The sequence below is a fragment of the Oreochromis aureus genome, linkage group 5 (genome assembly GCF_013358895.1).
Source record: "Oreochromis aureus strain Israel breed Guangdong linkage group 5, ZZ_aureus, whole genome shotgun sequence".
NCBI lineage: Eukaryota > Metazoa > Chordata > Actinopteri > Cichliformes > Cichlidae > Oreochromis > Oreochromis aureus.
Window position 1 is genome coordinate 27,855,861 of NC_052946.1, and position 60,948 is coordinate 27,916,808.

The window sequence follows — 60,948 nt, forward strand, 5'->3', positions numbered from 1 at the left end:
ACACATTTGCAGCTGTTAGTGGTTTTCACCATAAATGGTTTTAACCCTAACCATTCTAATAAAATAATGAATAGCAAATGTGTGTATAATTTTATAGTGATACACACACAGAGAGAAAAACACACGTTGAGCATTTTTTGTATGATCTGTCTATAGCTGAAGGCAATACCTTGGGGTATAATTCACATTCTATTTAAGGAACTGGGACTGAGAGTGAAGCGTAGATGACGGTTAGACATACTGGGTTTACTGCTAACTGACATCAACCTCAGCAGGGGAAGTTCTGTTCATTCAGGATGCCTTCTGCAAACTCAAACTAAAGAGATGCTTGCAAGCATGTTGATAGTCCATGTTGACACTCCAGGTTTCATTTTGATTTCATGTTAAACAAACACTGTGTTCAGTTCAACTGAATATATTCAGACTTTACTTTATAAATTTAATCGGCACTTTACCCTTACAAAACATACACTTTTTGCTTAATATTTCGTCATATACTGTATTACATGCACACTCCAAGCAAACTACATTTTGGCAAGTATTGTATTTTTGAGATACTCATTCACAGTGTGTTGCAGGATGCAGTATTTTTCTGGGACTTGAAATAAAAGGAAACGTTTTGTTGAGTTTGTTTTTAGCACACCAAAAATGTCTGCTGTTCTTCGGATATAAGAACAGTTTTAAATACTATACACAATGCTTTTCCTTTCTATTTCCATGTGCAATCAAGCTGTATTTTATCATGTTATTCGGATGGTTAAGACACTTTAAGTCAGAGATGTCAAACTAACTTTACATGGTGGGCTACATACAGTTCATTTTGATCTCAAGTGGATTGGACTAGTTAAACTCCTCATTAATCTCATAGTAAAAGTTGTAAAACTTGTAGTTAAACTCATAGTAAAATGTCTGTGAAGGTTCTCAGTCATCCAGGTCATCGTAGTCAAAGGAGTTTGCAAAGAAAAGCGTCTGGACTTCTTTGAGTTGCTTGAAGACGTTTCACCTCTCATCCGAGAAGCTTCTTCAGTCCTAAGGTCAAATGGCCGAGAGTCCCAGATTTAAACCCAGTGGGAGTATCCCCCCAAGGAGGGACAAAGGACCCCCTGGTGATCCTCTAATCACATGCGCCAAGGTGTGAAAGTGGGTGTGGGACCTAATCAGCCAGGGTTTCGGGTGAGCTCATTGTGAAACCTGGCCCCACCCTATCATGTGATTTCCTGAGGTCAGATGGCCCAGGATGTGAGTGGGCGTTAAGGCGTCTGGGGAGGGAACTCAAAACTGGATTATAGATGGCAGACAGTTGGTGTCGTAAACCACCGCCTCTGTTCAAAGATGGTCGCTCACAGTGGACATAGATGGCCTCTTTCACTCCTCTTTCAAACCATCTGTCCTCTCTGTCCAATATGTGAACATTGGCATCCTCGAAAGAGTGACCTTTATCCTTAAGATGCAGGTGGACTGCTGAGTCTTGTCCTGTGGAGGTGGCTCTTCTATGTTGTGCCATGCGCTTGTGAAGTGGCTGTTTGGTCTCTCCAATGTAGAGGTCCGGGCATTCCTCGCTGCACTGTACAGCATACACCACGTTGTTCAGTCTGTGTTTTGGAGTTTTGTCTTTCGGGTGAACCAGTTTGTGTCTGAGTGTGTTGCTGGGTCTGAAGTACACTGGGATGTCATGCTTGGAGAAAACTCTCCTGAGTTTCTCTGATACACCGCTACATAGGGGATGACAACGTTGTTGCGTCTGTCTTTCTTATCCTCCCTCGCTGGTGTCTGATCTTCTTTTCTGTGCCTTTTTGCTGACTTTATGAACGCCCAGTTAGGATAACCACATGTTTTCAGTGCTTCCTTTACATGTGTGTGTTCCTTCTTTTTCCCTTCAGGCTTAGAGGGAACAAGTTCTGCCCGGTGGTGTAGGGTCCTAATTACTCCAAGTTTGTGTTCCAGAGGGTGATGGGAGTCAAAGAGGAGATACTGGTCCGTGTGTGTGGGCTTCCGGTAAACTTCAATGTTGAGGTTGCCATTCTCTTCAATGTGCACAGCGCAGTCCAGGAAAGGCAAACAGTTGTCCTTAGTGTCTTCCCTGGTGAACTTGATGTTTTTATCCACGGCGTTAATGTGCGCAGTGAAGGATTCCACTTCTTGTGTCTTGATTTTGACCCAGGTGTCGTCCACATATCTGTACCAGTGGCTGGGTGCTCTTCCTTTGAACGAGCCAAGAGCCTTCCTTTCCACTTCCTCCATGTAAAGGTTGGCTACAATAGGTGACACAGGGGAGCCCATGGCACAGCCATGTTTTTGTCTGTAGAAGCCTTCGTTGTATTTGAAGTATGTTGTGGTGAGGCAGAGGTCTAACAGTGTGCAGATCTGATCGGGTGTGAAGTTGGTCCTGTCTTCCAAGGAGCTGTCTTCTTGTAGTCGTTTTCTGACAGTCTCCACTGCTTCCGTGGTGGGTATGCAAGTGAAGAGAGAGACTACATCAAAGGACACCATGGTTTCATCTGGATCCAGGGTAAGTTTCTGGACCTTGTCGGTGAAGTCGGTGGAGTTCTTGATGTGGTGTGGGGTGTTCCCCACCAGAGGTGCAAGGATGGTAGCAAGGTGTTTCGCAATGTTATAAGTGGCTGAGTTTATGCTACTGACTATGGGTCTGAGTGGGACCCCTTCCTTGTGGATCTTAGGAAGTCCATAAATGCAGGGTATGGCATCCCCTGGATAAAGGCGGTGATATTTGAGGCGGTCAATGATTTTGTCCTTTTCAAGGTCTTGAAGGCAAGCTATAACTTTCTTTTTGTAGCTGCTTGTGGGGTCTCGTTTTAAAGCTTCGTAGGTGTTGTTGTCACTGAGGAGAATAGTGATCTTTGTGTGGTAATCTGTTGTGTTTAGGACCACGGTGCACCTTCCCTTATCCGCTGGTAATATAGTGATGTTGTGGTCTTTGCTCAGGGAAGCGACGGCCTTCTTTTCTTGTAGTGTGAGGTTAGACGGAGGGACTTTGGCACTGGAGAGGGTGGCTGATAGAAGGGTTTCCAATTCCTGCAGAGTCTGGCTGATCTTGATCTGGAGCGCATCTATAGTGAAATGGACCTGTCTTATCCTTTCACTTAGAAGGTGATTCTGTGCTCTCTGTAGAATCAAGTCTGCTCTGTGTCCCCTGACAGTGGATCCAAGGCGCAAGCTCTTAGGAACAACTCTGCTTTGTCTGCATCTTAGGTTGAAACGAAGGTGGTTCCTATAATCCGCCAGTTTCCTTGATTCCCTTTCATACTCCCGTACCAGTTGAAGGGTGTTCCTCCCAAAATGTACGGCAATATGTCTGTGAAGGTTCTCAGTCATCCAGGTCATCGTAGTCAAAGGAGTTTGTAAAAGTTGTAAACTTATGAAAATACAGTGAAGGAGGACATAAAGGTAATGCTTTATGCCCACTTCACTTTTCCCAATTCCCAATTCTCCACATTCATTAAAGTGGACATGTTTCCTGGTGACTTTTTACCTAAACACTACAGTAGATACATAAAAAATGACATGCCCACCTTTATTGCTGGATTAATCTGTGTATGAAACCCTTGGGGCAAACAACACGTAGTTCAGGGTGGGTTTATCACAATCCTGAATACACAAAATTAAGAAATAAACTAAAAGTAAAGCTATTTAAAAAAAACCCAACTGCAATATAATGAACCTTGGGTCATTGGGGGTGATGTACCATGTTCAAGAATCAAAATATTACTGTTCAGATTACAAGCTTGTTTATCTAATAGGATACATTATCCCTAAAACATCAATTCTATTTCAATAACAGATATCCTTTCTTGTTTTCAAATGGTTGATTACACATTATGGGAGAATCACTTTTGCAACAATGGTTGCAGACAGAAAGCGAAGTGTTCTAATAACAGCAGGATAATCACCAAACATTATCATTGTACTTTGCATCTCCATCTGTGTGTCAGCATTCTCCAGGCTGTCAGCTGAGAAATCTTGTCTGCCAGGAGTAGGATGCAGAATCTCAGTGGGCTCTGAAGATACCTTGTTTCCATGCCAACCATCTGTTAACTCGTATCCTTCACCATGCCCACACACTTTGGAAAATCTCGTCTGATTTGAATGAGATGTCCCTCTTGAATGACTCCCAATGGGACTGCCATGACACATATGTGCAACATTGTCATAGTAATGCAGATCACAGTGCTTTTTGCGGTTAGTGAAAATAACACTTGACGTACTGAAGTAACACTGCAGGATAAATAAACATTACATGTTGTCTTATATTAAAAGGAAATAACTGTGTATGGTAACAGTAAGCATAGTCTTTGGCCAAAATATTCTTACAGTGGGATAAAAACTAGTATACATATATATATATCTATATATATATAGATATATATATAGATATATATATATATATAGATATATACAGGGGTGCACATAAGTGGTCCGCACGTGCGCATGCGCTGTCAAAATATAAGACGTGCACCAGATAAGAAGTTGCAAGGCGTGTTTGCGTACATAAGATTTTCTGGAGGAGGACAGACATTTGTTTAGAACTCTTAAAGATGTCGAAGAAGCAAGCTCCTTTAAGAAATTACTTTGGTGTTCCTCCACCTCCAAAGAAATGTCAGAAGGAGTCCAAACCGCAAAAGAAGCGCGTATTCTCGGAAAAGTGGTTGCAGGAGGTGAGCTGGCGTCAAACAAAAGATGAACGCACAGAGATGTGGTGCAGAATGTGCCGTGAAAATCCTACTCTAGTGGACAAAAACAGTGCCTTTTATATGTACACAAACGCGCGTTGCAACTTCTTATCTGGTGCGCGTTTTATTTTGACAGCGAATGTGCACCTGCGCACCACTTATGTGCACCCCTGTATATATATTATATTTATATTAGTGATGTAAAAATTTAGGCGTTAACACAAATTAATCCGCCATCACGGTCAAAGCGATTAAAATTTTTTACACAATTAATGCATCTGGAGTGCAGAATGACTCAAAATCCCTGAAATGTTGCTGTCAACGCATTTCGGGCAGTTTGTCCAAGTAGAGTTACCTTCACACATGTGCAAATGGGCAGTTGATCTGATAGTGACAGGCAGCTGAACCAATCAACTCAATAAGGAAGATGATAAACTCACATTGGCCCACTCATTTGGAAATTTGACCATTAAAAAAATAATAAGACGGAACAGTCAACCAACATAAAGAATTATGCACATTGTGCAAGAAGGAATTTTCTTTTCACCGAAGCACTTCCAGCTTCAAATATCACATTAATGCGAAGCATACATTAGCTGGGGATGCTGCTAGGAGTTTGGCTAGTGCGTCACCCAACTTGCAACAAACCACTGACGGAGCTTCAGGGACTCAGTAAGGCTACCCCGGAAATATTGACTGACACAATTGCCAAGTGGATTGAAACAAACTGCAGACCTATTAATATTGTTGAGAACACGCGCTTTCCATAGCTTTGGTTCCTCGTTTCAAGGACTTGTAGTGCCTCCCCAAGAGTGGCAGAGAGAGAGAGTGGATAAATGTTTACAGAGTTTTTTGTTAACTTGAATGCTCAAGATGTTCAATAAACATATACTGTATATATAAAGGGAAGGTGTTAAAGTGGGATTCAACAGGTGGAGGGTAATTGTGGGGAAAAGAATAATAACTGTCAATAATTTCTATTGAGAGCTCCAGTAGAAGTGTACAAGCTGTGATCAGTTGACCTGCTGCTCTTTGTGGATGTGCACAACTTAATTCATCCAGATGTAAGCAGATGTTTCATGAGTTGTCCTGACTGATTTCCATCCTCTACTTTGACAGTACACTGTTTATACCGTCTTTTTTCTGGATTGCATAAAGTCAGTGGATCTAAGCATCATCAACTAAAATTCATATGAATCTCTGCTACAGTTGATTAACCTAACTCTGACCCTTAAACCACACCCACTGTACACCAGTCCAACACACTGTTGTTTGCTTTAAATACATCACTGTACAGCAAACTAACCTGTTTATCCTGCACTTACCTGTAAATGTTTTTCACACGCTTAAATAAGACAGTTAATTCACTCTAGTTGTAGCATGTTTCACAACTAGAAAAACACAATGTCAAGTGTACAGACCCAATATCTGATTTAAAAACATGAGGACTTACATGAAAGTTTTAAATCGGCACTTTATCAAACACCACTGAGCAGTCTTTACCTTTAAATCTAACCTCTCATCGTCCTCTTCTGTCCTGTCTTTCGTATCTTTCTCGATCTCTGAGTGACCTTTAGCTAGCAGCACACTGTGTGACAAACTGCACGTAAACAGTTTGTATCTTTGCTGATTTTTGTTAAGCTCATCAAAATGTTGCATTTGAAATTACCTGCCACTTACTGCTACTAGCGCTAGCTAGATGCCGAAGTACCACAACCACAACTTACGGACACCTGCAGTCATCCCGGTGTTGTGGTACCCCCCCCCCACCACCACCACCGCCACCAACCCTGAAAAAAAACCTATCATCTCTATTATGCAACATCTAGTGATTAATACATCAATAGCATTGCCTTTCATGTGTTACTGTTTAGACTCAAATTGGTTTGATGTTTGGAGGCTGCAGTGACAAAATAATAACTTGACCCAAATGTGTTAAAGCAAAAGTAACAAGCCTGTTTTAAAAATGTAAGGAGTAGAAAGTATAGATACTTGTTTAAAAATGTAGGGAGTAAAATTAAAAAGCTGTCAGGAAAAACTACCCAAATGAAGTACAGATACCAGAATATTGTACTTAAGTACAGTAATGAAGTATTTGTACTTTGTTACTTCCCACCTCTGATTACAACTAAAGGCACCTATGCTTTCTGGATAGAGGTATCTGCTAAATAGCACTGAGAATGATATAAACTATCCGGTAAGACAGGGAGGACAACTTCCAGGAACACTGACAGGGAAAACATTAGACATTACCAGTTAACTGTACATCAATACCAGGTTGGATGTGAAGTCTCTCTCTGGTTCAATACTGCACAAACAGGATGATGCGTGCTGTGCTCTCAGTTTTATTCTGCCCATAAAGTGCTCAAGTGTGTATGTGTGTGCACCCTTCCTGTTCTCATGATGTTAATGCTGTTTACTTTGTGTCTGTACATTAATATCATCATATATTCTCACTCTCTTCTCAGATTTATCTCTACCTCTCTGCTCTGTCTTAGTTTGTTAAGTAAACAAACAAAATTATGTCACACAGTTTTTTTGTATTTGGCCTCTTTGGATGTGTATCATTCATTACCACTCAAGTGAGAAAGATAAGAAATTTTACAGGCATAACTTATATTAACAGTTGGTAATCGGAAGGCATCACATGTAGAAGCAAGTTTTATAAGCTGTCTGCTTTCCTTTTTTTTGTTGCACACATTTTATATCTTCATTAGTCCTCATCAATATTCATGAACCCTGTTTCTGATAGCAGCAGACACCTATCTTCAACTGATAAAAGCTCTGATAAACAAGACTATATATCAGCAGAAAAAATGTAACTAGATTGGTTGGTAAATGCTAAATGGACTTTATTTTTCTTCCCGAATTCTCTGTTATACTTGTCTTCTGGGCTATGTGAAGAAAACTAATTATCATTAGAGGCTCTGAAACTGAGCCTGATTTGGTCATGTATTTAGCACTTTGATTCTTTACTGTACTGCAAAGGTATACTGGGAATAAATGTCACGTTGTTTTACATCAGTTTAGTGAAATTAAAAAGATACTGTGAGCATCTGTGGAGTGTTTGACCAACTCACTCTGAAAGCAAAATTTTCTTTCGCAAGTATGCTTTTTTAATATTGTTATCAGATTTTAGGGAGGTTTTTTATTCATCTTCCACATCTGGGTCAGACATAATCACATTTAGAAAGTCAGCTTGATCCGCTCCTTCTTCCTGCAAACGCTCTCAGGATCCAATGCTCACACACTCAGTATTATTATCTGAAGTTTTTTCATCTGGTAAACTTTACCATGGAACAGGTTTTAAGATGCTGGTCCCGTGATCTCAAGTGGCCGCAAATGTGTTCATCTTTGTATTGTTATTGCCAAGAGGTTCTCCAGAAAATATGTTTTCAATAACATATAAAAGATCTAGATCTAAGATCTGGTTTAGGAGATAGAAAATCCAGAATCAGATAAGTTAATTACATTTGATAAGAATACAAAGAGGCAAAGGGGTATTAGCAATGAGACACTTTGAAGGATGTCAAGAAAGCATTCAGGGTAAATGAAAAAGAGAAGTAGACAAAGTTGGAAAAATAAGATTAGTAAGATGGTAAAAGGAACGATGGTAAATCGGTTAATATATGAGACTTAAACAGTAAACATGTTTTTTGGAAACTGTTTACGAAATCATGGAGTTGATATAAATGCAATTATTGTTATTATTCTGGCACATGTTAAGAAAGGCTGAACTTTTCTAACTGACAGGTGTTAGTGCAGTAGTCTAATCAAAGTCAAAAGGAGATTAACCTGGTCTGAACCTGGTCTTATTCTAGGTGAGAGGGGGCGAGCCTGAGCAGCAACAGAATGACAGCAGTTAAGCCAAAGTGACCCAAAACCAGCTGGAGCCAACATCAGAGATAAACACATTCCTAAGGGTATGCATCCCTGGTCCCTAAGAGAGAAAGAGAGGTAAAGAAGGAAGAGCAACTGAGAGTATGTTGAGGTAAAAGTAAACAATGTAGAAGATGTTTATATCCATAAAAACGGTTAAGTGTTGTGGAGAGGGGAGGAAAATTTAGAGGGGAAAAAAGGAGATTATGAACAAAGACAAAAACGTAAACATTAAATCCACAGGGAGACCAATTTCAAAGCTTGAGAGAGAGCTGAACTGAGAGAGGTAAAGGTTTGAATAAGAGGGAGTTTTTCAAGAGACTGCCCAGTGTAAACTGTTCTTGGATTAGAGAGAGAATGTGTTTATCCCTGAAATCAAGTGAAAAAGAGATTTGTCATTTATTTCAAAGGAGAAAAAAAATAAGTGACTTAGAACATTTAATGAGTGGAGCCCAGCCAGCTGGATAATGCTTCTTTAAGGAGATGCTGATTGGCCTGTTGGCTAAATCCGCTACCAACCAAACAACAATAATGAAGTTATTTGTTAAACTATAAGTAGAGAGCTGTAGAAACTTTTCTTTTAGTTGTGGATATGTTGCATAAAAATGCATATTATTGTGGAAAAACTCTTATTTTACAGTAATACAACCAATGCCACACTCAAGTCTGACTGCAATAAGTAGCCTATAAAGTTCATGTCAGAAGGAAATTTGCTTAGCATAGCAAGTACTGTTGGTCTTGAAAACAACAGTTACAAAACACAACTCCATAAAACTTCATAAAATATATATATAAAACTATATATACAAAACTGTAAAATAAAACTATAAAAAAAACTACACAAAAGTAATGAAAGCAATGAAAGCATTTTCAAAAACTATAAAATTCTATAAAGCCAGTAAAACCCAAACATTTTTTAACCCTGAACTCATAAAACAAGATAAAACATGTAAAAAAAAAAAAAAAAAGAAAGGAAGAAAAGAAAAGAAAAATGAAAAGAAAAAAGAACTGACCAAGTTATTGTAAGGTTAGTTTATTTGTTGGGTGAGGGTTTACTCCTTTAGGTCCTACAGTCCCAACCAAAGGTTTAAATGGCAAAAAATCATATTTTGCATGGTTGCATCTTAACAAGGTTCCAAGTAGAGCTTCAGCATACAACAAGAAGAAATGGAAGTGAGACAAAACTTTGTTTTGAACATGCAATTTATTGAAAACAAAGCTTAAACTGTAACAGGCTGTTTTACAGCTGATCAAAAGTTTAGGACCACACCTCCAAAAAACCTGTAAACCCCCCAAAACAGAAATCAAAGTTCCAAACGTGAACTCAGTAATGAGTAGCTTCACCATTATTGTTGATCACTTCAAAAATTCGTTGCGACATGCTTGATGCAAGTGTTTCCATGAGGTGAGTGGGAACATTTCTCCAAGTAGTGAAGACGGCCGCACGAAGGGCATCTACTGTCTGGAAAGGTTGTCCATTTTTGTAAACTTCCCTTGTCATCAATCCCCAAAGGTTCTCAATTGGATTTAGATCAGAGGAACACGCAGGATGGTCTAAAAGAGTGATGTTATATTCCTGGAAGAAGTCCCTTGTCCTGTGGGCATTGTGTACTGTAGTGTTGTCCTGTTGAAAAACCCAGTCGTTACCACACAGATGAGGACCCTCAGTCATGAGGGATGCTCTCTGCAACATCTGGACATAGCCAGCAGCCGTTTGACGCCCCTGCACCTCCGGAAGCTCCATTGTTCCACTGAAGGAAAAAGCACCCCAGACCATTATGGCGCCCTCCACTGTGGTGTGTATCTCAGGTGGGATCTGCTTGTCATGTCAGTAACGTTGGAAACCATCGGGACCATCAAGGTAAAAATTTTTCTCAGCAGAGAATAAAACTTTCTTCCACCTTTTAGTGCCCCATGTTTGGTGCTGTCTTGCAAAGTCCAAACGGTCAGTTCTGCGGCGTTCAAGGAGACGAGGCCTTTGAAGACGTTTTTTGTTTTTGAAGCCCTTCAGTCTCAGATGCGGTCTGATGGTCATGGGGCTGCAGCAGGCACCAGTAAGGGCCAGTGTCTTAAATGGTTCCGATTTTTGTGCTTCAACTAAAGTTATGTTTTTTATTGCCTGTTATGCTCCTTTATTTAACCAGTTTTAGTCTAGCCTATCTCATGTGAGAATGCATTAAGAAGAATTGGTTAATGAAAAGTTAAATTAAAGAAGTTAAAGAAAAGTTAAAAAGTGAGATAATTGTAGAAATTTAGAAATTAGACAAGAGTAATTAGACAAGGGAGGCTCGGTGTACAGCAAAGAGAGAGAAGGGAAAGGCAAAAGCAAAGGCTTATAGTAAGTTTTTCATGTATAACAAGATGCCTAAAGAATGGAGAAAGATAATGGTTTTTAAGAGTGAAGGTGATGTGCAGAGCTGTATTAACTACTGAGGAACAAAACTGATGATCAATGCCATGAAAATATGGGAAAGAGTTTTTGTAGCTAAGTTTAGCAACCGTTTTGGGTGCTGTGTCCTGGATTTATCTCTTTATTTACCTGGAGATGAGTGTCAAGAGTGAGTTGTGACAAAAGGATATCATCACAAGTGAAAGAGAAGACAAAAAACAGTAGGTAGAGCTAGAGATAGAGATTTTCACTGAGAGTGAGTAGAATGGACAAGTTTAGAAATGAGTATCAATGGACAGCTCAAGTTCAGTGGTTTGAGAACAAAGTTAGAGAGGCAAGGTAGAGATGGTTTGGTCATGCAGAGAGGGATAGTGGATATATCTAATATAGAATTCAGTATGGATTTCCCAGGCAGACGGAAAATAAGAACAATTCATGCATGTAGTCAAGAAAAACATACATAGGGTTGGTGAGACAAAGGAGGATGCTAGGGATTGGGTGAGATGGTGACCCCTAAAGGGAGCACATGGGACCAATTTTCGTTTCCACAAATAGGAGCAAAAATGTCATCAAAGTATTGAATACTGTGTCTAAACCAGCGGTCTCAAACGTAAATGAGCTGTGGGCCACTGCTGGCACTGTCATCTCATTGGAGGCCCACTTTAGTGTTCAAGTAGTACAAAAAAACAAAAAAACAAACAAGAAAACGCTCACAAATGTTTCCAAAAATGTACTGTACGTTTTTGTTTTTTTTTTTAATTTCAAATATTGTATAAGAAGACAAAACTGCAAATGTGAATGCATTTTTTTTCTCTCACTCTTAACACTTCCATTGAACAACCAAATAAACTAATTGGCACTCTCTTTCTGGTTTTATGAGCATAAACAGAAAAAAATGAAATTGTTTCCAAATTTCAAAACTCATCCTTCATTGTATCATTGTCAGAATATTGAATGACTGCACATACCAAAAAAAAAGAATCTACATTAGTTAAACATTTATCATTTCCCAAGTTTCTTCATCTAAAGAACTTTTCTTCCCCAGAGATCTCATCTTTGTAGGCATGTTTCTTTCTCGAATGATCTGCGGCACTATGTGTTTATATAATTTAATTATACTGCATGAAAACAACATGGCACACACCTGGCAGTATTGTGACAGATGCCCTCAGTGCAAATCAAGAAAATGGGGAATGTTTTGCATGCATGGCTAATAGACTCTGGCTAACACAACTCTCTCCAAGAGTGCTCTGCAAAACACAGCCTCTGCCATGGTAACAGATCGACTTTCTGTCTCATGCAGTGCAGCAGTGATTATTTCCATGGCAACATTATCAAAAGTTGCATGGCAACAATCATAAGCATGTCAGCTAGATCTGAACAGTAATGCCTTCTCTGTCCTTTTGTGATTTTCATTTTGTGTTGAGAAAATCACAATATAGCATCTCAGTTCCTGCGTCTTGCCTACTGAATTGACAAAAGTCTCTTTATTTGAGAGCTATGAAAGACTTTTATATGCCAAATTGACTTGTTTGCATATATAATAACAAGTGACAGAAGAATGACAATGATTTGAAGAAGCCATGCTTTGTCTTTACATTGCAGATTTTAATTATATCTTATACTGTTTGTATTGAACATAAATATTATTTGGCCACACAAGATGTCCAAGGGCACATCAGCAGCAAACTTAGCTCTTCTGTAGAAGTGAATGCATATCATATAGCACAGTGTAGCAGCGATATCACAGCAGCACATCCTGCTCCTTTGTTGTTTCATCAGTCTTAACACTATCTCTCTTTACCAGCTGCACTTCTTTCCACACTTTCAGTTTAGTTTCCTACAGTGCCATCACTGCCATCACTAAATGTAGCCTTAGCTTCTACATGATATTCTTTTTTCTAATTTTCAATTTGATGGTACCAGAATATCTAAAACAAAAGTTGGGATGGGGGCAACAAAAGGCTGATGAAGTAACCAGAAAAAACAATTATTAGCAGGTAATCTGTAAAAGATCAGTAACATGATATAAAAAGATCATTTTAGAGAGGCAGAGTTGAGACAGGTTGAGGTTAACCGATCTGCAAAGAAAAAAAAAACATCTCTGCAAATTGTGGAACAATTTCAAAATATGGTCCTCTGTAATTTTATTGAGATACAGGCACTTTAATTAAAAGAAGTTTACTGTATTTCTGTTTTATTACATTGTGTGGTTTTTCCTCCATGTATCAAACTGCGAGGCATTTTTCATTAATCAGCAGATTCATGCATGAATGAAAACACTGGCATAAATCCATAATGAAAGTAATCATTACATGCAGTTTTATATAAACACTGTGAAATTAAACAAATATCAACCAGTTACACTATCAAAATGCTGCCTACACACTAAGTACATTTTGCTAAAATGCAAGGTATCTCATTTATTTGTGATGTTTTTCAGGTTCTGCTGACTTCACAAAATCTTTAACAAGTTGAAAAGAACTAAATGCATATATTTAGACCTGGATTTATACATTTTATTAAAGAAATGCATGAATCCAAGGCCAAGAGCTGCTTGCAGTGTTCAAGATCACAATGAAAAATCAAATTTTCTTTAAAGAAATAGCAAAATGATATAAAGCATAAAAAATATGTTAAGTTAAAATATGAAATAAATCAGTAACTAAAAACAATGCTGTGTTCCTTTAAATAATCCTGACGCCAGCGGTGGTTGCCTAGCTGTTCATGGGTCACTGACTGAATGCATGACTGTGAACAGAGAAGTAGGCTGAATATTTGACGAGGTCTGCTAAAATGTAGGGACAGGAAAAGGGGGACTTTTCTAATTGAGAAACATCTGTTCTTCATAGAAACTAACTGCCTGCCTTATACATAATGCTAGTGTTTACTGGGAAGTGGTGCATTTATTTTGGTTTAATCCCTCTCGCTGGCCAACGGGATAGTCAGATGACAGGCACTAATCTCTGGACTCTCTGCCTGACTGACTGCCTACTTACTAATAAGGGATTAAAACCTAGCATGCCTCCATCACATAGCAGGCTCTCAACCCAACAAGTGGGGTGAATAGAGATGCTAACGCTGACGAAGTGAAGGAGTCAGATGATGAACCGTGTCACCTGCTTTCCTTACTTTTATATTCTATCTCAGACTTATATCTTTGTATATTTTGTGTTCCCTTTGAAATACAACACCTACTTAAACCATGAACTCACATAATGTTTTAAAACAATGATTTCAGAGCTGCTACCCTCTCTAGTAAACCTTAGTTTTCCAACATAGATGCTTCTCCTAGTTCTTGATAGTTATCATTGGGACCAATGGGACTGGTTGATGAACAATCCATCAGCTAATCATAATTTTTAAAACAGCGAAAGTTATGGCCATGTTATGTCCATAGACATCATAAAAGGTGGACATATTTATCATGATGCCATATTTTGGTGTCTTAAGTCCTGTGCTGAAGGCTCCACATTAGGGTTTTCAGCATCACCATCTTGGTTTCAAAAACCTGAATGTGCTGAGAATTCATTTTTAATTTTTTTATTCAATGAAACCTAAAATGAGTGATTGAGCCCATAAACTCATCGGGAAAGAGGTAGAGGTCAAGACAGAAAGACTTTTTCTCGTAGACTTCAGGACTGAAACTACAGCTATTGCTGTCTGTTAGAGTGAATTGTTAAATGCTTGTCATTTTTATGCTTACCATCCATTTCTACATTGTTTAACTGTGGGATGAAAGGAATTCCACAGTCCCCTCCCCAGATTCTCGAGGTTCTGGGTGAGGGGCTGTAGTGTTTTATTGTAGATACATCCTATCTGAAAGATCTGTTTCTTGTGTTGTAAGCTTCCTGCTTTTATGACCCTTTTGGTCAGCAGGAGGTCTCTCTCTCTCTCTCTCTCTCTCTCACACACACACACACACACACACATTCCTACTTACATATAGAAGTTCACACATATACATACAAAGCCTTGTCTTAGAACTATGTGGGCGTTACTTCTTGTGTGAACTGTCTCTCAATAAAAGGCAGCAGGAGGAGGCCATCGTCGGGGTCATTTTCGTGGTGGACACAGACAAGGCCTCCCTTGCGCAAGTAATCGATCGATCGACTGTCTTGTTTTCTTTCATGATGAATAAGTCTCTAGAACTAGCGGGGTTTGTGGGAACAGACCCAACACTGTCTGGTAGCCTTTAGATAGAATGCAAACACTTCTGCACTGGTTTCATTTTTCTCACTCAGGAGCTATGGCTATGTTTTATAGTAGAAATGGTTGAGCTACATGTAGGGTACCCTGGATTCAGTACATTTTATTGAAATAAATAAACATAAAAGCCAGACCAAAATTAAAGGTAAAACCCGGTATCATGGTAAAAGAATATTTTTCACAACACAACCACCGCTGTGGTTCAGATGCTAGCACAATCACTTTAGATAGAGCTGCTGCTGCATTAGCATGCTAGCATAATTACTATAGGCATGAGATCTAAGTTTAAGCACAAATCTCAGATAGCGTGTAGCACTAAGTAGCATTACATTCTCTCAAGTATTGCAGTGATTAAATTACACTGCTCACAAAATTAAAGGCATGATTTTTAGTGACTAATGTTTTTAATAACATTAAATAAATTAAGCTTCTGGGATAATGATCCTGTCTGTTAAGTACCAGAGACTATTGTTAATCAGTTTCAGCTGATTTGGTGTTAATTTAACTAACAACAGGTGCACTAGAGGGGTTACAATTAGATGACCCCTAAAACAGGAATGGTTTTACAGGTGGAGGCCAATGACATTTTTTTCTATTTTTCTTTCTTTTTTTTTTAATTTAAATTTAGTATCAGTGTCATTAATGATAGCATGAAGCAATGCCTGCACAGGTAATTCAACTGCTTGAGGATGGCATATCAATAAATGCCATTGCCAGAAGGTTTGCTTTGTGTCCCAGCAAAGTCTCAATAGCATGGAGGAGGTATTCTGGACTGATATGTGCTGCTTTGTGCAATGAAGAACAGGATGAGCATCCTGGAGCCATTTGGGCTTAAGATTTTATTTTAACAGGAAACACATGACAGCATTAAAATTGTTTTGAAATGCAGTTTCAGTGAGAGTTAAAGCACACAGTCTTTTGTTTCTCCTCACTTTCTTTGTGACTTGCTTATAAAATCTGCCTCTTCTGGTCCTCTGTGAACAAATAGCATGCATTTTATTCTTATTCTTTCTAACATTTTGCTGATCTCTTTGAGCTTAGTTTCTTATTAGATTATTATCAAAACATTGATTGTATGATTTCATGTGGGAATTAAAAATGACGCGATATTCAGTTTGAAAAGAATAAAACGCCTGATACCGTGACTCTATTTTATAAGCAAGAAACAGAAATATAAATAAATAGATATAAATATATATATAGAGAGAGATTAAATGATATCAAAGGTAATAAACGACTGAGGGAAAAAGTCTGATTAAATTTACTACTGAACACAGCTTTGTTTTTATTTTCTCTTTGCCCTTTTCAGGAAGTCTACCATCTAGATCTTTGTCACTTTTCCTGTCACATGACCTCGAGCTGCACTAACAGTGGCTGTGCAAACACAGTAACACCCTTTATGGTGTTAGAGTCTGCAAATTGCCCAGGGTTTTTTTTTCTTTCTTAGCAGACTGCTCTGGCATCTCAAAGAAAGCAAAGAAAATAAATTAAAATCATTGTTTCCAACTCCTTACACATACGTACGCACACATATATATGACACACAATGTCTTTGTTAACACAGAAACGTTATTTGTATTTAGGTTACAAAAAAGAAGAAGCATATACTGCACATTGGACAGTCACGCACAATGAAGTTATTTCCTGAAAAGACCTCAAAGAGTCGCTGTATATTTTATGAAATATTATTATATTATTATCATGAAAATAATCTGCTACACCCACTCCTTCAGTTTGGGCTTACAGCTCCTGAGCTTCCTATTACCGTTGAAACCACTCTGGATTTCAACTTCCACATCTTCCACAACTTCCAATTGTTTCTTCGGCCCCTGGTACTACTTTGTTTTCTCATGCTCCTGTCTGACACTCTTGTCTGCTGGGATTGTAGCACCAATTACAGTGGTCTTGGCAGTGTTCTGCTTGTTGTCAACTAGCACTATGTCTAGTTGTTTAGCCAGTCTGGTCGTACAGTCCTGGTGTACTGTATCAACCAGTAGCTGGTGCTTTGATCATCTGGCAGCTCAGACGGGCATTGGAAGTCTTATGAGCCTACTCAGCTCCTGATGCCTGAGAGGAGCTTCAATATTGCAGAGAGGTAAGTAACTGACCTGCAGTTCAAAAATACTATGTCTTTACTTCTTTCATGACCACGTTTGTTCTGACCTGTGTTATCCAGTCCTGGTGAGTACCTGCTGTTACCTGCAATCATTTATTTGTGGTGCCTGGCATTCATGAAGTCATTAGTGTATTCTTCCAGGAGGTGCTGATTGTGTTACTCTTTCTGCCTGAGACTTGCTGTTGGATGTCCGCTTTGTGATGTTGATTGGTTCTGGAACATTGTTGTGGTCTGCTCTCAGGTCCGACCCACCTCAACTCTGGGTGGGTCTGTACTTTTTTACTTTTTTTTTTTTTAATTTACTCTCACCAATATAAACATCACATGGTACATCTCTGACAGTTGCAACATTTATCAAGTGGCTTTTCATTTTATCCTTGTAAAAATTCAAAACAAAAAATGGAAAAATCTGCATCTGCATCACACCATAACACTCAATCTGGTGAAGGCTATTTTATTATCCATACCAGATTACTTCATTTGAAGTCATTTGACAGTGTAAGCTAATTGTTTGGTGCATCTGAGCAATTTTCATAAGTCATAGCGAGTCATTTGTCTGATTCATTTGTCACTGTGTGTGTTTGTATAATCTTTCCATTGAAGAAGTTTTCCTCAGTGTGTAAACGGCAGCATGGGTGTGTTTGTATTTGCATGTGTGTATGTCTCTCTGTGTTTTTAAGCTAACCCAAACAAATCTGTCCTTGGTGATTACAGAAAAGACAGAGTAACACGAACAAAGCATTATAACTGATATAATTCATGTCTCCCTGGTATTCTCTGTGCTTTGGGTGCATGCTGGTTTCATTGTCTTTTGACTGTTGGGAATGTCATATTGGTTCTTCAAAATGATATCTTATATCAGAAAATATCATTTTCTTATGATATTCTTTTTTTACAAAAATGTTTTCAACCTTAGTTTTAAATTCATTTCTCTATACACCATTTTAGTCTCCTTGAAAACCCAAACATCCTGCAAGTAGTTTTCAGTTCCACTTGATTGGTTTTAGTCAAAGGCAGGACTGGTAATTTGTTTACAGGACACAAATGAACTCACTTGTACACCTCAGATGTCCAGTTTACTGCATTCTCAAGCCAAAGGTCTCAAAACACAGAAGAGCAATGTATTCACAGAGTTGTCAAAGCGCCACTGTGACATGACCGATCAAAGCTGACTGAGGATGAGCTGCTGATATGCTGGATGTTGGCACGCATGGCCAAGATGCTGCAGCCTTCGTTGTCAACATCAGAGCACCATCTCTGATCTGACTGTTCTTGATAGAAATCAAGAACAAATCTATTGTGACAATAGATATGACAAAGGTATCGTGATGAGGTGGATGAGGAGCATATCTACAAGCCATCTTCCTTTTCCAACATTTAACCCTGATAGCCCCAGGATTTAGTGTTCCTTCCAAAGATGCCTGGGGAAGGCTGGGTTGACGTGTTCAGAGGCAGCCACAGCCAGTGACCACTGCTGCAGGCTACACTCATTCAGGATTTGCCTAAACAATAGATCTGGACACCCATGCTGTCCCTGCACAGATACGTGACTTTTTGCATTGTGTCCAGAGGAGGCCATATCTTGTATTAAATGTCTTGTATATAGATATCGTGTTTGTCCATTTAATCTATTTGAAACCCAAACATTGAGTTTCTTTCTTTCTTTCTTTCTTTCTTTCTTTCTTTCTTTCTTTCTTTCTTTCTTTCTTTCTTTCTTTCTTTCTTTCTTTCAATCAACCAGTGAACGTGCTATTTTGCATGCTATTTAAATGAGGCACAAATGGAAAAAAAACTCTATCCTACAACATAATGACTTTAAATGACCCATGTTTGCCGGCAGTATAATTATATAGTGTACACACTTTCATAGGAAATGACTCATCAAAAAGTGTACACTTGTTTTGAACAACTGCTCTGTCAGAGAGTCAAGAAAAGAGGAAGACCAATTTGACAGCACAGTCAAACAAACTGTAGAGACCTTTGAATTCAATGTCTCTTTCCTCTGCTGCACTGTCTTCAGACTCTAGGGTACTTTGAATACAACTTGCGTCTGCATAAAATCTAGTTTTAAGTTCCATTTCATGGGTATTTCAATGGAAACTGACATGTGAAGAATCGACACACAAATCACTCGACGAGTGGATGCCTAGCAGTATTGCAAAACTCATCTATTTCATAACATGAAAAATGTGCAAACACCTGCTCTTGCCATCTGCTGCATGTGGATGCATGATTCAAAATTCCTCATGAGTGAATCCCAAAATTTTATTCTGTGTGGCAATGGAAAACCAAGTACACAGAGGATCTTACAGGAAATATGGGAAAAGCAAAGGATTGGTTATTGGAGAGTAAAAAAAAAATCCTTAAACCATATGTGTTACAAATTTTAAAATATCCCCATGTATGGTTTTTTACATGGTGATAAGAAAGAGGGTTGGTTCCTTTGTTCTGATGAATAAGGAAAAAACAAATAGCCACAAAATACAGTCTGGAGGGGAAAATGGGTGTCTACATCATCTCTCAGTTTGTAAATATATTCACTGTGAAAAGAAATTCACAAAAGTAATTTAAAGCTGCGTTTGACTAAAGGCAAACACATTTTTTCTTCATAGTTCATAGACATGCCTTGATAAACCTGTGATGTGTTCAGCCTTCTGAAATGGATTAAAATGTTTATCGAAGCAAAGTATGATAAACACCCCTTTATTATATGCTGAGCATGAAAACTATACTATCCACAGTTCACCATGTCAACTGTAGAAGAGCACATGTTTTTCCAAGTATGTGACTGTAATTTGATTCCCAGTTACAGACTTTCTAGTCAGTGTCCTTGTATTCATTGAAATATGGTGTCGTCTTAAACAATGTTTCTCAAAGTAGAAACAAAGTAGTTTTACACATTTTAAAGGAACAAGGCCACCTTGAAATGGAAGTATTTGAATTTGTCACTCTTTTGCCCATTTCCTGAAGTTGTGGCATGGTGCAGTTGATGACTGCCATGCAGATGTTGCTTCAACAATAATTCATGACATGACAGCTTCCATTGATCAACTCCTGCTGATCAAAGACAGTTCTGAACCTGTGCAGACCTCACACCCTTATTCTTTAAACTATCTAGGATTGTTTTTAGTCATCTCCAATTAGGACTTTGCATAACTGCACGGTATGAACTGATTGGTCATAGCAAAATTATCAACAGACATACCAATCTGATTACGTAGTCATTCATTTCAAGTGAGAAAGCAATTGTCATTTCAACTCAAAGTACACACTGTACAAAGTAAATGTATCAGACTAAAAGTGATGTCTTTTTCTGGGAGTCAACAATGACCAACAAAGAAGATTATTTCAACGGCAATGTAGTATAACATGTAGTATGACAGTATGGTAAATAACCATATTATTTGTCCTATTAATTTAATTTGAAAATACTAAAAAAAAAAAAAAGCTATTCCTGTTAATATGAGCGTCTCTGTGGACTGAATAATTTTTGAAGCAAGCCTCAAGTGGCCACTAGACGAATTGCAGTTTTTGTCACTACACTGTTGGTTTGCCCACAGTGTTGCCTGCCCCTTGGACATACCTAATGTGATTATCATTTTCATTTTCATTTCTGCTGATGTGAAATGCAAAAGAGTATGATGAGAAAACCAAGTGAAGTACTGTAACTGAAACAGTTCGGCATGCAAATGAAGAGAGATAAGAGGAGTATTTAACAGATAAGATAACAGTACAGGTCTAGCTTTTTTTAAAACAGCATTTTAAGATTACAAGCAAAGTAAAGTAAATATACAGTGCTTTTATTGAATATGCAATGCGAGAACATTATAACACTGGAAAGCTCTCACTGACTGTATGCCTAAAACATGTTTTCGATCTTTAAACAAGAGCGTTTCTTCTTATTTTTGATCAGGCAGATTTCTCAGGTAACAGTGATATGGATGAAGCTAGTCCATTAATCAGTTTCCACCCAGATCACTTAAAAGTTATAAAGAACCGACCAAAAAGTACTTTGTCATATCTGGTACTCTAAGAGAAAAATAATTATCTGAGGTAATTCTCAGAATGTGTAAGGTCAATGAGTTCATCACGGTGCTCTGGAAGTGAACCGTTGCTACTTATTCAGTAGCAAGTCGTCGAGGTTGTCCAATAACAGAGCTTGGAGCAGGAAAGTCTGCTATTTGGCACGCTGTTTCCAAAAAACAACACCTTGTTACATGAAAAACTCTTGCCCATGCCAACAGTTAGTTTCAAAACTCTTATTTTTTCCTTAATATTATGAGTTGTTGTGTTTCTCAAAGCAGTAAAATAGTAAACATCCTTATCTTCACCCAGCTGCTTTAGCCTGCCAGTGACCTTGTGCCAGGTTCTTAGTTAACTTTTGTGACATATGGACGCTGCCCATTTGCTCTGAATAGATAAAGCAGCAATTTAGCGACATGAAGTTTGCAGAAGCACAGTGTGTGTTATACACGAAATGGCAGCTATATTAAACATTAACAGTGAATCAAACAGAACAAGGATAAAAAAAAACTGGGATGATTTTTTTTTTCAACTCAGTGTTTAAATTCAGTGTTACTCCCCAATATGCAGTGTCTATGTCCTTGAACTATATAAAATGTTGAATATATTTTTCGTCTTAATGAAACAACAATGCATTTTAAATGTATTACTTTTTACATGTGTCTCTTCCTGCTGTTGTACTGCTGGCACAGTGACACATATTTGCAAAATAAACAGAAAATTCTTTCCTCCCTTCACTTTGTGAAATTGTCATCCAGGTCAAGGCTGAATGGAGAGTCCTGCAGAATGGCACACGGCTACTTCTGTGTATCCACACCCATTTTTTATTCATCCTGTGCACCATGGTGACACTATTTAGTGGGACAGATCTCATCATCTGTGTATCCATATTTGGTTATGAGCAGTATATATGATAGTATTGGATTCCAAGAGTCCACTGTCGCTGTGGCTAGTTTTCCTGCAGAAGAGATTGCTAATGGTGCCCCTAGCACGGCTCTCTTTGAAGGCCTGAAAAGAGTTGCTTTCTAAGTTGGCGCTTGGAAGTTTGCATTAGAGGCGTTGCATACTTATGTTTCTGTTGTTTGTGCTTTAAAACTACTACTACTACTACTACTACTACTAATAATAATAATAATAATAATAATAATAATGCTTTTGAAATTCAATGTTCAAATCCAAATTTAACAGATGTTTGAATGGAGTTTGGTCAAATAGTGTCTGTAATTTTCCATTAAAGTTTCTGAGAAATTGCACTACCCTTCTTGAAACAACAACATCATGCAAGTTTCAACTTGTCTAATGTTAATGCTCTCACCTTAAAACCCACCCCAAACAAAAAAAAACAAAAAACAATTTTTTGCAAGTTCCAGTTATGAATGAGTCACATCTAAACTCTTGCTTTTTGCAACATATTTGCCATCATATCCAACTTTTCTCATGATGGCTATGTAATGTATAATTGCACTGACCAAAATCAAATCAATTTTTAAAAAATGACCATAAACCAGTTTCCCAGATCAGTGATTACATAAGACTACAGTCTGGATTTAAGTCAGTCCTTCAATAAGGTTAGAGAAAAGAATCGGTCTTCACTGTCAGTTGAGAGTCTACAACAAAAAAAGGTCTCCAGTATTTAAGTCCAATGTTTTTTGGCCCCTCTGTCCACTTCAACATCTGCTCTACACAATCCTTTTGGCCAGTAACACCAAAAGGTGTTGAAAATAAAAAACACGTGTTATTTATTTATTTGTTAATGGCAGGTTAGCCTCAAAACATCAGTTACCAGTAACAACCCTTCAATCACCCTAACCCATTTACCAATATGGATAAAGTATGTAGAGCCATAACCTTATAAATGGACTGGTTCTTATATAGAGCTTTTCTACTTGGAGCACTCAAAGTGCTTTTTAGAGTTTTTTATTTATTTATTTTTTTTATAGTGTACATCAAGATTCTGACGGAAACAGGCAGAATATAGGAAGACAATTATCAGTTCCTTATCAAAACATAGGATTACAAAATAACAGAAACATCTTTTTATTCACAACAAAAACTCTGTCAGGCAAGTTAGTTTCGATTTAGAGTTGAGCTTGACTTGTTTGTGATAACGTTTGTTTTTTTTCTATTGTGAAAATAAAAAAATAAAATGAAATAAATAAATAATAACAATGTGGCTACACATCAAAAAGAGCTAAACCCAAATGCTGCTGAATCTGTGTTACCACAAAAGGTGTTATCTCGTAGAGATCGTTTATTTCCACACGTGCACTTCTTCGCCTGGACTCGGCCGCGTGTTTAAGGGGAAGTGGAACCAATTCAAGAACGCGCTCGACAATCTGAGCGCGTGCTCGTGAGAGGTGGATAAGACATAGACTAAATGGAGAGCTTGGCACTTTAATATTCATTAATGCTGCATGTGATGCTTGTAAACACCAACTTTTTTCTTTTTTTTTGGATGGCCCAACATAACCTTTAAAGGCATGCTGGTTGAAGTAACAATAACTCTAGCAACAAACACACAAAGGAAACAAAGTATAGCCTAATATAGCAACAATTCCTAGATAGGATATGGAAAAATAGCTTAATTTAAACTACTATCATAAATATAATCATAACTACTAGCTAGTGAATGGCTATATTCATTTCCTGATGCTTTGCAAACGCGCAGTTAGCCTTCCAAAAAAAAAAAAAAAAAATCCGATTCTACTGCTGCACTTGAAGGCACCATAGACCTCTCCTGTTGCTCAGAGAGGAGGCAAGCCGGTGATTTTCCACTGCTGCTGCTTCTCTGGTCCCCCAGTTTTAAGAGACAAAGGTCAGGAAGAGAAGCTTATAAATAGGCTTAAATATAGGCTTCCGACGCGTTCAGTCCTCAGTCGCTCTAACGGAATCAAGAGGTCACGGACAAGACGAAACGGACAAGGGACGGCGCTCAAAGGACATTAAAAGGACAAAATAACAGAGGAAAGCACATCAACATTGCAGGTAAAGACAAAATGCACCCTCATTACACACCTACAGAATATTTCACGGAGAGATGACGGTGCATCTTACATGCATTCTCTCTTTCTAAAATATCAAATTACGATTTTTGATGTTTTGACTTATTTCGATTTTGAGTCTGAATGGAAACATTTCTTTTTAAACCCCGAGGAACAGAAAAAAGTTATTGTCCATTTCTAAGTTAAATCCATTGCATGTGTTTCGTTATTATTGCTGGTTTTACTGATGGAAGTGTATACACGAGATGTTCGGGTGAAGATCTGTGAGGAAGCTGTGAGGTAGATTTGGGTGAAGGCTGTTCTCCCCTCGTCGCTGAGCGAGCGTTTAGGAAGGATCACTGGTGGACTTGTGTTATCCAGATGGCTACAGTGTCAGTTTTTATTATTGGAATATGTACAATTATCTGTTTTCATCTGTAGCTTTGTCATCTATGAGATGTAGCGGATTCACACATGTCTACGTCAGATGCTTTTATTTTAGAGGATCTTATTCATTTCTACCATTTGCTTGCTGTATTTATTTATTTATTTTAAATCGTCTTTGTTTAGGATGGCGAGCAGCGGATTTAGTTCTGTTATCTGGTTATTTGCTTTTACAGCCTACGCGAGTCTTACAGTCTTTGTCTCTCTATTATATATACATATATGTCGCTTTATTCTTAGGTCCATGGATATCCACATTATTTAAACCAAATGAGAAATTATATTTTTGGTCTTTTAGGTTTATTATATTGACTTTGTTTCGAATAATTGCGTTGCTGAACTAAAAAAGAAAGGGGAAGTGAGACGAGAAGGCGGAGATGCTCGTTTGTCGCTCTGAAAGCATCGCGCGCTGCTTCCCCTTAAAACGTCTCTCTCTCTCTCTCTCTCTCACTGTCTCGTCCTTTGAGTCTGCTTTTTCTTTCTTTTCTCCTTCGCTTAATTTTGTCTCCGTAACTGCACTATTTGTGACAATGAACGGAAGAATATGCAGAGAAAAACGTAATTTTGTACCTGGCGACTAGCTATATGGAAGGTAAAAGTAGTCATTTCACCGTCGCCAGTAACAAGTGCATGTGCAACGATCATTAGCTTCCTATTGCTATATAATTGTTAGAGTATTAAGAAATGGCGTTTTTCGTCTTTATACGTGAATCTTACGCGCTTCGTTCGGTCTCACATTTATTCACAAGGGGTCGCTACAGTGGATTGCTCAATACCGGGGACCTTTCTTGTGTTAGGTGAATGGGTAAATCACTACACTACAGGGCTCTTAGATGTCTTACAAAGGTTGGAAGAGAATAAAAAGATGATTACTGGCAGCCTCAGTGTGCCTTGGAGGGGTTTGGTTCTGATAACAAGTAGTTCTTTCCTTTTTGGGTTGGTTTCAGAGTTGGAAATTTACCCAGGATTTTTAACTCAGGAAGATGATAAAACCTGGAATGGAATATCTTTCACAAAGAGACCTTTACAAAGCATTTAGGGAACCATACCGAATGGAAAAAAAAAAACTTATCTATGAAGTTATTTATACTATTTGAGTTTGAAATTGGAGATTCAGCCTTGACAGAATTGATTAACAGTTGATAAACAATGTGACATCTCCCACACAGACCATAGATTTCAGTGCAAGGTTAGATTAATAGTGTTTTCTTTTTAATCATTTATAAGTGTCAGTTGCCAGTTCTTGTTAACTTTTAACTATATTTGGTCAGCAGTCTCTTGTGTTTTAGAGCCTGATGACACTAAGTGGAAAATATACTGGTATACAGGGCCAATGTTGGGATTTGACAGAGACATTTCTGTGTGTATTTTCTCTGCTAGCAGCCTTGAGTTTAATCTAATCTTGACTGATGTAGGCAAAAATCTCAATCAACTGACGTCTGCTGGCAAGTGGCTGATTTCAAGGGGCTGTAAAAATTTATGAAAATCAAGAAGTGTTCAGTGGTTCAGTCTGTCAGAATCATATACCCTCATTCACATGTCTTTTTATGAAAGCTGGCAAACTTTGCAGTCAGTTACATGTTTGATGCTGTCATCCGTATCATGTGGGATGAGGGACAGTGGAGCTTTGAACAATGTCAGGAGTGACGTTAATACGGTAGGGTTCGAGTGATAAAGAACGAGAGTGCACATAATGAGCTTAAAATGCCTGCAAAAGACCCCTACGCATGTGACAGTTTATGGGTCTTAACAGACTTAAAAGGCACGTGCCTCCAAAGTCAGTGAGTTTGAGTGCTGAGTTTGATGTGTGAAACTCTCGAATAGCACTGGAAGCTCAGGATCATGTCAGAGCTAGCAAGTTAGCAGGGACTGATCTTTTCAAATTAAGAGAGGTGATGTTTCTGTAGTGAAGTGATTTTGAATTGTGTTGTTCTCTTGGATGGAAAAAATAAGTAAATGACTAAAAAAACATTTCTGTGTGTGGGGGAAACACTGTAACCTGTCCAGAGATGCACTTCTTAGATTTTACGCCACACTATAATGCTTGTCTTTGTCTTTTGTATTTGTGTTTTAATATCTAATCTGCAAGGTATATTTCAATTTTAATATATTTGTTGTATTGTAAATAATAGACATTTATGTAAGTGAAAATGTAGTGGGAATTTGTTGTTCCCTTGTCTGACAAACTACTGCTGAAAGCTGACGTGTCAACCGTAGGCTGTTGCTGTTAAATGATTTATTAAGTCAGTAATCTGAGGTTAATGGAACGTGTGTGTGTGTGTGTGTGTGTGTGTGTGTGTGTGTGTGTGTGTGTGTGTGTGTGTGTGTGTGTGTGTGTGTGTGTGTGTGTGTGTGTGTGTGTGTGTGTGTGTGTGTGTGTGTGTGTGTGTGTGTGTGTGTGTGTGTGTGTGTGTGTGTGTGTGTGTGTGTGTATATTAGTAAAATCTTAGTCATGGTGACAACAGCACTTTTTACAGATTAAATCTGAGAAAGGTGGTGCAAACGTATACCGACGTGGAGAATGAAAATATAAACTGTTGCATTGCATGTGTTGATATCAAACATTTATGATCAGGTGGCCTTGACATCAGTCACGCCGCTCTAAATATTAACCAACTTGAACCAGTAAGCAACATAAATTCACACCATTATGTTAGTTCACTATGAGCTCATTGCTGTTGGAGCTGCCCCATTAATCTTGTATGGCTTTGTACAAATGTGTTGAGGTCTCAGTTTGAACATTTATTTAAAAAGCATTGACAGCTGTGAAAGATCTTATTTATCTTGGCTATTGAAGGTGAAAACGACAACGATAGTGATTAACACCTTATATATTTGTATATCAGGCTGATGAAAATTGCACATGTGCATGCGTTATCATGGTGATTGACTTTAATACATTTCATGCAAGATAACTGACAGAAGATAAAAGATCAGCATCACCTTGTGGCCAACGAACCAGTTTACCAGGAAATGTAGGAATCTTGGATTCTTTTAAAATTTCCAACGGAATGATTAATCAAAACAAGAAATGAAAAGCAAACAAACAAGACACTGAGAAAAAAATTGCATAATATATTCCAGAGAACTTGAACTCAATACTTCTGTAGACTTGATGAAGTTGCAAAAACACCCTCAAGACAAGGGAGATAAGCTAGGGTTTATTGGCTTCTTGTGGTGGCAGGGACCATATCAATAATTACACTCCTGTAAATACTATAATGAGTAAAATAGAGCTTCCAGTGCTATCCCTCAGCCTCCTAGTAGACAAACCTATGGTATCAATTTGAAACTCCTGCATCGCCTTGTTTTCGAGTTATTGCATTCACAAACTTGGGTGTCCGCAGCACCAGTCTGTTGAGGTGACGACAATACCCCATTGGCCTTTTACAGCTGAGGGGTAAAAATGAAAACAACAAAGTTACAATGTAAAGAAAATGATATATTCTCATTGCATGGAGCAGAACTAGACAATCCTTGAGGAAGGAGTGCTTCCATTACAAGATGGGTGTATTCCAATGTGTTGGGAAATTGGCAAGTAAAAGGTCATTAGATATTGAAGTTACAAATGTAAGGATAACATAAACCTGACTCTGAGTGAAAAATATCTGTATCTGCTGGACATGCAATTTTGAATCTGTGAATGAGTTTTCCGTGGCAGCTTCCAAGAAATTTCAAACATTTCTGTTAGTTTCCCACATATTTGATATGAAATGGTTCATGACGAAAGGTTCGGTTAAAACCTTGCATTATTCTTTCATAATAAACCTCAGCTTATCAGGAATCTCTTAATGGTTAAAGCACTTCTTAAAAACCAAAATATGACCAAAGTTTTGGGCAAAACTTGGAAATTACAGAGATACTAAAACAAGCCATAATCTTTAAAGTCCTTGGATGTTTAATTGTTAGATCCATATTTGCAGTATGTGAAGAAATGAAGCTCAGCTCCACTGACCTGTTATAGTTTGTAGAACTAGAGTGGAAAAAAAATGTTAGCAGAACCGACAGTGAGTGTTAACTGTAGCTTGATAAGCCTTTTGGTAACTTTTGATAACTTTCTGTTGCCTCACATGCTCATACTTCTTGTGATTCTTGGTGTTCAAAGAAAAGCCTTTAGTCTCTTTTTTTGGTCCATCAGCCCACCATCTATTTTTGTGTTTGTCTGCATGTGACTCTCACATGCTGTTACCTTCTGTAACATGTTTAATTTTTAGTAACAAATGTGTACACGGACCTCACTGTTTCTTTTTGTGTTCATGTCATTGTGTTTTCAGCTTTCCCCATCCAAGTTAATCTTTAACAGCTTTCAGTCACTCTTTCCTTTGTCCCAATGTTCCACCTATTTCTCACTCTTTTTTTACTCATATTCACTCTCTGTGTTTTGGTTTCTTTTCCTGTCTTTCTTTTACAAGTTTTGTATGATCATTTCTATTTGTCTGAAGTGAAAATGAGAAAAGAGCATCGAGAAATGTCTGCACTTATGCAAAGTGAGGTAGCATTAATGGGGGAAAATTGTAAATAAACAAGAGTGTCTAAAGGAGTGCCTTATAGAAAAGAACCATAGTAAAATTAAGAGGGAAGGTAGCTGTTGGTGGGAAACAACAGAAAATTTGCAAAAAAGGACAAGCTGATTTAAAAAGTGACCCAGGAGGAAAAGGGTGAGTGATTACAAGAAAAGGGGGTGGGGGCAACAGAAGCAAGCTGTGGAAATAAGGGGTGGGGGTAAAGGGTCGAGACTTCTGAAAGGCCCTGTGGGGGTTTGAAACATGAAGGATGTATAATGAAGAAAATGTAGAAAAACTAAAAGCAAAGGAGGTCAACCAAGATGATGAGAAAATGGGAATTGGAAATGGTGGAAAGGCAGAGGACAGCTGGTTTTGTGTAGCATCTCACTGTGTTTGGAAGACTGCTGTTGATTATTTTGTTACTGAAACGTCCAATCTTATCTCTAGTCTTTGGTAAAATATTTGAATCTGTCATCCTTAAGCCCTAAATCCAATAAGTCTATTCACTATTCATAAGCTAATAGGCTCAATGGCCTAAATAGCTCATTTGAAATTAATGAAATATCTAATATTGACATGTTTGTTAAAAGCACAACGTGATGAGCGTGAAAGAAGATGAAATATGGGTGAGGAAAAAAGAAAACAAATATGCAGTGGATGAGTAAAAGACATTTGAGGCAAAAAAAGAGGAGAGTGGATTTAACGGGCAGCTGCAGCCAGCCCAGTGGAAATGTACATCGTCTCAAAATAGGAGAGTGTGTTATGTAAGTACTTTGGGAGTGTAGTAAGTATGTGAAGTCACTGAATGCATATCCAGAGTCTGGGTCCAGTGAGGTCCACCCTCACAAACACCAGCACCAGACAATGGGTCTCTGTTGTCCACAAAACTTTTGGCCTGAACTTTAAATCATCCCACAATTCATAGTGGTTTCCAAGGCCAGTCTAACTCCGTGGGAGTCATGTTATAGGAAATCGTGGAATAGCAACATTCCCGTGAACAGATTGCAGATTGGGTTCAGTCTCCTTGAAATGATGCCTTTTTCTTGGGATGAACCACCTGAGCAGCTAAATCTACAGCTACACATGGTCACCACTCAATTACTTCTATTTTCCACTACTTATCTGGGTCCAAGTCTGTAGTGAAAGCAGACTACACAAGATAGCTTTACCCCTCTGCCACATCATCCATCTCTTCCTGTGAAGTCCTGAAGCACTCCCAGGGCAGACTGAGTACACATCACTTCAGAGTGTTCTCGGTCAGCCCCAGGATTTAAACGCAGTTAATGTGCCTAGAAGATCTAATCTTAGAAGCACCCAGGAAACATTCTCATCAGATGCTGTTTTCCAGTGATGTTCAAGGCGATTCAATGCAGTATGCTGAATCACTAGAATCAGTTAGTTCAAAAGAATTGTTCAACAAATCGTTCAGCTTTGACCGAATTGTACTCACTGGAATTCAGCACAGTAACACAGTAACATTTAGTTAAAGGAGCTAGTGCTAGCGATCATAACGGACGAGCTAAATGCTATTCATATTTCTTGAGATTTTAATGGTTTCCTAGCTCAAAATTGGGGAGTAGTACTAATATGACTGTCAAGTCTTTATTTTTAAAAATTATTTTAAGCTAGTCTGCAATTCCCTCCAAAACATGATAGAGGTGATTCTGGCTGTTTCAGCAACTGACTGTCACTCCGTCTCTTTAAGTGACGGGCCACTTTACATTCACTGTAAAGTACTTAAAGTTACAAATCATTAAACATAGGCCATTCCCCTGCAGCAAAAGGTTGAATCACTTTTGATTTTCTACACGCTTTCCTAATACAAGGAAGTTTGTTCACTGGCCCTGCTGGGAACTTGAAGGTATGTGTTTATCTTCGTATGGCTTTGTAAGTTTAACAACATGATGAATTGGATCAGAAAACAATGGCCTTCCTGTCAGTGTATTCCTGTGAACAAATGACTTAAAACACTTGGTGAGCAAGTTTATTCCTGCATGTTCACCTGCACCTGACTGGGGACAAAAGAAGGTCATTTCAGGATATAATTCTGTTCACCTCACAAGTTGAACTCCTTGCACAAAGCTCACTAGATTGTACTACATATATGCTATGTACAATGTGTTAGGCCGTCCATTATACTTTACACGTCCACAAGACTGTTAGCGCCCCCAAAAGCTTAATCATCAAATGGTCAAAGTACCTATGTACCTGCCAATTTTGGGGAATTTTAGAATACATCAACTGCACATATGCCATTTTCCCTTGTTTTTTAGCATGTTGTTGATACTAGAAGTGCCCGATTTGTCAAAATGTTTTATTACTGGATGATTCCCAACTACTACACTAGTAATTTCCAAAAGAACTGGTAGTACACAGTATATCCCAGCTCAACATTTTAATCTTGTTGTGCTTTTCTTTTTATGTATTTGATTTACCTTCACACTAGCTATTTTAGGCAAATGGCTTCACTCCTGGAGTCAATTTATTCAGGTTATTGCATTAATTCCTGTGATGCTGCAACACAACAGAGCACATTGCAGTATCACGTGAATTCCTCTTTTGTCTACTAGCTGGTTTCCTTTTCAATGTAATATCTTAATCCAAATATATACAGGTATAATGTCACATATCTAGTGCTGTTAAGGGTCCTTTGTCTCTCCTAGCAGGAAGTCACTCACAGAATATATGCACAAAAAGCCAGTTCTCTCCTCTAGCATTACTCATTATCTTACTATAGGAAGTTATTCATGAAGATAAATATGTGTCACTAACTGTGAAATCATTAACTTGTTTGAAATGAGAGATGGTATTGTACAGGGCTGTTTGTACTTAGTCAACCAAATATTGGCAGAAAAAGCTAGTATTTAGGCATGAGCAGCTTTTTTCCCAATTCTACCGTGGTTGAAGATATCTGCTGATGCCAAACACCAATAAACTTGTCTTAAATTAACAAGAGGCTAGGAATGATCCTTTATGTGCCTGATTTAATCATTGATTTACTAACTTATTTCCATTAGTCAGTTTGTGTTCATTAGAAGATTTGTAGGCTACTGCTTAATGCTGCTATTAATTAACACAGTAGTTTCTCCTTTTGTTTCAGTGTGAGTGTGCCTCCCTTTAGTTCTAGTCACACACACAAATAATCTTAGGTTTCTCTTCAGACTTCATAGCTTTTGCGGCTTAGCGATCTATAAGCCACTCAGATAACAGATAACTCTTGCTGGGGTGAATTTTTACCCACCTTAGTGTATATCAATGTGTTACAAGCATTCACCCATCAATATAGTTAACAGATAATCAAAAACAGTGTTTCTTACCTGTTGGCTGGTGCCGGCAACGTCCCATGAAGGAGTGGTGGCCATCCTTAACCAAAATGCTCATTTTTAACTAGTAACAAACCCCCCAAATTAATTTGAAGCTGATTTTTTTTTTTTCTCCAAACAACGATATATTATATGAAAACAAATAATTTATTCAAAATAAAATGTATTCTTTTCATTAGTTTTTTTTATATCAAAACTTAGAATTTCAGTTTCAAATCACTTTTTCAAATGAATAAAACATTTGATCCTGATTTAGCTTCATAGACAGGTGAGATGAAATGATATCAGTGATGCTGGCATCAACGCCTTATTCTGCAATAAAAGCCTCTAAAGAATTGTTACACTGAACATGACAACAGTTCATGTCCAATCACCTGACCACAGTTTGTGTCCAATTTAGAAACAAATTCAAACAAAAAAGCTGTAGGTGCAACTAAAGTGAAATACTTCCATGCTGTATCTGATTCAAACATAAGAATGATGCATTCTGACTAACATTCCTGGGTCTGGTAGAGGCAAGGGGGGGAAAAAACCCCCAACAACTTTAATTTAAATGTCCAGGTAAATAAAAAATGGAAACAAAGCCTGTATCTGCAGATAGCCACGGAAAAGTAGTCTTGCCCTCAGTTTTACCTTCTGTAAATATCATCCTGAAAGACACACTAAGAATGAAAGATAAAGACAAAGAACTAGAGGGTGCAGCAACCTAGCACATGGAAAGAGGGATGTGACATTTTCCACAGTGACAGACATCAGCTGACTACTAAGTATGTCAGTCTCTTCCCTGACTGTCTTTGTGTCCCTCATTGTCATTGCTGAATGGAAATTTACAGCTACAGTTGTGTCATCGTAACCCTTAATGTTCAGCCAATCACAGCGCCATATTAAATAGTTTCAATGAGGAAGTGCCAAAGAAGGAAGACTGTAGTTTTACTGTTTCATCTTAAACGCATAACCATATATTCAAATCTTTTTATCTTGACTCTGATCAGTTTTAGCTTTCATCTGAACAAAATGCATTCAAATTGAACTGTTTATTTTAACCAGCTGCTTTTCTCATGTGCTATTTAGTAATAAGGATTAGGCAACAAAACCTCTCGGTGAGCATTCAAAAAAATGACACGCGGTTCTTTTGGGGGGTTTTTTGTCAGTTATCAGTTCCATGTATCCACCAGATAATTTGTATGCACTTATTTACATGACCACAGTTGGTCTACTACATTTTTTTGTGGTCATTTTCTTATTAGAACTGACAAAAATGGAGGATGCCTAACCTGTTGGTTTATGAATGGGTGCATAACCTGCTGGTAATGCCTGTGGGAGTGATTACAACTGATAATAGCCATTCAGTGGGATGGTTTCTGAAGCAGATGATAATTTTACAACTTCCTGAATCTTAAGCAACTGTTAAGCAGTTTCCCTGCCTCAACTAATGCGTTTAGTCTCACAGTTCTTTGTCTCCAGTTCAGTCCCTCGCCACAACTGAAAAAATCAGTCTCAATCGTTCAGTAAAAATGCAGTGCATTCATGAAAGAAGGCACCAAAAAGATCATATATATTTTTTAATTATTATGCATATTTTTTTATTGTTTTTCATGAATGCAACTCTGACTTGATCTCTTCTTTGTCTTCTGTTTCAATAGAATGGCTCAAAAAGAGAAACTTCAGTGTCTGAAAGACTTCCATAAGGACACTCTGAAACCATCTCCTGGTAAGAGTCCTGGCACCCGGCCTGAAGATGAAGCAGAGGGCAAGCACCCCCAGCGAGAGAAGTGGGCCAGCAAGCTGGACTTTGTTCTGTCTGTTGCTGGTGGTTTTGTTGGTTTGGGGAATGTCTGGCGTTTCCCATACCTCTGCTATAAAAATGGTGGAGGTAAGGCTTTCAAATGCTGCAACAATTTATGAACATGGGCATATCCAGAGAACTCATGGGGGTAATATTTTTAGGTTAATGGTTTCCCTTGTGTTCCCCATCTAGGTGCATTTCTCATCCCCTACTTCATTTTCCTGTTTGGTGGAGGTTTGCCAGTCTTCTTCCTGGAGGTCGCCCTGGGTCAGTTCACCTCTGAGGGTGGCATTACCTGCTGGGAGAAGCTCTGTCCCATCTTTACTGGTATGTAGTCCCTAATTAGATCCTCCCTGCACAAATAATGAGCTATTTCTTAGGAATCACATTATAGGTGCCCACGATATCAGTTCTAAAATAAAGAAACTGGAGATTATGGTGGTGGTTAGATGGAGTATTCACCCTAATTAACTCTGTCTCGGCTGTAACTTGTCTCATGAGGGCTTTCCTCATGGAAACCCATTACTTACTGCTGTTGAATCAGTAATTTCAGACACATCACCATAACTATTTCATTGAAATCTTATTTATTATAATGCTCATAAAATTCCAGTTATTGACTTAAAAAAAACTTTGTTTCCATGCACCTGCGCTTGTACCTGTACCTGTGACTTCAGCTTCACTCACTTCGCCTTCTTTTGATAGCCCACCAATTTAACTGAGTGCAGAGTACAGGCTTTCCATATCCAATCCGAGACTTTGAATTTTTCCAGACCTCTGTTTTTTCCACTGAGAAATGGCTGTGTAACATAAGGCTGAGTCACACCAGGTTTTCATCCAATCAAGCTGCTGAGACTTTACCCTGCAGCCGTTACCAGGCAGCCAAGCCTGCACTGGTACACCAACATACTGAGGACTCTATTGTGCTTTAACCTTCTCTGGCTCACACCTGCCAAGATGCATTTCTTCAGTGTACTCTGACAGTTCCTCTGTAGTTATTTATTTCTACTTTACTGAGCTCAACTTTTTTTTTTTTTTTTTTTAATTCTAACCTCTTCTTTCTCCTCCTGTTATTAAATGTCTGTCATATTATTTTTCCCTCCTCCCTCTTATCTTCTGTCCTGGGCATCTCCACTTCCCCGTCTTCATTTCATTCACTGTTCTTCTCACCTCCCCCTCTCCTCCTGTTCACTACCAGCCAAATAAGGTTAATGTATTCCTCCCTGTCTGTTCTGTTCTGAATAGTCATTTTTTAAAATCTTTTTGTAATATTTATACTGCTCCATCTTCAGCAGTTGCACATTAACAGTCATTATTTCTCAAACGCATTTCTGGATTTAGTTCAGAGCTATAAACACATTCATTTCTTTCTTATGATCTTAATTATTTACTTGTCCTGCTATTCTCGCTTTCACATAAATACACAATCTTTCTTATTTTCAGACACATTATCCTCTTGCAGTCTTGTACATGGATATCAAAGACGCACACAGACACATACACAATCTCTCAAGACAGTGTACAGAGTGTCCTGAATCACACGTTGTTATGGGAACAGCGCAGCAACACATCAGAGAGATGATGAGAGAGCGAGAGGGGGAAAAAAGCAGAGCACAGATCTGAGGACCAGACAGATGGATTGACAAAAAACAGGAAAAGGTGGAGAGGGATTTAACAGAGGAGAGAGGTTTGAATGGAGAAGAGCAGAGAGAGTGAGGGGATTAAAGGAAGATAGGGGGGGGGGAAGGGGGGGAAAACAAAGCAAAAGCAAATGACAAAACAGAGGATATGAGTGAAACAGAAGCGAAAGGTCTATACTACAAGACTTAGAAAAAATAAAAAGGACATTATCAACAAGGGGAAAATAACAAGGGGAGGAAATCCAAGCAAAAAATTATCAAATATAATTTGGACTTACTGGTATTTGTTGTTGCAATATATGATATTGTGGGTTTAAAGTGAAATGTGGTGTGATTAGCTTGGATTCAGAAATTTGAACTGTTGTTGGCATTTTTTGGCTTTAAGACCAAAGACAGGCCTTAAGCAGATAGTATTAGATGGTATTAGATGGTAGCGGATAGTATTAGTAAGGAATAGAAAAACAGCAAGAACTATAGACCGTATCTCGCAGTCTTACACAAATAACACTGCTACTGTGTAAACTGAAAATTATGAGGGCTTGAAGAATAAAACTGTCATTGCGTTGTTGTGGCTAAACAGAACATGAACGCAATGTCAGTGAGGGTAAACAAAATTACAACTTGGCCTTATTTGATTTGAAACAAAGCTTGGTAAAACACATATGGGCGCCAACGTTGCGAAATATATATGTTATTCATAAAATAAGGTCTTCTAAGGTCAGCAGATGAGCGCAAGATGTGACGTCATGGAGGAGGGCACAGCTCTTTGTTTGATTTGCAGCGTACCATGTGATCCAAGACAGAGTGGGTGTGTGTGTTTGAGCATGTGCATGTCTGTGTTTTTTAGACATGTAGGGGTTATGATGTTGCCAATTAGTTCAGTGATTAAAAGAACATGAAACAATGTTAAAATATTCCATGCATTCATTAGCACACTAACACACACAGGCACAGACACAGATGGCAAATGAGAATTTAGTCAGGCAGTTCACAACACCAGCACACACGCGCATGCACACGCACACACAGAAGGCCAGTGACGTTGAAGGACATTAATTTGTATGAGTGGCCTCAGTCAGCTGTGTGTACAAAAGCATACAAAGCTTTTTCTGATATACTTATGAGGACCATCGGTGACCTCTAAACTAAAACCTAATCCATGTCCAAATCTTGGTCCAAATCCCAGTTTCAACATCTGTTCTCATCTGAAGTAAGGGTTGGGGTTTTTCTTCCCTTTCTTCCCTCCTATGTGCACACAGGAGTACACACAGGAGTGCACACAGGAGTGCAGGAGTGCACACACAACTCATGTGTTTACCACCAGCTTATTCAAGTCATTCAAGGCCAGTACTGATGCATGTTTAAGATCAGTCTTAGCTGATCTTAAACATGTTAGATGTACTATAATTAAAACTGAAGGTTAAAAAAGAAATAAACGATTGCTTCAGACCTTGAATTGGGTAAATGTTGTCCTGTACTTTGTGATATCATTTATAAGGACTAGCTATTTTGTAAAAATTGGATTGGATACTGCTGACTTTTCAGCAGTTGTACAAAATCTTGCAGTTTGCACTGTAAATTCTGTTAAGCGAATGTAACACAAACAAAGAGCAGAAAACCATTAAAAACAGGAAGTATCACTGAAACTCAAACTTGTCAGGATGCGATGACTGGCTTGTAGGAATCGTTTTATCTGGTGGCTTGAAATCCAAGTTCGCAATTTTTAGTTGTATCCTTTTTTTTTTTTTTTTTTTACATTTTAAAACTATTTTTAAAAAAGTGGGTCATATATACAACCACTGCCATCTTGTGCTTTACACAAATTTCCCATAGAGTTTTGCATAGGATTCAAATGTTTGTTTGTTTTTCTCAACTTTTTTCGAACATCTGTGCCACTGGTCTCATCGTCTTTCATGGCCAATCAAACTTTAGCATTAAACCTCTTCCTCTTATACAAGAAAACAGTGCGTTGAAAATTGTGGGGCTTTGGAAGGAAGTTTAAACAATGACTAAAATATCATGTCTTATATAAGTTGACGCCCAAGAAAATGCTGATCTTGAAATTGTTGTATATTATTTCAGAAAAAAGTAATATAACTAATAATTATTAACAGTGATTTAATAGTTTGATGACCCACATCTTGTTTAATCCCCTGAACCTCTCTATTCTCTCTAGGCATTGGTTATGCTTCCATTGTGATTGTGTCCCTGCTGAATATCTACTACATTGTCATCCTGGCCTGGGGCCTCTACTACCTGTTCCAGGTAGGTTTGAGGGGGGAAAAAGACAGCTGTTGAATATTCTATTTCATTTCATTTTCCACCTGTGTCAGTCATGTATTATTTACAATGGAGATAGGTGAGGTTTTACATCAGGGTAGTGTAATCTGATTCTTGTTAATTTAACTACCAGCTAACTGCCATGTAAGTTTTGTCTAAACTTAAGCTTTTCAGGGGACACATTCAACAATAGCTGTACAAAGAAATGACTTGCCTGCTATCAGAACATGAATATAGTTGTTATTATTATTATTATTATTATTATTATTATTATTATTATTATTATTATCATTATTATTATTAATAGTAATAATGCAGTTGTCATAATTTATCTCATATATTTTTTTTTTATATTCCAGTGTTTTCAGCCTGAGCTGCCCTGGGCCAAGTGCAATCAGCCCTGGAACACTGATCATTGCATTGAGGACACCTACCGCAAGAACAAAACCTTCTGGGTGGCTGCCAACGCCTCCAACTTCACCTCCCCCGTCACCGAGTTCTGGGAGTAAGTTACATAAAACCACACACACCTGCACACTTGCATAACCGCAAACAATTGTGCATTCTTTGTCATGTGAAAGTTCAGTCAAGGTGAGGTAGAAAGTCAGCAGTGAAACCTGGAGCTTGCAGACACACACCTACAGAGGACTATTTATTTATTTACCCATTTATTTATTGTTACAGGCGCAATGTACTCGGTATCTCCAGTGGTATAGATGAGATCGGCCCTATTAAATGGGACCTGGCCCTGTGTTTACTGCTCGTGTGGGTCATCTGCTTTTTCTGCATCTGGAAGGGCATCAAATCCACTGGAAAGGTAAATATCCTGTAGTGTCTCGTGTTCATTGCTTCGTCACTTCTTTATTCCTCTTAGAATATAGGGGCTGGGTTTTTTCAGGACATTAACTTCAGTTAACATCCAAGACATGGTCATGCTCATCTGATTTTTTTTTTTTTTTTTTTTTTTTTTTCCTCCCCTCTGTGGTCTGACCAGAAGAACAATTTGTAATGTTTACATTTCCTTGTGTAAATACAAAAATAAGATCAAAGGTTTTCAAACTAAACAAAGGCAATTATGGGTGACATAATTCATATGTTTTAAATGTTACAATATTACTACGTAATACACTGCTGTGTGCAGAATTTAGTCCATAGTGACTAAAAGAGGACAAACGAGTTGTAACACAATTTCTTGTTGCTTGACACATCACTACGGATTTTTCTCTGATAAATTGATATTGGGTGCTTCTATGCATCAAGAAATTACCTAATAATTTGTAGATTGCAATTGTTTTATTACTAAATATAATATCTACAGTGAAGAGCCACTCGTGTTATAACGTGTATGCCCCTGCTTGTGCTACAACAATGTCTTTGGCCTTTTGAGACAGAAGTTCTCCTGTTCTTTACAGGTACTGAGACATTTGCAGCAAATCTGTAGAGTGTGAGGGGGGCTTCACAGGTTACACTAGTATGCTACACAGATGCCTGGTCAAAAGGTCTAAGAAGTTTGGACAACAAGTCAATGCCATGAGCATTTTGGCATTTTGCCCAAACCCTTCTTGAACTCTTGCTGCTGAGATGCTTTGACCCTGTTGTCTAGACATCTTAATTTGGCCCTTGTCACAGCTGCTGAAATTTTATGCTTGCCAGTTTTCCCAAATCCAACATCAATTTAAAAAAATGACAGTTCACTTCCAGCCTAATATATCCTTGACAAGTGAAAACTGTCTGTTTTATAAATTGGTATTTTCTCGACATTTTTCTATAGTATTGCAGGATAAATGTAATATTGGGTATTTCAATATAGGGAACATTTCAGACCACGTTAAATTGCTGCTACAGTAACAGCAGCAACAGCTTGCTCCAAGACCAAAGGCAATCAATCCCAGACTGCTCTTTTATAGCCCTAACACACTTTATTGATTGCACTGACCTGATTGATACTTTCTAGTTGATCCAAGATGTAATTCTTGTATTATTGTCACTCCTGCAAGGCCAAGTGTGGTCACGGTTTTCCACATAAGAGATACTGGTACACCGCTATTGATTTAAGGGACCGCCTGTGGTCTGTTGTTCAAAATTTTCCCAAGTTCACACATTGATCAAACCCATTATCTGTAATAAAGCCAGAGTATCAGCTAGCTGGCAAAATAAAACTACTGTGGATAAAGATTTGATAAGCTAATATATTGACTGTAAAATAATTCAAACTGGATCATTTAGACTTTGTTTCCAAAATGTGTGACCTTGCTTTTCTGTACCTGTGGTTTCCCCTTATAGGTGGTCTATATCACAGCCACGTTCCCTTTTGTCATGCTCATTGTGCTTTTGATCCGTGGTGTGACACTGCCAGGTGCTACTGCAGGCATCAAATTCTACCTGTATCCTGACCTCGCTCGCCTGAAGGACCCAGAGGTAGGTGTTAACCTGAGGCGCATGAGCAAGAAAACACTGTTATGGCTTTCCTTCACTAGTTTGACCACATACCTGTCTGGCTGCTCATACAGAAAAGAACCAAATTTAAATTCAAAATTGTTGAATTCATAAAAATGGAACATGTGGTTTAAAAGAAAATAAGGCAGCAATAATATAATCACTCTTGTCTTTTTTTTTTTTTGGTTGAATTGCAGCAAAACACATGCCTGCACACTGATTTGTAAAATGTGGCAAAAGAAAAGCCAAAAAAGGTTTTTCATAAACAACCGGAAACAGAGTTTTATCCCACTCGCTTCACTGTACAAAATCCCCCTAAATTCCCCCTCATCAGCAGGCCTCAGCCTTTTTGTCCCCACTTCCTTTTTGGTAGGTGTGGATTGATGCTGGCACCCAGATCTTCTTCTCCTATGCCATCTGTTTGGGTGCCATGACGTCCTTGGGGAGCTACAACAAGTACAAATACAACTGCTACAGGTGAGGCATTAGTTTTCAGTGAGGGGGTTAGCGATAGGGGAGAGAGGGGGGGGCTAAAGGGATCCTTGTGTGTTCATTAACAAATCCTCCTCATGACATATGTGTGACATAGGGACTGTTTGCTGCTGGGAGCCCTCAACAGTGGTACCAGTTTTGTGTCTGGCTTCGCAATATTTTCCGTCCTGGGCTTCATGGCACAAGAGCAAGGGGTGGACATTGCTGATGTGGCAGAGTCAGGTACGAGGGTTCTGTAAAGGCGGCAGTGATGGTGGGCGCTGCTTCCTGGTTAACAAATAAAACAATAGCAATTATGAAGAAAAACAGCAACGAAACCTGAGTGAGAATTCGACTACACGTCCAGTTTCGAACTGAGTTGAAATTTGGAATTGAATGGATTCGCTGATTGATCTCAAATGACGGCATCAGAATATGAAAGCTTCCGAAATCAAACACTCCTTGACAAAAAGCAGAAATATTGACTTGATTTGTTAGCGCTCATTCGAACGAAACAAGTTGGGGCTGAGAGACGCATTTGAGACTCGATTGTGCTTTTTTTTTAGACACGCGTTGAAAAGTGTAGTGGAGTACACTTAGAATTAGCTGTGTCATATTGTACATGGATCTTGTGCCAACGAGGTATAGTTCTGAATTGCTCCTTTTGTGTACACGAGAGATTCCTGCCACCATTATTGTGGTTCCTTTCTTTTGCGTGACATCGGCATATGTGGTTCTTGATTCTTTCTATTATTTATTGTTTTTAATCATGGTAGCTAGAGCCAGCACCTTTTATCTGTTTTGTTTTGTTTTTTTCCTGTCCAATCATGTTGTCCATGTAAGACAAAGTCATGCATTCAAAACAAAATTATCAGTATATTTTAGGGTAAAAGAAAAAGAGTAGTTGTTTTCACGGCATCGTGAGATTGAGATACAGTGGCTTGCAAAAGTATTCGGTCCCCTTGAACTTTCCCACATTTTGTCACATTACAGCCGCAAACATGAATCAATTTTATTGGAATTCCACGTGAAAGACCAATACAAAGTGGTGCACACATGAGAAGTGGAACAAAAATCATACATGATTCCAAACATTTTTTACAAATAAATAACTGCAAAGTGGGGTGTGCGTAATTATTCAGCCCCCTTTGGTCTGAGTGCAGTCAGTTGCCCATAGACATTGCCTGATGAGTGCTACTGACTAAATAGAGTGCACCTGTGTGTAATCTAATGTCAGTACAAATACAGCTGCTCTGTGACGGCCTCAGAGGTTGTCTAAGAGAATATTGGGAGCAACAACACCATGAAGTCCAAAGAACACACCAGACAGGTCAGGGATAAAGTTACTGAGAAATTTAAAGCAGGCTTAGGCTACAAAAAGATTTCCCAAGCCTTGAACATCCCACGGAGCACTGTTCAAGCGATCATTCAGAAATAGGAGTATGGCACAACTGGAAACCTACCAAGACAAGGCCGTCCACCTAAACTCACAGGCCGAACAAGGAGAGCGCTGATCAGAAATGCAGCCAAGAGGCCCATGGTGACTCTGGACGAGCTGCAGAGATCTACAGCTCAGGTGGGGAATCTGTCCATAGGACAACTATTAGTCGTGCACTGCACAAAGTTGGCCTTTATGGAAGAGTGGCAAGAAGAAAGCTATTGTTAACAGAAAACCATAAGAAGTCCGTTTGCAGTTTGCCACAAGCCATGTGGGGACACAGCAAACATGTGGAAGAAGGTGCTCTGGTCAGATGAGACCAAAATGGAACTTTTGGCCAAAATGCAAAAAAGCTATGTGTGGCGGAAAACTAACACTGCACATCACTCTGAACACACCATCCCCACTGTCAAATATGGTGGTGGCAGCATCATGCTCTGGGGGTGCTTCTCTTCAGCAGGGACAGGGAAGCTGGTCAGAGTTGATGGGAAGATGGATGGAGCCAAATACAGGGCAGTCTCGGAAGAAAACCTCTTGGAGTCTGCAAAAGACTTGAGACTGGGGCAGAGGTTCACCTTCCAGCAGGACAACGACCCTAAACATAAAGCCAGGGCAACAATGGAATGGTTTAAAACAAAACATATCCATGTGTTAGAATGGCCCAGTCAAAGTCCAGATCTAAATCCAATCGAGAATCTGTGGCAAGATCTGAAAACTGCTGTTCACAAACGCTGTCCATCTAATCTGACTGAGCTGTTTTGCAAAGAAGAATGGGCAAGGATTTCAGTCTCTAGATGTGCAAAGCTGGTAGAGACATACCCTAAAAGACTGGCCGCTGTAATTGCATCAAAAGGTGGTTCTACAAAGTATTGACTCAGGGGGCTGAATAATTACGCACACCCCACTTTTCAGTTATTTATTTGTAAAAAATGTTTGGAATCATGTATGATTTTCATTCCACTTCTCACGTGTACACCACTTTGTATTGGTCTTTCACGTGGAATTCCAATAAAATTGATTCATGTTTGTGGCTGTAATGTGACAAAATGTGGGAAAGTTCAAGGGGGCCGAATACTTTTGCAAGCCACTGTAGTTTGGAAAATGGCTTTGAGGGAATTGTAAGTGCTGACATCTATTCAAAGGAAGTGTAGTTTTCAGACAGAATCACAGGATTTAAGTTAAAAGCAGATGTGCAAAGGTATAAGTCACCCTCAAATGTGTTGGCACATGAAACTTTGTCAGATGAGTCACAAACTTGAAATCTATACTAATATTTGTTTCTTCTGGTATATCATCATCAAATGCTCTGATCTTCATCTCTGCCCCATGATCAACCAAGAAAAAAAAAACTTAGCTTTGAGTCTGCTAATGTCAAAAAAAAGAGAAACTGTCCTTGCTGCCAGCCCAGTTTATATACACTTAGAGTGGCAACTTATTGGTGGGGTGTGCAGAACTGTCAGAGATCAATGTTGTTTGGTGAGTGGGCTGATGCTCCACAGGGATCTAGAATAGAAGTGTTGGTCAGAGGAATTGAGTTGAGCACCCTGCATATCATGGTTATCAGCTTGGTTTTCATGCCTTAGAAAGTCTGTCCATGTTTGTGGGTCTACAAACACGGAAGGCTACGTAGACAGCAGAATATAATAAGTATTGGAACATCTGCATGCTCATCAAGCCAACTCAGGCAAGCAGGTTATGAAAAGTCCAAAATCATCAGAAGTAAGTCTGCCTTAACTGCAAATGCTTGAATGTTTTGTGCACGACAGAATGTGCTGACTCAATACTCAAAGAATACTGTGGTTTTCACAGTAGAATGTAAGCACACATGACATGGCATTCAAATGCAGCTTTGGAAGCATTTGTAGTAATGACTGATCGAACAATTTCATTGAGTTAGAATATGTTAGTTTCAGGTATGGAAAAGGTGTTTTGTTTTTTTCTTTTTTTTCTTGCTTTCTTTGTTTTTTTTGAGTCAACGCGGTGTTTGGTTGGATGCCTCATCATAATTTGCTACAAAAAATGGAACATATTGACACATCTTGTTATCAGCTGCAATGCTGATTCGCTGTTATGGCTGCTTCCCTGTTCCTTGACTTCTGTTTTATAGTTCCCGATGTAGCAAGTCAAATAAGACCTCATAAAAACAAAAAAAAGAAACTACAGAAAAAAAGAACATGTTTGCTCTTTATCTGACCACTCATTTTGCATCTGCTGCTGTTTTGCATTGGTCCTTTTGCATTCCTTATAGAAAGGGTCATCCTAATTCCAGTCAGGAATGCAAAATGGCTTGGGTGAATTTGTTGATCCGTCTTTAGCAGTTGAGGTTACATTTTGCATAGAATTGCTGCAGTGTTGTGGTGTTGTATGGACTTTTTGGTAACTTTATTCCACATAACCCATGTACCAGTTTTATTCCATTACATAATGTACATGCATCCATTTACTGAATGCTTTACAAGTTATCTCATGATTTACTTACTTCCACAGAGCTGCAGCTACATTATACTAAAGTGTGCATTTAATGTCATACTCTACCTGTATTTATTTTCTGTTTGCCTTTTATTGTAAGAATTCAGTGTAATACGTCATCGTTAATGATACGAAACTGTGCTGTGTTGAGTGTATACAGTTTGTAGTGTGCCATAATGTGTTGCTCATAAGAGGTAAGTATGTGTATTACATATACTTTCGTGTTAGTATATATTAGCTATATACAAAGTCATAAAACCAAAGTAAATAATTGTTCCCAACATTGTAGCCAGTTTTTTATGGTGTGTTCGTATCCTGTTCTGCGTCTCCATTGTTTGGGGCTTCTTTTTCTCCCCCATAGGGATGCAGATCAGACGAGTTTATCATATGGTTCTAATGTTGCCTTACCCCCTTACCCTTCTTTCTGCTCTTACCCCCTTCCCCTCTCCTCCGCAGGTCCAGGCCTGGCTTTCATTGCCTACCCTAAAGCTGTAACCATGATGCCTGTTCCTACACTCTGGGCAATCCTCTTCTTCATTATGCTGCTGCTGCTTGGCCTCGACAGTCAGGTTAGAGGAAAAACAAACTTTCACACATGGGTGACTGTTGGCGCTTCAGGAGGTTCGCCATAAAAGGAAATGCTGATGACACTTACAGGCGTCAGCTATTTTTAAGGTTCCCATAAGCAAAACATTTGACTGCTCATTGGCCAACCACAGAACCAAGTGTGTGAAGAAGCCTGTGCACAAATACAGTAGTGTTTGAAAAGGGCTTTTGCTGGGTATTTGGTGCTTTAAAGTGTCTGTTTCTGTGCATAAAAATAGACACAAAAAGTCATCAGATAGTATTCATTAATAGGCGAAATAGAGAATCATTAGAGTCCATTAGAGAACGACAACTGGAAAAAGATTTATTTAAGATTATGTTACAAATTCAGGAGAAACTGTTAAAAAACGCAACGTTACATGACACAAATATTACACTTTCAAGGTCATTTTTCTTTGAACCTTTGCACCACTCTAAACCACTCTGCAACAATCTTTATTATCAACAGACCCAGAACTTCTTTAACACCAATAAAACATATGCATTCATGTGTATATATCCTTGCTATTGACCCCCTGTTGAGGTAGGCTATGATGCACATTTTAGTTGATGATTTTCTTTCTTTTTTTTTTTTTTAAATGTTAAAAATTTTTATTTTTCCTTTCCATATTCATCGTTATCATTATAATTTTCTTTGTTGTTTTTGTTTTTACCAAAGCCACAGGGAGCTACTGCACATAAGCCAGAGCTGCATTCAGCTATGGAGTGACCCAAAAATGTATTTCTTATCCATGCCCTATAAGTGGGTGCACGATAGCACAGTGGCACACACTGCTACTGAGGCCATTTGTGATTGAATATTCTCCTTTAGATTCATTAGGGCATTACAGTAGAAATACTTCTGCTTTTTACCTGAGTTCTGAGCTTAGACACTTCACACGTTGTACCACAATTTAAAAGAACCAACCAAAACAACTCAACTTCACCCACTCGTTAAAATGGCCACTGACTTGTTTGTTTGAAATTTTACATAGCCACATCACATAGTGCTGCCAAATCTCAGCAATGAAAGTTGCACTGAAATATTTTGGATACTCATTAAGTGCATTTATCCTTTTTTGATTAATGCCATTGTATCTCTCTGTTCCCCTGCAGTTTGTGGAGGTGGAAGGGCAGATCACATCACTGGTGGATCTGTATCCGTCCTTCCTAAGGAAGGGTTACCGCAGAGAGGTCTTCATCGCTATTATCTGCTGCATCAGCTACGTGCTTGGACTTACCATGGTTACCAAGGTAACAACACAATGGAAAGTGAACACAAAAGAAAACACCAGCAATCATGGCCAGAGCACTTTTAGAGCACTTAGAATCAGTGTAATCATTAGAAAATTAGAAAACAGTCAAACTCTGATGTGCTGTGAATCACAAAAACAGTACTCGAACAAAAATGAATCACTCTGCAGTATTTCTCCACATGTTCACTACACCCACTGATAATTGCATATATATACTGTGGTTGCTGACCTCATTTCAGGCTCCATCTCCCAACTCAATACTCCAGGAAAAACAGTGTTCAGACAGCTATTAGTGTCGATCCCAAAAGAGATGACAGGGGGCTATTTATACTGTCAAGTCATGAGAACTTCCCTTCCCTCGTTTGATATTAATAGATACAGTAGACTTGATATAGCTTTTCTAAATCCCGTGCTTCCTCCTTCTTCTCTCTTGTTCCCGTCTGTTTCTTTTGTCTGTTGTTTTTCATCTCATTTAATTTTATCTTCCCTTTGCATTTACCTTGTTTGTAGCACCTATCTACAGTTTCCCTCAATGTTCTCTCATCCTCATCCTCCTTAAGCTTCATCTTAGCTGATCCTGTCTTTTTCACCTTTCTTTACTTGTGCATAAGGCTCCTGGCAGTTCCTCATTATTGTAGTAACATATCTTTAGGAGCACACCTTTCTCCTTCATTTAAAAAGTGCAACAGTCCTGATACAGCAGGTACCTGGTATTGTACATACTGTTACAATATGCCCCATCCAGTATGCTATGGGGCCATACGCATGAGAAATGTTTGACATGACAAAATTAGGTAAAATGTTTAATTATGTTATAATATAAGATGGCAATCACTCATTTTCAAACCTGACTAGAAATTCTGAGTTACTTAATACAATCAGCCTGACAACTCCATTTTTTTGTTTAAATTGGTTTTAAGTTATATATTTTTGTTTTCTTGGACACAACCCTTGATTACCCAGTTCCACTTTTTTGTTTAACAAAACAGAAATGTATAATAACCAATTTTCCTTACACTAAAGGTGGGGAAAAGCCCAATATTTTCTTGTTTTTTACTGCAAAGTAAGAAACACTTAAATGAGAATCTACAGGTCAGTAATTATACCGAGTGGGGTTTTTTTTGTTTTGTTTTGTTCTTCATCAATCCTTCATCAATACTTTGCTTTTTCTCCTACTATCAACATTTAAACATTCTCTCTGTACTTACAACCTCCCATCACTCTGTTTTCTGCCCCAACCCGTGCCCTCTCCCCTCCTCTCCCCTCCTCTTTCACGCCCCCTCTTGTTCCCATGACAATATCTTTTTATGGCAGCACTGGCCTGATTTCAGTTCAGGATTCCCATGATTAACTTCTCACAGTGGACAAACGTGTGCACACTCAAAGTACATGTGGACATTTTGGCTGCTCACTTTTACTCTGTATTTACCTTAGCATCCTATAATAGTCAAATTATTACATGGATGATTAATAGTTATTCATAGTTCAGTGTTCTTGTCACACTTGTCATTCTTGCACCAACTCATTGCAAAGGAAAACCACTATTGTACTTATTGTACTATAACCCCATACACTTAAAGCCACAGTAATGCAGGTATACAGGTCTTTCTGTTGTAAAGCATGGTAACAAGATGAAAACTGAAAATACCTGAAATGCACCTGGACAGAGGAGAATAAAAAAAACCAACAAAATTTTTTTTTTTTTAAACCAAGTGTGTGTTTTGTTTTGTGTTTTTGATGGGGTTTTTTGGTTTTTTTGCAGGGTGGCATGTACGTTTTCCAGCTGTTTGACTACTATGCAGCAAGCGGTGTGTGCCTTCTGTGGGTGGCATTCTTTGAATGTATAGCTGTTGCCTGGGTTTATGGTGAGTACTACATAAATAATAAAATACTCTGTGCTTGGATTACAATTAATGCTTTTCTAATGAACACCAGTTTACATGACCTTGTGTTGTGATAAAGTACCTTGTAATGTCTACCTATTTAATATCCCAGCTGTTTGTGTGTACAATCTTTTGTTATAGAAGGTGACAGATAGACAGACAGCTTTAGAACAGAAAAGTCTGCATAGACACCTCAAATCTATCTTGTCAGAAAAAATATACTTAATACTTATTTCTGATCATGAATCCGCAAACAATTAATAAAGGATGAGGTTGTCTAAAAGTAAAATTTTCTAAATTATTTCCTGTCTGTAAACTGTGACATGTTAGTTACTTTGGCAGGTGTCTCTCATGCCACTGGAATCCATAATTTGCTTCAATTTACACTGATAGGATTTGAGCCTTCAGATTACTAATTTGTGGATGAGGCCTATGTCATAGCATCTAAACTTTATTTTATTTAAGTATTTATTATTTTATCATTATTTCTTTATTTTTTCAATTTAAAAAAATGCTCTAAATTGCCTGAAGTGCTACAGCAATATGACAGTAACCGAATTCAGTAAGAAAAATTCAGCTGCTGTAGTTCACAACAGTTAAGAGGCAAGCCAATTGAGTATTTTATCTTCACAGGCGTTGATAATTTCTATGATGCCATTGAGGACATGATTGGCTACAGACCAAATCCTTGGATGAAATGGAGCTGGACTGTGGTCACTCCTTTACTGTGCATGGTAAGGACTGTTGTTTCATCAATCAGATGATCAATTAAATTTGTTCTCATTTCTGAGAAATAAGTTCAACTTTTTTCCTCTGAATTAACAATCAACAACTTTTTGTTCACTGAAAATTGTACTAGTGTCATCATGAGCTTTTCTTACATATAGTTTAGAGACATTTCACCACGTTATACCCCTGCTTTGGGTATAACACAGTTATTTATTTACTTATTTATTTTTTTTATAAAAAAAACTTACACTTCTGCTCCTCTTCCAATCCAGGGTTGCTTTATCTTCTCTTTGGTCAAATACAAGCCACTGACGTACAACAAGATGTACCAGTATCCTGACTGGGCCATTGGAGTAGGGTGGATTTTGGCCTTGGCTTCCATGATCTGCATTCCCATGGTGGTTGTCATCAAGATCATTCGATCTGATGGGCCGCTCATTGAGGTGGGTGGATAAGCTACCTGGCTGTTAACTGTTTAGCTCTTCTCTTTCTTCTCTATTATTCCTCACTTCACTTTTAGTGGAATTAATGGAATCTTTTAGATTTTAATTCAGTTACAATCTGTCTGACATATGCTGACATCTTTTCATAAGAGTTTGCTCATCAGTCGTTCTTTCTACTTTCCCTATAACTTGTCCATTTCTTACCTTCAGCTTTCTAATCCCCCTTTCTTCCCACAGAGGATTAAGGCAGTGGCAGCCCCGGTTCGTGGTGGAGCCAGCTCCCGTCCTGCAGACCACCGTGGGCCTAAAGAGCTCTCCTGTCCCCTGGACCCCAATGGGAACAAGGGCCTACTGATGAAGGCCCCCACTCACACCATCGTAGAAACCATGATGTAAAGGAATGAGGCGGAGGCTCTCCATGAGATCGCTCTCCTCCCCTCTCCTGTCCTCTAAAATGCTTTTAAAGCTAGCTAGCTTTCTGTCTATCTGTCTGTCTATGTCTGTCTGGTGGACTGATAAGGGTTTTAAAGAAAAAGTTCAAATCTTTTAGGAAAGTTTTGAAAGTAGTTTGCTGTTGGTGGTCTTCATAAGAGGGTAACAGTCACATTTCAAATCTATTTCTGAATGACTTAAAAACTGTTTGATTTTTTTTCATATAAATAGTTTTCATGTGACTACACGTCCCACTGTGTTCTTGCTTTAAAGGCAAGGTGGCAAATTAGAAACAGCTTGTGGCCATGTTTCACTGGCTACTTTTGCACATAACCAGCCATTATTCGAGAAGAAAGTGGTTATTGAGTCTTGGAATCAAATCATCTTTTGTAGCCACTATATATAGAGAATTCCTATAATAGGCACTGATCACCAAAAACAGTTTTTTGTTTTTTGAGCTGCTTTGATGGATATTTTATTATTATAATTATAATTATTATTATTATTATTATTATTATTTGCCAGTTATACTATGATTATTGTATAGTTCTCTGAGGGCATGTGCCACAGGATTCTATTCCATTATGTTCAGCAGAGGCCTTGTTGATATCAGAATTATTAGCTTTTTTGCCAAAATATCAAAAATGCAACTCTGCAGACACCAGCGTTAAATGGCTTATCACTGCCGGCTCTTTCCCCTTGTAATCATAGATTTTAAAATATCAGTAACAATGAGCTTACCACATATTTGGCTTAGTATTGCAAAATATGAATAAAAACAAATAAAATCAATTGCAGCATAAACCAAAACCAAATCAAAATATAAGCAGTGACATTTTTTTAAGTTAATATCTAATCATAATGATGAAAACAGAATCCTCTGAATTCACCTTGTGCCCAAATATTCCCATCTTTCACAGTCAAACAATGGGCCAAAGAGAAAACTAGCACTGAATCGGTGAACTTTTTTTTTTCCTGCACAAAGAGAGATATCTGAAAGGATTTGAAGTGTGGAGGTTCAACCCTTGACTGTGTTGTTTGTGATGTACTGTACAGTAGTGGCTAATCAGTCTATCAGTATCTATCTCTTTATCTATCTTTCTCTGTTCTAGACCAGTTTACAGTACATTAGTGACTGCACTAGGCACTCTCGGCTTAAAAGTTTGGATTTAATTTGTTTTATTTACTACAAAGGAAGACACATGATTATTATCATTATTATTATTATTATTAGTTCTTTTTTCCTCTGTCAGTGTTTAGATTTTTTTTTTAATTAATGTTATTGATATTTACTATTGAATTGCTGTAGTTTTACATAGAAGGAGGAACACTTTCATCTGGTGAAAATACTAAGCTATTATTACAAACCATACTTCTATATTGGCAGCCATTGTAGTAAAGTCTTTACATTTCTTCAGCTTTGGTCCTAGCAACAGTTGTCTTAGGCATCATACAAAGAAACAATGCAACTGTTTTTCTCAAATATTATCTCTTACAGAGGGGTGTGGGCCAATTTTTATATACACAAAAAAAATTGGAAACCCGCAATGGCTCCAGTCACAAGTTTGTAATTCTTGGATTTTTAACTTTTCCTCTTCTGTAAATACCAGGAGACAGTATTTATTTCAAAGAAATCCAGCTAGGCAGGACACTACAACCAGTGGTTAAACAAAATGTCAATAACTCAAATGTCTCACATTAACCAATGGCTGGGAGAGACTCCCAGTAGATAAAACAGTGTCTGACTGTCAGCTCATTTCAGACACTGTGAAATTTGGCAGATGGCTGAATTTGGTCACCAAGTTGCTTTGTCTCACTTCAAAAGAGACCTGAAAAGCTTCACTTTTAACAGTTCAAACCGGTCTTTTCCCCATAAATGAATACAGATAATATAAATATAGTTTTGGATTAATCATGTCACACGTGTTGCAGTAGAATGCCCTTGTCACTTTTTTGTTCAATTTTCATACACACCAGTGAAACTAGTGATACCCAGACCCCATTAACCCTGTGATGGATTAACTCTGTCTTGAACTCTGTTTGATTTTAGCAATCATGCATGAAAAACTACATTCATCTTGTTAACATAGGGGCCATACTTTTGATTATGTGAATAGCTGGCAACCAAGAGCAGACTACGTGAGAGGTATAACATTTATAACGGTTATGTTCATTTTATTATATCTGTGTAACAAGGGGTTTCTCATGTGTATGCGTCACCAGCGACCATCCACTCAGGATCTTCTTTGTAGTGCTTTTGTCTACTGTATAGCTGCATTAACCCAGCATCCAAAAAGGACACTTTTAACTCTGGGTGACAGAGCTACATTGGTAGCAATTGAAACTGATGTTTTTATCCAGCTTGGTAATCCATTAGATTGGTTCTCTGCTACAGAGAGATGAAAATCACACCTTAACTGCCTATTTTAACCGCAGTCAAAGATGAAAAAACGTTACTTGACATAAGGCTATATTGCACTTTTTTTTTTTTTTCATTTTATTCCTTTTGATTTCATATCAAACAATGAGGCCAAAAAATATGTATTGCCTTCTTTTTATTCTGGGCTCTCAGGGGCCTCTCTAGTAAAATTGGTACATTTTCAAAACACTCTAGTCTCACTTTGGTTCTGAAATAAGCAAAAAAATTGAAATTAGATCAAGATGAACACATTACACAGTTATACAGTACACATGCATTGCAGGATTTTCATCAACAGCTTCACATGAGAGGTGATAGTGAGACCAGGGCCTCATTTTCATTTCATTTCCTGGCTCTCATTTCATTTAAGCTTTGATAACTTTGTGTCCATTTATTTAATTCCTTCAAATAGAATAAAGTAGTTGATATCATTAAAAGGGATTTGTGAAACCAAATCCATCAGGCATCTATTTTCATACAACTTTTCATATATAAGTCGTCTTTGTATAGCTCAGCTCCCGTTTCCCCACTTCCATTTTAATACAGATACAATGCTTTGTTCTATCATTACACTTTTGTATAGATCTGGTTCTCAGTTTCTCTGAAAAATCTTTGCACTAAGGTTTAAAAAAATGCAATTAATGATCTAAAGAAATATCTGCAGTTGCAATTTAATTTGCTCAGATGTGTTGAATATTAAATGAAATCCAAACTTGCCAACAAAAAGGTATATAGAAAAAAAATGCCTTAAGCATTGAAATTAAGGCTGAATATTTCTTAGTGCTAAAATTGCTTCAGAGAAATGTGGACTAATAATAACTAATGCAGTCATTTATTGAATTATGCTTCCCCTCAGTGTATATTTACAGTATGTACCTGCTCTCCTGCCTTCATACACTCCCTATCCGTTAGCCTATGTAAAACGTCTGTTAACGTAAGCTAACTAATTCTCAAAGATCATGAGTTTTCAATAGAACTAAAGCATTAGCGATGCACAAGTTTTTACCGACGGATGTTGAAATGTGAAAGTCACCTGCGGGTGAACGTAAAAGTTTCTGAAGATTTTTTTTTTTTTTTTTTTTTTTCCCCCCCATTTAAAAAGTCGTTTATTTTTATTTTATACTGGTCTCTGTCGAATTCTGCAGTTTCTCATTCTGTTTTATTTTAGATTGTATGTTTGTCACATTTGCCTTTTTTGTATTCCAGATATATTTGCATATTTGAAACCTGTCATTGGAGTGACCTGTACAACTATTAGTCAAAAAGCAAACATAAAAAAAACTTATGACTTGTTGTGCAATACTGCAAAACATTTTTTAGTACCAAGAGGTGGTACTAACCTTTAAGTAAGATGTGATTTCCTGAAGAGTAAATATTTGAATCTCCAGTTAAACTAAAACCCAACAAAGAATCTTTTGCAGTTTGGAAAGTTAACCAAACCAAACCACTATCCACAGTCTTGTCATTTGAAATGCACTGATTAAATATGTGTCACATCAAACTGAGTTTTGTTTTAGCAAAATATCATATTTTGTGTGACTGATAAAGGTATGAATGTTTGAGGGGTATGAAACACAGTAGCACTGCCACTAAGCCCATTTTCTACCTACTTATCTCAAAATCTCGTTTGTGTGTGTGTGTGTGTGTGTGTGTGTGTGTGTGTGTGTGTGTGTGTGTGTGTGTGTGTGTGTGTGTGTGTGTGTGTGTGTGTGTGTGTGTGTGTGTGTGTGTGTGTGTGTGTGTGTGTGTGTGTGTGTGTGTCTGTGTGTGTGTGTGTGTGTGTGTGTCTGTGTGTGTGTGTCTGTGTGTGTGTGTCTGTGTGTGTGTGTCTGTGTGTGTGTGTCTATTTGAACCTTGGAAATTATTGTTTTTTTTTTTTTTTTTTTTTTTTTTTTTTTTTCTTGGAGAAGCTGGCCCTTTGCACCAAAAGCAGTAAATCCAATGAACATGAATACACCATATCAAATGTGAGGTTTTGGTTAAACCTAATGTACAATTCTAAGTTCTGCTTATTTAGACATGTTTAACTATCTCTCTACAAAATATTCCAACCATAATGCTTATCAAATAAAGCTGAAAAACTTTATTGGCTCTGGACAAGAATAGCCTGATTTCAAATGTCATATTGTCTACATTTGTTTTGTTTTTTTTCTTTTAATGAGAACAACATATCTGCAAGATTTGGATTAGAATATAGATGCAGCATTAAACAAAACCGGTCTGGATTTTGGGCTATGTAACAGTGACACATCTGTTAATGAATAAATACAGCCTTTTAGTTGGGGTCTAGGTCTTCTGGGAAAATAAGTTGTATTTATCCTTCTCCCCACATTCTGTCAACTCTTTGATCATGGTCTCCTTCCTTCATTCCACCATATACCAGCCCTTCCTTTTTGAGAATGTACATGGGGTTTTTTTTCTTTTAAATTCATAATGAAGAAGAAAAAACATTTTTAAAAGAATTTGAAAGTTTGGGTTTTTGTTTGTTTGTTTTTCTATGGCCAACCTGTAAGCTACAAAAGTGTAAAATGGTTTTTTTTTATGTTTTATTTCTTAATAAAAAAAAAAAATGTCTTCAGAAAATGAAGTCTGAGTTTCATGCGTCTAGAGTGGTATTTTTATGCACACACATCCACAGTTTGTTCCATTTAAATTCAATTACCCAACCAGTGGGACTTATGTACCTAAATCCTCCTGACGACACAATAAACTCTAATCCCTCAAAGCCTGTAATACAAGCTTTAAGGTATTCAAAACAAATAAGGGGGCAGCATCCCAGCACATTCAGTGCTTCCTATGAGCCTTAAATATGTGAAAGTAATCATTTGGGTTGCATGACAATGCTCTGGGCGAGCCTAACCCTGCAGAAGTCTGGTTAGAAGACTCGGGTCATCTTAGAGATTTGGCTTACCGAGCTAGACTCTCCTTCATTGTTAGTTGTGGTAGCCAATTCCTCCACTTTCCTCTGCCTTCCACTTTGTGTGTTTTTTGTTTGGGTTAATTTCTTTTTTTTCTTTTTCTTTTTTTTTGTTAAATAAACCTTTTTGAACAAATTGCGTAAACTTCCCTCCTTTTGTATAACCATGACTAGAACATAAAGAGAAAACAATGGAAAGCTCTTTATAAGGTCAGGAAAATATTTCTAACGCAAAGTCACCTTTAACAGATCCAGATTCAGGCACCTGAGTCCATATGCCCCAACCATTTGGATTGAGTTGAAGTCCAAGGTGGAAATTAACAAGATTGAAAAGGCAGGTTAGTGAGACCAGTAGCCACAGATTGAAACCTCCTACTCTCTATATAAAATCCACAGAAAGGTACAGGAAGATAGAGTAGACAGAGGAAAAACCACAAACTACAGTAGACGGAATTTACAATGTTAATGACACGTATTAGTGTCATATAAATCCATGGAGATTAAAAGGACTGTGGAAACTCACTAGCAGAGTTAACTAAACAGACCTCATAGGTGAAGGCCTCTGTATAGTATAAGCTTACATGGATCAGCAACTGTTGTCAGCTGATGTGGTGAAATTCAAAACATGTTTCTTCCACAACAGAAACAAACATGTTGGCGGCTTCAGTTAGTTGGACTGAATCAAAAGAACCAGTTTTTCTCTTGGTTTCCACCCAATCTGATAAAACACAATCAGACTTATGACTGCTGTCATAAGTCTGATTGTACACAAGCACAAGCAGACTTAAACATTGAGTGCAGAAGTTTAAGGTCACACAATCTGCCACAGACTGTGTGACCTTCAAAGTCCACCAAGCAGAAACTCTCATGGCACAATCTCTTGCAAATGTGGAGGTTCAGTTGTGTGCTTGTTTCTTTGATCTACAAATGTAAATGTGCGCATGGAGTTGTTATGTTATTCACTAGTTATGATTGATTGATTGATTGATAATACTTTATTCATCCCGAGGGAAATTGGATTAAGGCTGCCAGCCTTGCCAGCGCCATGAATAGACGTTTGTGTGATTGTTGTATTTGCTCGTGTGCATGTGTTTAAAAAAAAAGTCTAAGCTTAAAAATGTATCACTCTCTTTCTGTGTACCCATTTTTGAATGAATGTCTGTCTAATGAGGTGAAGGTGAGGTGCTATGATTGGTTATTCTCAATCATTGCACAGGTAATGCAAGATTATTGGTTGGCTTGTTGTTACCATGGAGTGTGAAAGTCTGGTGGCCATCAGGATATTCCATTTTCATTCATTTAACCTTCATTGCATTTCAATGTATTTACAGTAGTGGTTTGTGGGAAATACTCCTAGCCTTTGCAGACCTGGCAGACTGTGCCAGCAACTTTATTTTCATCCATAACAAACATATTTAAGCTTTTGTTGGCTTCACAGAGGCAACCTGATGAAAATGCTTAATCCAGTTGATACTTACCTAAAAAGAAAAAAAATCTAAGCTCTTAACTACTAAAACCAAGGAAAAGAAAAAAGAAAAACATCAGGGACAAAAACAAAGCCCTCCTAAACTGAAGCTTGTTTCTAAACAATGGCACTAAGCAGCTCTGAGAATCTGCTGGAATCAACCTCAGTTTATGGAATATTTTGACCCAAACATCCGTTTCACAGTAAGAGGGTAAAGGCTCAGACATCCTGGTGATTAATAGAAGCTGGGTACTGAACACATTTTTCCCAGACTGTAATTTTCCCTCAATCACTATGGTTAAATGGGCCTTTTTTTATTTAATCAACTGACTATTCCCATGAAAATATTTACATAAAAGCTTTATAAAATACTGGTTTGTGTATCCCATTTAAGCTTCAGCAATCAGAAAAGACAGAAAACTCTTTCAGGCACTGTTTGAATCAGGAACAGTCATGAATCCTTCTTCCTTATTTTACATTTAGTGATAATTTTGACCAGGAATGTATCATGCAGATATATCCATGCCGATTATGGTTATTGCTCTCATATGACTCAACAAAAACATAGAGGATGTTGATGGCATGAACCTGCTGTACAGCAACATGAATGATAATGCTTTTGTTTTGTTGCTGAGCTTTAAATAATTGGCACTTCAGACAAAGAAACACAGAGCTGTTATTTCCATTCCCTGTCTGGCCTTTTCCAAGAATAGACTTTTCTGTTGAGAATCTTTTTTTTCTCATTTTTTTCAGTTTTATCTTCAAGGCAGTTTTTTGGCATTGACACAAAGCAAAAACAAATGTGTTTTTTTGATTAGTGTTTCATGTTACTTTTGCCTTTTGTTCTGCTAACAAAAATAGAAGAGAACAGGAAATGGAAGGGCTCTGAGGGATGAGAAAAAATCAAATGAGGACAGTTTTGATCCCAGGATGTTGTGGTCACTTGAAAGGGACAAGGGCACATCTTATGCACTTTTTCATAGCCTATCTTTGTATAATCCAAATTTGTGACAAAGGGACCTGCATGCTGGAGGAAAAATACTCCAATATTGTTTTTTCACTGTAATACAAAACTTACAGATATGGAACTTCAGTCATCACAGGTCGTTTGCTTATATGTTTTATGTCCTCAGCTTTAAGCTATTTTCCACCACTGCTTTTGGAATGTTTAAGCACATGTGGATATAACATAGTGTGCACTGGGTACTAAAGTTCTACCCATATGTTATTGCTTACTATGTAAGCAATAATTTGTGTGCTTTACTATGTGTATGCTTACATTTTTGTGCATGTTCTGTGTTAGATCTGTTACATAACAGTAGACTCATGGGAATATGTCTGTCAGCAAAAGCAAAATGTTTTCAGAATAGAAATACAGACATAAACTGGTTCTAATACATGTCTTTTTTCTAAAAACAGAAACAAGCCTTTCAAAAAATCCATATGCATGTCTCAAGGAACCAAACCAGGTCTGGATTGAGGTGCTGGAGACAGCACTAAAAGCTGAAAAGGTATATTGAAATCAAAAAGTTTTACAGGTTAAAACTGTGAGATACTAGCGTGGGATCAGTGACAGGGGCGGGCAGGTGATTTCTTCAAACAGTAAGCTCCACAGCTGTTTCATCACCAATGTCTCTTTTAGAAACTAAGGGCAAAAAGCATCTGTACAGAAGAGAGTGACGTAAGTTCAGGACAAAACAGATTCAAAAACAGTCAAAAACACAGAGAAAAAGGAAGGGTCTCCCACAGGACTGGAACAAAAATTTCTAGCTGGGAAACATCAAATGAGTTATGAATCATCGGGTTTCTGGGCAGTTTTAGATGTACAATCATAGGATTAATGATAGGTGCCATGAAGATCATGGAATTATGGGTGTATTCCACCCAAGCCAGTTTTGAGCTCCAGGTTGTTTAATTAGATGAAAACAGCATACTGTGGGTTGCTTCCAACTCCTAATTGGTCCTTTCAGTTTTTGTTTTAGTCTGGAGATAGAAGAGAAGCAGAAGCTGGAGGTGAATTGTGTACCCTGGTCAGACAATGTCCAGTGGAATGCCATGGAGACTGAGCCTTCAAGGCTGAAGGCAGCTTGGGCAGGGTAATAAAATGAAAAGCCCTGGAAAAACAATCGATTAAAGTTAGGATGGTTGTGTTACCTGTTGATGGTTACAGATAGGTGATAAAATCCAATGCAGTGTGGGACCATGGATGTCCAGGTAAGGATCTGAGTAAATGAGCTGATAGAGAACGGAAAGTCTGTGTTTTAAGCACAAAGTAGGGACAGACACATGTTGTTACACATCCCTGACTAGGCCTGGCCACTAAAAAATGTCCAGATGAAAGTAATTGTGTGGTTACACCTGGGATAACAAGTGAACTTAGTAGTGTGAGCCCAATGAATTACCTGTAATCGAACTGATAAAGGCATGTAAATCTGATAGGGTGATCTACCTCCAGGGTCAAGTTCATTCTGTTGGGCAGTATAACCATTAATTCAATCTCTTAGGTAAGGGATCTAATAACACAAGAATATGTGCTCAGAAAAACAGTAAAACATAGAGTATCATGAAAGGCTGTCCAGTTTCACATTGGGGGACGTTTACTTATTTCACATTTTGTCATGTTACAGTGTGGATTAAATTAATTTTTCACCTCAAGATTCTACACACAATACCCCCATAAAGATGTGAAGTGAAACAGGTATGCTTGAAATGCTTGCAAATATATATATTACTTGTGTGTGTCACAGCAGTGCATGTCACAGCACAAACCAAGCCATGAAGGTCAATGCATTGTCTGTAGACTCTGAGACAGAATTGTATCAAGACACAGATCAAGCAAAGGATTACAGAAAAATTTCTGCTGCATTGAAAGTTGACCACGGTAGCCTTCATCATCCACAAATGGAAAGGTTTAAAACCATTAGGAGTTTTGCTGGAGCTGGCCGACCAGTCTTTCTAAGTGATTGGTGTAGAAGGGTCTTAGTCAAGGAGGAGGAGCTCATTTCCACCACTTGTATCCGTGATCTCGTTCTTCAGTCTACCCAAAGCTTGTGACCATAGGTGAGGGTGGGAATGTAAATTGACCGGTAAATTGAGAGCTTTGCTTTTATATGAGCATTGAAGTCTCCCAGTAGGACAACAGAGAACCAAGAACCAAAATTAAACCTGGTCTCTTTAATTGTAAAATTAGGTCTTGTTCAAATTCTCTGGATAGAAAATTTTTGCATATAAAGGTTTGATTTAAGGAGCTTATCCTGACCAAACATAATCTCTTATGAATGTCCATTGTTTTCCATTGGTCACAAAGATTTACCAAAATAAACACACATCCAACATAAAATTAGACATTTTATTTTTTTTCTTTGCAATCTTTTCTTTTCTCAAAAAGAGAAGTATAGCAGTACACTCTTTGTTTCTTAGAAAATGAAACAAACAAACAAACAAACAAATCAAAATGACAACAACAAAGTTATACATTTTATTTTTCATTTTATAATTTTTGTTTTGTATTTTCTTCCTATATTTTGGAAGAGTATACTGTCATAGAAAAATACTATATTACATAGAATAGAACTTTACACAGTTTGGAAAAGAAATACACAATATCAATGCGTACATTATTAATAGCCCAGTCCAGAACCGTAGCAACTTTGACATCCAAACACATATTAGGCAAAAGAACAAATCAAAATATCTTTAAAAAAATAAAGTATGAAACATAATAAAATAATAAACAAATTAA

At 38.0% G+C, this 60,948-nt stretch overlaps 1 protein-coding gene across 1 annotated transcript; it reads left to right on the plus strand.

The window, feature by feature from the left end:
- Positions 1-23,700: 23,700 nt before the first annotated feature.
- LOC116313132 (sodium- and chloride-dependent taurine transporter-like) lies at positions 23,701-54,329 on the plus strand. Its single transcript, XM_031730707.2, has 15 exons — positions 23,701-24,289; positions 34,201-34,430; positions 34,536-34,670; positions 38,160-38,248; positions 38,623-38,768; positions 38,948-39,080; positions 40,547-40,681; positions 41,073-41,176; positions 41,289-41,413; positions 45,534-45,646; positions 46,779-46,916; positions 48,681-48,783; positions 49,435-49,535; positions 49,803-49,973; positions 50,211-54,329. The coding sequence occupies exons 2-15, from the start codon at positions 34,202-34,204 to the stop codon at positions 50,367-50,369; spliced, it is 1,881 nt and encodes a 626-aa protein (XP_031586567.1). The 5' UTR covers positions 23,701-24,289; position 34,201; the 3' UTR covers positions 50,370-54,329.
- The last annotated feature ends 6,619 nt before the right edge of the window (positions 54,330-60,948 follow it).

What these genes read in the sequence shown, in the direction of transcription:
- LOC116313132 (XM_031730707.2), top strand. Translation starts at nt 34,202, where the DNA reads ATGGCTCAAAAAGAGAAACTTCAGTGTCTGAAAGACTTCCATAAGGAC. An exon ending in TGCTTGGCCTCGACAGTCAG is followed by an intron (nt 45,647 to 46,778) that starts GTTAGAGGAAAA and finishes GTTCCCCTGCAG; the next exon opens with TTTGTGGAGGTGGAAGGGCA. An exon ending in CTGATGGGCCGCTCATTGAG is followed by an intron (nt 49,974 to 50,210) that starts GTGGGTGGATAA and finishes TTCTTCCCACAG; the next exon opens with AGGATTAAGGCAGTGGCAGC.